General features: G+C 37.0%; 1 protein-coding gene across 4 annotated transcripts; it reads right to left on the reverse strand.

The window, feature by feature from the left end:
* Positions 1 to 25,743: 25,743 nt before the first annotated feature.
* On the reverse strand, positions 25,744 to 60,332 carry LOC107017934 (ATPase ARSA1-like). Of its 4 annotated transcripts, none has more exons than XM_015218230.2 (12): positions 60,100 to 60,312; positions 57,158 to 57,357; positions 56,966 to 57,028; positions 56,680 to 56,790; positions 56,338 to 56,412; positions 56,172 to 56,240; positions 56,033 to 56,098; positions 55,389 to 55,466; positions 55,204 to 55,302; positions 54,450 to 54,584; positions 26,606 to 26,788; positions 25,744 to 26,227 (listed from the first exon to the last, which is right to left on the reverse strand). In XM_015218230.2, the coding sequence occupies exons 1-11, from the start codon at positions 60,233 to 60,235 to the stop codon at positions 26,651 to 26,653; spliced, it is 1,170 nt and encodes a 389-aa protein (XP_015073716.1). In that variant the 5' UTR covers positions 60,236 to 60,312; the 3' UTR covers positions 25,744 to 26,227; positions 26,606 to 26,650. The 4 variants fall into 4 exon arrangements, with proteins under 4 accessions (XP_015073716.1, XP_015073718.1, XP_015073715.1 ...); XM_015218229.2 differs by having other exon boundaries at positions 25,851 to 26,227; positions 26,617 to 26,788; positions 60,100 to 60,332; XM_015218231.2 differs by lacking the exon at positions 25,744 to 26,227 and adding an exon at positions 26,293 to 26,499 and having other exon boundaries at positions 26,617 to 26,788.
* Between the last annotated feature and the right edge of the window lie 5,565 nt (positions 60,333 to 65,897).

Consider the following 65,897-nt stretch of genomic DNA (forward strand, 5'->3'; position numbering starts at 1 on the left):
TGAAGGTACACAACTCAGGGAACATTTAGAGCAATTGAATACTTTGTTATTAGAATTGCGTAATATCGATGTGAAGATCGAGGATGAAGATGCTGCCCTAATTCTGTTAGTATCTCTCCCAATGTCGTTTGAGAATTTTGTTCAATCGTTCATTGTTGGGAAAGATACTGTGTCGCTGGAAGAAGTCAGATCGGCCCTTCATAGCAGGGAATTACGGCATAAGGCTAACGGCACAAGTACGGACATACAGCCTTCCGGTCTGTTCACCAGTAGCGGAAAGGGAAGGAAAAACAGCGGAAAGAAAAAGAAGCCGATGTCGAGGGGTGCAAAGCCGGATGATGTTTGTAATTACTGCAAGGAGAAGGGACATTGGAAATTTGATTGTCCGAAGAAGAAGAAGCAATCGGAAGAACAATCAGTTTCCGCTGCTGTTGCTGAAGAAGACACCAATTCTGAAGAAGACATTGCCCTAGTTGCGGATGAGCACACTCATCATTCAGATGTGTGGGTTCTCGATTCTGGGGCATCCTATCACATCTGTCCTAGGAGAGAGTGGTTCACGACTTATGAGCAGATAGACGGAGGCAGCATCTCGATGGCCAACAGTTCTGTCTGCAAGGTGGTTGGGACAGGCTCGATCAAGATAAGGACACATGACGGTAGCTTCTGCACATTGAACGAGGTCAGGCACGTTCCATTGATGACGAAAAATCTGATATCTCTCAGTTCTTTGGACAGCAAGGGATTCAGCTGGTCGGGAAAAGATGGAGTCTTGCGGGTCTGGAAGGGTTCAAATCTGATTCTGAAAGGTGTCATGCGTGGTACTTTGTATTTTCTACAAGGTTCCACGGTTACAGGTTCAGCCCATGTTGCATCGTCAGAAGTTCACCAGGAGGATATGACTAAGTTATGGCACATGAGACTTGGTCATATGGGTGAAAGAGGGATGCAAATTCTGTCAAAGGAGGATCTTCTTGCTGGTCATAAGGTTAAAAGCCTAGAGTTTTGTGAACATTGTGTCTTTGGAAAACTACATCGCAACAAGTTTCCAAAAGCCATTCACAGAACAAAAGGCACTCTTGATTATATCCATTCTGATTGCTGGGGTCCATGCCGTGTTGAGTCTTTGGGAGGCTGCAGATTTTTTGTGTCCATGATTGATGACTACTCAAGGATGACTTGGGTGTACATGATGAAGCATAAAAGTGAAGCTTTCCAGAAGTTCAAGGAGTGGAAAATTTTGATGGAAAATCAAACAGGGAAGAAGATCAAGAGGTTGCGAACTGATAATGGGCTGGAATTCTGCTGGTCTGAATTTGATCAATTCTGTAAGGATGAAGGGATTGCTCGACATCGTACAGTCAGAAATACACCACAGCAGAACGGTGTAGCTGAGCGGATGAATCAAACACTTCTGGAGAGAGCAAGGTGCATGCTCTCTAATGCTGGGCTAGATAGAAGATTCTGGGCAGAAGCGGTTAGTACAGCTTGCTACTTGATTAACCGCGGACCACATACAGGCATACAGTGCAAAACACCTATGGAGATGTGGTCAGGAAAAGTTGCTGATTATTCAAATCTGAAAGCTTTTGGTTGTACGGCTTACTATCACGTCAGTGAAGGTAAGTTAGAACCAAGAGCTAAAAAGGGAGTATTTGTGGGCTACGGAGATGGAGTGAAAGGTTTCAGAATCTGGTCTCCAGCAGAAAAGAGGGTTATTATGAGCAGGAACGTTGTCTTTGATGAAAGTTCTCTGCTTAGAACCATTGTGAAGCCTACAACTACGTCAGAAACTGGGAGTCTTGATAAACAGGTGGAGTTTCAAGTCATTCAGAACGAGAGCGATTTGAAAGAACCTGAAGAGGAGGATCAAGAGCCACAGACAGAAACAGATATTCCAGAATCTATGCCATCAGATATCCATCGGAGTATAGCTCAAGATCGGCCAAGGAGGGTTGGAGTTCGGCCACCTACGAGGTATGGTTTTGAGGACATGGTGGGTTATGCACTGCAGGTTGCTGAAGAGGTAGATACATCTGAGCCGTCTACTTACAAAGAAGCCATTTTAAGTTCTGATTCTGAAAAATGGTTTGCCGCTATGGGAGATGAGATGGAGTCCCTACACAAGAATCAGACATGGGATCTGGTCATACAGCCTTCGGGGAGAAAGATTATTACTTGCAAATGGGTTTTCAAGAAGAAGGAAGGGATATCACCAGCAGAAGGAGTCAAGTATAAAGCCAGGGTTGTTGCCAGAGGTTTCAACCAAAGAGAGGGAGTGGACTACAATGAGATCTTCTCACCAGTGGTCAGACATACTTCCATCCGAGTGTTACTAGCGATAGTTACACATCAGAATCTGGAGCTTGAACAACTTGATGTGAAGACAGCGTTTCTACATGGAGAGTTGGAGGAAGAGATATACATGACTCAGCCGGATGGTTTCCAAGTTCCAGGGAAGGAAAATCACGTCTGCAAGTTGAAGAAGTCCTTATATGGACTTAAGCAGTCTCCAAGGCAGTGGTACAAAAGGTTTGACAGCTATATGGTGAAGTTGGGCTATACTCGGAGCTCATATGATTGTTGTGTCTACTACAATAGGCTCAAGGATGATTCATTCATCTATCTGGTGCTTTATGTAGATGATATGCTGATAGCTGCAAAGAAGAAGTATGACATTCAGAAGCTGAAGGGTTTACTTAGTGCTGAGTTTGAGATGAAGGATCTGGGAGCCGCTCGGAAGATTCTAGGGATGGAGATCATTAGAGACAGAGAGAGAAGGAAACTTTTCTTGTCACAGAGAAGCTACATTCAGAAGGTCTTGGCGAGGTTTGGCATGTCTTCATCTAAGCCTATTGATACCCCCAGTGCTGCCAATATCCATCTCACTGCCATGTTCGCTCCACAGTCAGAAGAAGAGAAGGAGTATATGTCACGAGTCCCTTATGCCAGTGCCGTAGGAAGTTTGATGTATGCTATGGTCTGTACAAGGCCAGATTTAGCACATGCAGTCAGTGTAGTGAGCAGATTCATGGGACAACCAGGGAGAGAACATTGGCAGGCTGTGAAGAGAATTTTCCGGTACCTTAGAGGTACATCTGACGTTGGTCTCATTTATGGAGGTGATACTCAGTGCTTGGTTACTGGCTATTCTGATTCTGACTATGCTGGAGATGTTGACACAAGAAGATCGATGACTGGCTATGTGTTTACCCTTGGAGGATCTGTCGTCAGTTGGAAGGCAACTTTGCAACCTACAGTGACTTTGTCTACTACGGAAGCGGAGTACATGGCCTTGACAGAGGCTGCAAAAGAAGGGATTTGGCTGAAAGGGATGGTTAGTGATCTTGGTCTGCATCATGATCAGGCTACGATGTATTGTGACAGTTTGAGTGCAATTTGTCTAGCCAAGGATCAAGTCCATCATGAGAGAACCAAGCATATTGACGTGAGGTATCATTTTCTGAGAAGTGAGAAGAGAATCAAGGTGAAAAAAGTAGGAACTGCTGATAATCCTGCTGATATGTTCACAAAGCCGGTTCCACAGAGCAAGTTCCAACACTGTTTGGACTTGCTCAACATCAGAAGTTGTCAATTGCCCTGCGGGGCAATTCTGAGGAAGAGGGGGAGGCCTGGCACTATCATAGTGCGTCTGAAGAATCTGTTCGGAGAATTCAAGTCAAGGTGGAGATTTCTTGAATGCCTTGAATTGGACCCATTACAACAGAAAGGACGGGGGTCTCGCCTGGGGGTCCGGGGGGGCGGAGACGCCCCCGGCCCGACGGTATACAATGTTGTTGTATTGGGCCCTTAATTATCTGTCAATTTTGTATGTTGGGCCCAAGCCTGTTAGGGCGTAGCTTAGCACTATATATAGACGCTATGGCAAACCCTATTATGTAATTCTGTTCTTGCCTCTCCATAATAAAACTGCTCCCCCTCTTCCCGTGGACGTAGCCAATTTATTGGTGAACCACGTAAATCTGTTATCTTATTATTCGCGTTTATATTTTCTTGTATTATATCGAATTCCGCACAACAGGGATAAATAACTTGAAGACCACTACCACAACAAAACGATAATTTTTTTACAGATAGTATTGAACCAAAATAATTCAGCTAATAAGAACGATAGGTGAATCCAAAAATAGAATAGATAGGCAAATCGAAGAATCCAAGAAATAAAATACAACGTTAAATTGATCAAGAATAGTTTAAAGTATATCATACTCATATTTTTACCAAGGGAAAACCTCTAATTTCACGAAGAGGGGAAAAACTTTTCTCTGCCGTTTTCCCCTTTTCTTGTTGACACTTGTCCTAATAAAGAGAAAAATTTAGATACCCTTAATAGTGCGAACAGATTTCATGAAGGTCAAAACCTATATCTGAACCATCACCCATGACATCGGTTAATTTTATTAACCCGCGTACTACAATTGATCAAAATAATATATGTGGACTTGATCACTCCAAATAAAATGAGTCAGACATATCATCAAACACTTTGAGGGCATATTTCACTTCAATGAATAAGAAACAAATAATAAATAAGTGCAATAAACAAAGAATGATAGGAAGAAAGAACTTGCCAAAATTGAGAGCTGAGGTCAGACACAAAACGAAGTTCGATTTTATATGTATCTGCATCAAATACATACCGCTTGCATGTTTCATTTGTGCAGAGAATCGAGATGAAAAATCTTAGTTCTGGTTACATCTTTATTCTTTACCTTTATGATCAGGTAAAATTTGTACACATACCATTTTTCTCTTAAAAGAAAAGCAACTATCGGAGAAAAAAATCACCATTATTTTCTTTAGAAAGCTCCAAGTTTCAGCCCTAAACTCGTTTCTCCAACACAGAAATAGTCAACTAAATCAGAAAATAAGTACATGACTACATATTGTTAACAAAAGTGAGAGAGAAAGTATATATGTGAGCTCTGGAGATAAGAAAGAGAAGAAGTATATGTGGTGGCCGTAAAATTAACAGCCACGTGGATTGATTAGTATGTTTTAAATCAAATAAAACCAATATACCTTTCGATGTAAATTTATTTCCATTAAGCCGACATATTGATACAAGTTCTCGTAAAATGTAAATTCACCATTAAAGTTATTACTTACTTTTATAAAAATATTTTAATTTTTAAAAAAAGTGTCTTATTATCCCATAGAAATTTTAATAAAATTATAAATGAGTCATTTTGACTCATGCCCTTCATCTTGGTTGATGCGCGTGATGCTTACTCTTTTCAATCCGTGTTGCTCGATCCGATTCTTTACCAAAGTAGAAATTTTTTTTTTGTTATTTTTCAACTTCCCAAATTCTTATATTTTCTTCTCTCTCTGTCAAGAATTTTGGAGGAACAAGAAATTGAATTTAATATTTTCGATCAAAATCTAATCACAAGATTTATGAAGGTATCCCACCCCAATATGACAAAATTAAGAGGATGATTATTCTTGATGCCTAAAAGGTATTGAGGCTCCAAGTTGCACACAATTAAGAGGAAGAAGAGAGTCAAGCTTCTTTTTGGGGAAGCTTACATCAGAGGTTGGATGGAGCCATTTTCGATAAGATCAACAAACTCGAGAACAAGAGGAAGAGGAAGGAGAGAGCTCAGGTAGCATACGATAGGAGAAAAAAGATCGATGAATCATCTTAATCTCGACATTTTTCTTTGTTACATGGTCTTTTTGAGTGGTGTATTTTCAATTTAGCATTGTTTCTCCAACTCTTTTATCCTTCATTATTTTCTGTGACGAAATTGAATTTGAAGCTTTAAGTGATTTAGAAGAAAAAAAATTTATATTGAAAATTAAAAGAGAAAACGAATTCTTATCATATTGCGTTTCGGGATGATGATGAATTCGTCAAAGAGAGTACCAATGTTGATCTTGTTTTGGAAAAAATAAAGAAGATGAGATGATGAAAAGTGGGCTATCATGGCTCTTTTGAGTTTTAATTTGGGGAAGATGATGTAAATTAATAAATAATTAATGGTAGAGAAATAAAGTGACACGTGGCACTTTTAAACTGATTAATGACATTTAAAACATTACATCACGCTCCTCATGTGCGTGGTCACAACGCGAAATAGAGAATGGGTCAAAATGACACATTTATAAAGATATCAAAAAGTTTTGTGGGGTGATAGGACACTTTAAAAATTAAAGTGTCTTTATGAAAATATGCAACAACTTTAGTGATAAGTTTATGCCTTTTCTCAAGTTCCTTACTCATGCTTCTATAATAATAGAATACTCATGCTTCTATAATGTTTCCTCCGTCCGAATTTGTTTGTTATGATTTCTATTTTAAAAGTCAAATTATAAAAAATTTTACAAACATTTTAAAATGTACTTTTCATCATATTAATATGCAAAAAATTATAACTTATAGTACTTTTGATGTAGTTTTAGAATATCTAATTTTTTATTTCAAATATCAAATTAATGTGATCTAATTTACCTTTGAAAATTAGTGAAATTGNTGCAGTTGATTTTATATTTAAATAATTTTATACAATAAAAATAAAACGATAAATAAAGACTTATGGTTTTGGAAGCGGTTACACACTTCCTCATTTTATCATAATTTTAGGAAGTTTTCAAATTAAAAATACATTTTGAATTCAACCTTACTTCAACTTTTCAATTTTATCATGAAATTATGTATTTTCTTTTTTTACATAAAATTAAAAGATTTAAATAATCTATAATTCAAAAAACAAAACAAAATTTGTAATGTATTTTTATAATAATTAAAATTTAAAATTATTTCCATAACAAATATGAAAGCATTCTGTTAGTTTTAGAGGAAGTAGGGTATTTTTTTTACATAAAATTGGAAGATTAAAAATAATCAATATTTAAAAAACAAAACATGTTATAAATTCATTGAATGAGTGGATAGTCCATAAGGTTAGTACATGAACAACCATCCAAATTCACTAGATTCATGAACCGTTTTGGATAAGAATGTATCTATTTATTATGATACTTAATATGGTGACTTTTGGAGTGATTTCCCACTCTATAAATAGGATTGTTCATTCACTATTGTATACATACAGATGAGACTTACATATACTTGAATATGAAGAAAATTCCTCTTCTTCTATTGACTTCTCTTGTCTTCTTCTCTTTATGATTAGATTCTTATGAGCTTGATTTCATAACAAAACAAAAATTTAAATCCATTTTTATAATTATTAAAAATAAAAATTATTTCCATAAATAATATGAAAGCATTTTTTAAGTAAATACACGTGTGTTAGTTTTAGAAAAAAGTAAGAAATATAATTCAATATAATTAGTGATATAAAAAAAATTATAGTTTTCTTTTCTTTTTAACAGAAACAACAAGATATAGTGGGTTACTATAAAGAGTTCCAATCTCTTTATTACTTTCTCAATTTAAAATATTATTTTTCAAAACAAAACATATGTTTTAGATTGCGATCAAGTTTACTAATCATCTAAAGTAAAAATGTTAAAAAAAATTTGAGTTCTTCTTGATTTATTGTTTTCTTTTTCAATTTGTTTATACTTTATAGTTTATGTTGTTTGTATTTTAGGATTAATCTTCTATTTTATAGATTTGTTTAAGAATCTCCATGTCCGGCAAATAGATTCTGTCAAACATGCACAAAATGAAGATTCTTGATTTATTTAATTTTTTTAACTTGTTTATACGTTATAGTGTATGTTGTTCGTATTTCAGGATTGATCTTCTATTTGATAGATCTATTGAAGAATCTTCATTATACGAAATGGAAATTTAACAACGTGAGATGGAAAAAAATAATTTAATGATAGTGTTTTTATGGGTATTCTCACGTTCTTTTTTCTATTTGTGTTGACATGAAAGTTTTGTGAGAATTTTGGAACTATAACAGAGTGAGAATTTTGTTACTGCAAAAATCTATTCATCATATCAATATTAGAATTCAATTATATTCTTCAAAAATCTTAAAAAGTAATTTGATTGATGGTTTCTATATAAATATTATAAAATGTTCTTCTAAAGGAAATATATTAAAAACTTTGATATGTTTCTTTTCTTTCTTATTTTTGTAAGCAAGAAGTATTTAGAGTGATAGTCTTGAGTCTTGACCATATAGATACGCAATCATTCTATTTTTTGGCTTTAATTTATTTATAGACTTGTATATTGAAATATCATTTTTCAAAACAAAACATTTGTTTAGATTGCGATCAAGTTCACTAATCATCTATAAAAAGGAATGTTTTGAATTTGGAGTTCTTGATTTAGCATTTTTTTCAATTTGTTTATACTTTATAGTTTATGTTGTCTGTATTTCATGATTGGTCTTCTATTTGGTAGATCTGTTGAACAATATCCATGTTCGGCGAAGGAATCCTCTCAAACATGCACGGGATGAAGATTCTTGATTTATTTAATTTTTTCAATTTGTTTAGACTTTATAGTGTATGTTGTTTGTATTTCAGGATTAATCTTCTATATTTGGTAGATCTATTAAAGAATCTTCATGTAAGGTGAAGATATGCTCAAAGATGTGCGAAATGGAGATCTAACAATGTGAGAAGGAAAAAAATAATTCAATGATAGTGTTTTTAGGGGTATTCTCACATTTTTTTCTATTTGTGTTGACATGAAAATTTTGTGAGAATTTTTAAACTATAACAGAGTGAGAATTTTGTTACTGTGAAAATCTATACATCATATCAATATTAGAATTCGATTATCTTTTTCAAAAATCTTAAAAAGTAATTGAGTATTGATGGTTTCTATATAAATATTATAAAGGTTGAACCCATCGGTAGCCCCTAAAGTTGGTATCAATTTTCACTTAGACACCTCAACTAGAATTTGTTCATTTTAGATACTGTTATGATCCAAACTAGAATGAAATCAACAAGAAGCTTTTTTGGGGATAATTTTCTGATTTATATTAATGAAACTTGAAGTTGTTACAACTAAGAACAGAAATGTGAGTGCTGAATTGAACTACTCTACTGGAACGCCATGGATGAGCTTCATATCAGCAGATGAAGATAATAATAATAATAATAATAATAATAATAATAATATATGAAGATAATAATAATAATAATAATAATAATAATAATAATAATAATAATAATAATAATAATAATAATAATAATTTAGACTGAAAGAAGAAGATAGAGAAGAAGAAATCTGGAATGAGAGAAGAAATGAGAAAATTACCAATTGATTCATTGCCTTCTTCTCTCTTGGTTGTTAGACTTATAACCACCTAGTCTGAGCTGGCAACATCGTAGCCCTTCAAGCTCATTTAAACAACTTCCAATCACAACCGTCTATTGAATGAGTTGTTATTACTATTCCACCCCTCATATCGAATCCCCATAAATACAGAACTTTATTTGCTCTTTATTTGAAAGCATAATATACCCGACGACATCAAATAATCCTTGTCCTCAAGGATTATCTATGAATTCTGGAAACTTAGCCTTGATGAAGTCTAAATCCTCCCAGGTAGCATCCTCATGAGGTAAGTTAGACCATTGGATCAGGAGGTTGTACCAGTTGCCTCTGCAAAATAGTAACATGCTTGACAAGGAATTGGCTTCAGCGTTAGTCATGGGCAGGTTTGATTGAACCACCACTCTAGAACCAACCTTTTTCTTTAGAAGTGAAACATGAAAGACAGGATGAACCTTGGAAGAAGGTGAAAGAGCTAGCTTGTAAGAAACTAGTCCAATATTGCTAATCACCTGATAAGGCCCATAATATTTTGAACTAACTTAAGGTTCTTTCTCAGAGCTAAGGAAGTTTGCCGATAGGGTTGCAACTTCAGATACACCATATCACCAATCTGGAACTCCCTTTCGGTTCTCCGATGGTCAACAAAATACTTTATCCTTGCCTGAGCCTTGCGGAGATTGTCCTTTAATAATTGTCGGTGCATAATCACACCTTCAGCAGTAGGCACCACAGTGTCTAATAGAGGCCCAAGAGACAGTTGAGGTGGAGAATAACCGTACAAGGCTTCAAAGGGGGAGCATTGTAGACTACTATGGAAGTTAGTATTGTATCACCATTCAACAAAATATAACCACCTCTTCCAATTCGTAGGTCTGCTAGTCATACACCTCAAATAAGTCTCAATACACCTGTTCAACCTTTCCGTTTGGCCGTCTATTTGTGGGTGCTAAGCAGAGCTATAGGACAATTGAACCCCCTTTAGTTTGAACAAAGCTCCCAAAAATTGTTAAGAAACACCTTGTCTCTGTTAGTGACTATAGAAGTAGGAATACCATGTAAGGTCTGAGCCCTCTTCCAAAACATATCAAATACAATAGTTGTTGTATAAGGATAGGATAAGGCTATGAAATGTGCTGATTTGGTGAACCTGTCAACTACCACCAAAATGACATCCTTTCCTTGAGACTTAGGTAACCCATCTATAAAATCCATACTAATATGAGTCCATGCTTGGTTCGGAATAGGAAGTGGTTGAAGAAGACCAGAATATGCTATACTCTCATCCTTGCTCCTCTAACAAATATCACATTCTGCAACATAATTGATTACCATCTGTTTCATAAGAGGCCAATAAAACACCCCTGATAACCTCTTAATTGTTCCTAACTGACCGGAATGACCCCCTAATGGCGAGCTATGAAAAACTTGTATGAGTTGTTGTCTTAGTGTGCAGTAGATCCCACATATATTTTCCCTTCTTCCGTAAGATCCCACATTGGTATTGCCACAGATTAGGGCCTTGTAAGTATACCACTAACTGACTAATAAGATCGGTAGCAAATGTGTCACCTTCATAACTGGTTGTGATGTCTTGCACCCAAGTTGGAACCGATGAACTGATAGCTTGCAATTTAGCATGCAGCGGAATTGTTTATTCTTGTTGCACCCCTTCAAATTGTCTATAAAGAGCATCAGCAACTCGGTTCTCAGCTCCCCTCTTGAACTTAACTTCATAGTCTAAGCCTAACAACTTGGTAAGCCCTTTTTGTTGGATAGCTGAAGTAACTTTCTGATCAAGCAAATATTTCAAGCTGTGGTGATCAGTTCGTACCACGAAGTGTCTATACTGTAAGTAGTGCCTCTATTTGTCGATAGCACTAAGAAATGCCATGTACTCCTCAAATATAGACATGCCCCTATGCTTCGTAGTCAATACTTTGCTGAAGTAGGCTACTGTCCTCCCTTTTCTTGCATGAGAATTGCACCAATTTCTGAGTGACGGGCATCTGTTTCAACTATTGATTCTTGAGAATAATCAAGTAGGGCAAGGACTGGGGTGTCAGACATAGCATCCTTCAGAGCCAAGAAAGCAGTTTCAGTTTCATCACTCCACTTAAAACTATCCATTTTTAGGAGATTAGTAAGTGGTCTACATATTGTACCATAGTTGGCTGCATACTGCCTTAGCTCTGAGGAAGAATCTTAAGTTGAGTTCATAATATTATGGGCCTTATCAGGTGATCAGCAAGATTGGGTTAGTTGCTTCCAAAAATCTAGCTCTTCCACATTTTTCCAAGGTTCATCCTGTCTTTCATGTTTCACTTCTAAAGAAAAAGGTTGATTCTAGAGTGGTGGTTCAATCAAACCTGCCCATGACTAATGCTGAAGGCCAATTCCTTGTCAAGCCTATTGCCATTTTGCAGAGGTAGCTGGTACAGAGAGCAAATGCAGCTGTTGTTAAACTCCTGATCCAATGGTCTAACTTACCTCCTGAGGATGCTACCTGGGAGGATTTTGACTTCATCAAGGCTAAGTTTCCAGAATTCATAGATAATCTTTGAGGACAAGGATTATTTGATGCCATCGGGTATGTTATGCTTTCAAATAAAGAGAATATAAAGTTCTGTAGATATGGCGATTCGATATGAGGGGCGGAATAGTAATAACAACTCATTCAATAGACGGTTGTGATTGGAAGTTGTTTAAATGAGCTTGAAGGGCTACGATGATTCCAACTCAGACTAGGTGGTTATAATTCTAACAACCAAGAGAGAAGAAGGCAACGAATCGATTGGTAATTTTCTCATTTCTTCTCTCATTCCAGATTTCTTCTTCTCCTTCTTCTTCTTTCAGTCTAAATTCTTCTTCTTGTTCTTATCTTCATCTGCAGATATGAAGCTCATCCATGACGTTCCAGTAGAGTAGTTCAATTCAGCACTTGCATTTCTATTTTTTCGTTGTAACAACTTGAAATTTCATTAATATAAATTAGAAAATTGTCCCAAAAAATCTTGTTGTTGATTTCATTCTAGTTCGGATCATAATAGATACCTCATGTTAAGTCCCGCTATGTCATTTTGACACTTTTTGCTGACTTGACATATTGTGTGTGTTGCACCCATTTTGAGCGCGTGAGTTTTCTTTTTTTTTTTTGGATTGTTTTGAATTTTTCTTGTTCTTCTTCTTCACTTTTTAGCCCTACCACTTATTCCACCTCCCCCGCTCCCCATGAAAATTCATGATAAAAAACCTGATAAAATATGAAAAAATAAGATAAAGAAACTGTCGCACTAATTTTTAAAACGTTGATAAGAAAAAAAATTATACAAATCATCACACAAATTTTGAAAAGATTTTTTAGAACAAGACATACCTTTTAAAAAAAAGTTAGAAGAATGTCGTATATAATTTTCAAAATCAATTAAAAAAAATTAAAATCTTATGATTTTAGAAAAAAAAATGGAAGAAGAATCAAGAAAATAGTTGTAGAGTTGGGGAGGCAAAAGGAACGTAAGGCAGATGAGGTAGGGGTAGGGGTGCGGTGATATAAGGTGGGGTAGGATGGTAGAAAATAGGTAAATTTATTCATTTATTTTTGCTGAAAAATTAGTTATATTTTAATAATTTATTTTAAAATTATTATTTTTATATTCAAATGTCACATATCAGCTTTTAATTAGTCATCATGCTATGTCATCCGCAAGTGTATTACACACACTTTGTAATTTTAGCGGATTGGGAAAAAGGTGACAAAATGGCATAGCGGACCCCTACTTGAGGTGTTTAAAATGAACAAAGCCTACTTGAAATGTCTATGTGAAAATTGGTGTCAAATTTAAGGGGCTGCCGATGGGTTCAACCTATTATAAAATGTTCTTTTAAAGGAAAATATATAATAAACTTTCACATGTTTCTTTTCTTTCTTATTTTTTTTAAGCAAGAAGTATTCAGAGTAATAGTCTTGAGTCTTGACCATATAGACACTCAATTGTTCTAATTTTGGTCTTATTTTATTTATATATATCATGCTCTATTAATATTTTTAACATCCTTCACTTCATCCCAATTTTTTTTAATACAAGTATCACATGATAATATGTGACAATGACTGTGATGCTTTTAACGTAGCTAAGGTATAATATATTTAACATTAGCTAGTATCGTTTCTTTTATTTTGCAAGATTGAATACTGAAATATTTAATTGTTATGTTTTTTCAAAAATCAATTGATGTACTCATAAAAATTATATTTTTAAAAACGTGAATTTTCATATGATATTGATAATGAACCAGTTGATTCATATACAATTAATATAACTTTCTTCGTGTTGATTTATATGAATTGATTTGACTAATTACAAAGTTAATTAAATCTTTTTAAAAAATTATGGTCTAAAATAAAATATAAATATTTGTGATTTCGTAGATGATCATTTTAATTGTGTTGACCATCTTATTAGGAGATTGAGGTTTGCAAAAGGTCTAATTTGAATTGTGTGTTGAAACATAGTCTCTAATTACTATTACTTAGTTTGTTTCTGAAAAAAAAATTCAGATATACGATGAAGGTTTAACATTGAATTATTTTAAAATATAATTTGCAGATTAAAACAATTGAAGAGTTTATTGAGAAAATTTAAAATAAACCAATTCAATGAAAATAACAAGATTTTAGAAATAAAATATTATATATTTATTTTAAGAGTTAACATATATATTTTTATTTATATCATATTACAAATAAGCTAATTAATACTTACGCACCTTATTGTTCATATTGAAACTCAAAAACATTAGATACTTTATATATATTCTTGACTTTTTTTTAAATTAAGTTAAATATATAACGTTAATCAAAGATTAGGGTTGCAAATGAACATGTGAAACTTCTGTTAATATATTTGTGAATTGAAGAGTCAACTATTATTTTAACTTTGAAGCATAGTTATGCAGTTGTATTATATATATATATATAACCATCTGCGCAATGCACATGCACATATACTAGTTATAATAGATAAGAACAGAAAGTCTAGTGAACTACATTATCATATGGTGCCACTCTCCGGCAACGGTGTCATTATGTTTGCTTATCGTGGCCAACGACACTAACCTACTGTATGAGTGTCTATGATCGTTGATAGTTTAGTAACCCAACCAAGGGTTGGGGTCGTGTCCCAAAGGGAGCGGTTTCGAGAAGATGTAGTCAATTAGAATTTCTTTCTAATTAGTCGTAGCTAAAGAGATTAACGAATAAAAACATTTTAAATCAAGGAGTGACACCAAAGCGTAAAATATCGATTTGGGGTACTGTCACAACTATAGTAAAAATGATGAAATAACAAGGGAATCAAGTATGGGGAGAAGTTCTTGGGGTGTGACCGCAATACATGTTGAAATAAATAATTGGGTACATGCTTTTAATAAGAATTTTTTAAGATAATAATGACTAGGCTAAACTTTAAATGGAAATAAGTTCCCTCTAGGGCAACTTATCCCATTTCAAATGTGTTCCTCTCGAAAACCCATTTGCCGCATGAAAGCCAGCCTACGCCTTACCCCACTCACTCTCTCGATCTGAGTGTTTAGGATATGGGACTAGGTCTCACCCTCTTTGGTTGAACCTCATGTTGACCCACTCCTTAGAGCATTAGTCTAGTGTTCTTGGTTTCATGACCTCCCTCTCGGGCAAGCCGAGAACACATGGGTGACATTGTATTTGCAAATAAAAATTCATTAAATTAAACCACAACCACTAGGTGAAATCACCATAAAAATACATTTAACCTATGAGCAAGAAAGACCCAACAATATAGAGAAGACCTACTTCTAACTTGGGAAAGATGAAACTCTTCCTTCTTCAAGTCTCCCACAAAACCCTCTCCAAACTTGAGAGAAAATACAAAACTGAAGTTCTAAAAAGTGAAAATCAATAATAATGTTTGGACTCCCTAAAAATAACACCTACATCTAGTATTTATAGCTTTCAGATTAAGTAATGTGGCGGACCATTTGGCGAGGATCTCGCTGAATGACTCGACAATTCGCCCTTCTTCATGTTCATCGCCTTTTGTGAATTGGGTTTATCATGTTTGTGTCCTGGATCATTGGGCGGTTTATCTCTACTACGCATAACTGATCGGTGTCATGCCAACTTCTGTTTTCATCGCCTTTGATCCACTTCCTTCAGGGTTTTACGTACTGGAACAAATGGCGGAGTGCTTTCCTTTGGCGATTCACCAAGTGTGATTGGCGAATCTCAGGTTTCAGCTTTTACGTTCTTTTCAGACTTTTTGTTCCTTTTGCACGTAAATGTCCATGCTTCCACTAAAACTTCAAATACCTGAAATTTAAGAGTTTTGTTCATATATTGAGACAAAATAAGCATTTGAGGACACTATTTCTATCAAAATAAAGCCTTAAATGGGTCCAATTTTTGGACTCATCATGTGCCACGAGACAGGGATATTAATTTATATATTGACTTGGAGTCAGGGACTCGCTCTATTTCTATTCAACCTTATAGAATGGCCTCGATTGAGTTTAGGGAGTTGAAGGTCCAACTTTAGGAATTGTTATATCAAAGTTTTATTAGACTGAGTGCCTCTCCTTGGAGGTAGTATTTGAATTTGCATAGAGTACAAGAAGCTAAACAAGTTATTATTAAGAACAAGTACCTGATTCCTCACATTGATGACTTGTTCGATCAATTATAGGGTGCTTATGTCTTCTATAATATTAATTTGAGGTATGGGTATCATCAACTGAAAGTGCGGTCAATGGACATGCCAAAGACTGCTTTTTGAATCCTAGTAATGTATTTTTGGCTTATGAATGCCCACACTGATTTCATGAGCTTGATTAACGGAATTTTTAAACCATAACTGGATCTCTTTTTTTATTGTATTTATTGATGATAAACTAATCTATTCAAAGAGTGGGAAAGAACATGAAGAGAATCTCAGAATTGTATTGGGGTAGTTAAGGGAGAAAAGGCTTATGCCAAATTCTCCAAGTGCGAGTTGTGACTCGATTAAGGGTCCTTAAGGCACGTGGTTTCTAAGGATGGAGTGATGGTGGATGCCCAAAATATTAAAGTAGTAAGAGTTAGGCAAGGACAACTAATGTTTCAGAAGTTAGGAGTTTTGTTGGTTTAGCTAGTTACTATCGTCGGTTTGTCAAGGATTTTCTTCCATTAATTCCCAGCTAATCAATTTGACCAAGAAAAATGTTCCATCTGTATAGTCAAATGAGTGTGAAGGACATTTAGAAACTTAAGACCTTGTTGACTACTACAATGATCTTTGCCCTGCCTGTGGAAGGTAAGAATTATATTATTTATTGTGATGCATCTTATTTTGCATTAGGTGCAGTACTAATGCAGGAGCGAAACGTAATTGCCTGTTAAGGCAAAGTAAAAGGATATAACTACCACACTAATGATTTGGAGTTGGTTGCGGTTGTATTTGCATTGAAGCAGTGGATGCATTATCTATATGGGGTCAAGTGTGAAAGTGTATACAGATCATCACGGTATACAATATATTTTTTACTTAGAAAGACTTAAATTTTAGGAAGAGGAGGTGGATGGAGTTGCTAAAAAACTATGATGTTACTATTCTTGATCATCCTGGAAAAACTTATGTTAATGCATAGAAAAACAGGAAGCATAGGTAATTTGGTCTATTTACAAGTTTCTAGATACCTATTAGCTAGAGAGGTTAAAACTTTGGCTAATGACATTACGAGGCTGGAAGTAACCGAGAAAAGAGAATTCTTGGCTTATGTGGAGGCAACATCTTCTTTTGTTGACAAGATTAAAGAAAAGTCATTTTATGATGAGAAGCTGAGCCAAATTTTGATATGGTTTTACGAGGAGAGACCGGTGAGGTTGTGATTGATTGGGAAGGTGTATTTAGGATTAAGGGAAGGGTGTGTGTGTCTCGTGTTGATGATTTCACTCAATCTAATCTTGTAGAGGCTTACAGTTTGAGCTACTATAAACATCTTTGTGAAACCAAGATGTATTGAGATCTTAGACAATATTACTGTTGAAGTAGAATGAAGCATGACATGGTTGACTTTGTTGCCCAATGTCTGAATTGTCAACATGTAAAGTAAAAGCATAGAGGCCTAGTGAAATACTTCAGAGAATGCCCATTTTTGAATGAAAGTGGGAAAGACCTGCAATGGAATTTGTGGTTGTCTTCCAAAGACATCGGATAAGTTTGATTTGATATGGGTGATTTTTTATAGGTTGACTAAATTTCTGCGCTTCATTTCGGTCATGGTGACTAATAATGCTGAGAAGTTAGTCAAACTGTATATCCGTGAGATTGTTCAGTTACATGGAATTCCAATTTCCATCATATTCGATAAAGTTATATAGTTTACTCCTAGCTTTTGGAATACCTTGCAGGCTAAATTAGGTGCTAAATTGGATCTTAGTACCACATTTCTCCCTCAGGCCTGGTCAAACAATTCAAGTTCTAAATGATATGCTTCATGTGTGCATGATAAATTTTGGTGGTCATTGGGATTAGCCTTACCCCTGACAAACTCTTCGTACAACTATAGCTATCACTCAAGTATTGATAAGACCCTATTTAAGCCATTACATAGGTGGAGATGAATGTTTCCTATTGGTTAGTTTATTTTATTTGAGGTGAGACCTTAGGGTACTGATCTTTTGAGGAAATTGCCAGAGAAGGTGAAATTCATTCAAGAGAAGCTTCTAGCTTCTCAAAGTAGTCAGAAGAAGTATGCAGAAAGAAAAGTCAAGGACTTGGAGTTTATGGAGATAGAGCAAGTTTTACCGAAGGTTTCACCCATGAAGGGTGTGATGAGGTTTGGTAAGTGAAGTAAGCTTAGTCCGAAGTATATTTGATTGTTTCAAGTTCTTAAGCGTGTTGGAAAGACGACCTATGAATTGTCTTTGCCTCCAAGGTTGTCGAGAGTGCACCAGGTTTTTCCTGGTCTATGTTAAAAAAATATCATGGTGTTGAAAATTAAATTATTCGTTGGAATTCAATCTTGCTTGATGAGAATTTGTATTATGAGGAGGATCATGTAGCTATTTTAGATAAGGAGGTCCATGACCAAATGAGATGCATTTGTAAAGGTCTAATAGAAGAATCATCCGATGGAAGAATTCACTTGAGAGACTGAGAATGATATGCATGAAAGATATTCACACCTTTTTTATTGATTCATGTACCCTTTATTACCCTTACCTTCTTTGGTTGTTCGAGGATGAACGATAAGCAAATTGATGTCTGATGTAACGACTCATTAGACCAATTTAAGCACTAGAATTGTTTTGACTCTTTCCTTAAATTTTAAATGAGAATCTTGAACTATTCGCTTAACTACGGTTATTTAGTTGGTGGGTGTTTATTAAACTATTTTTTCTTAGTTGACAGCTAATGGGTCAAGTCCATAATTTGTTTAATACCCTCACCACATGGCCCATGTGTAGGAAAGAATTAGTGGAATTTAACAGTTATTTATTTGGTAGTTCACAATCATTGCACTAAATAATTAAAATAGATTGATAAGATGACTAACCAGTAGAAGACGAGAGCAACTGCTAGTCATGCTCACGTAAAACTACTCTTAGAGTTTAATGTAGGTTTGGTATGCAAATTTTTAAGAGGGAGGTATATAGTGATGTATATTGGAAAGTACGTAATTTTCGAGTCTAGGCTAGATATATAGCAATATGGATGTCTACATACTCGTTTTTTTACGAATTATGCATACTTGATAGATTGAAAACGTTTTGAGGCATTGGAGAAAGGAAAAGAATTGGGGAATTAACTTTTTCGACTTTGATTTTTCGGTTGAGGTAGGTTATGATTTGTTCTATGTGTCAGAGAGAATCTTAATAGTTATTAATAGTAATCGAAGTAATATTGTTAAATTTTCTATATTTCTTAACTTTTATGGTTAATCCTTAGGTGAAGAATTTCCCCCTTACCCTTCTAAGATAGGTTCTTTCGGAACCTAGAGTGTGACCAATCGAGTCTTACAACCTATGGAAGCATAATACGAATGTAGAAAATCCATCAAAGAATAACATCAAATCTAACATGTCAAGATCAAAATGAGTGTCTCTATGAGAAACAAAAAGAGGATGATTTATAAACTCGTTTAGCAACAATAGAAGGTCTAGAGACAGTAAAGGGATTAGGAAAGATTTTAGGACCAACATCAATCCCATGGCCACATAAGGAGTAAGAAATTACAATGTAGTTATTGAATCAAGCAAATAATATAAACAAAGATAAAGACAACATACCCATCACAACATCTGGAGAACCCTCATGTTCCTGTCCAGTATGAAGACCATAAAACCTATTCTAACAAGGAGAACCCGAACTAAAACCACTAGGATGACCATGTCTACATATCTTCCCTTAGTAGCAAGCAACGAACAACCTCTCATCTTATGACCACTCTTCCTACAACCAAAGTAAACATCCTTATTGACTAAACTTTTGAAGTGACTCTTGCATTTTGGCAAGCTAGAATAGAATCCATTCTTACCATCTCCTTGAGTCTTAGGGTTAGACAATCTATCCCTGTTAAATTTTGAAACTGAAACATTAGAAGAACCTTGTCTAGAGAAATTTTATCGAAATTGAGGATGACTAACCATCACTAGTCTTTGTCCTCTTTTACTCCCTAGATTTTTCTTTTAGATTTTTCTTCTTTAATTTGTTGGGAATGTATCATCAAACGAGAGATATCGATCTCTTTAATCAACATGGTCATATGACATTCCTTGACTGCCATTTTGAACACACCCGACACAAACTTACCCATCCTTGTCCTAGAGTCGGCAACCTACTTGGAGCATACTTAGCTAATAGAGTACATTTCAAAGCATATTTTTTCATACGAAGATCAATGAACTCAAGTACCTTTGTCTTTCTCATCCCAATGGGGAAAATGATCAAGAAAATGCCATTTGAATTTCTCCCTATCAAGAGGACCTGCATCAATAACCCTTTTTTCCTTCCATTGGTTGAACCAAACTTGAAAAATACCCTTGAGTTCATAAGAAACCAATTTTGTCTTCTCGGCCATTGAAACTCCCATAATTCCACTATATTATATATCTCATCAATGAACTCTTGAGGATCCTCAACTTTCGACCCATGAAACTTAGGGGAATTCATTCGAGTGAAGTCACTTACCCTTATTGTTGTTGTACCATCATTTGGGTTCACATAAGCAATGACCTCTTTATTAGCTTGGGTCATCATATCTTGATCAAACACATTAAAAGCGACTCGAAATTCAGCACGAGTCACTTTGTTTGCCATAGGATCAACTGATACTTGAGGAATATCGGGCTTTTCATTTCTTGTTATGTTAGATTTTTGAGGAGGCATATCCTAAAAAGCATCGGACAAAAGTTAGGAGAAAGTCCTATATAGAAATAAACTTCATGAAACGACTTTAGAGTAGTGAAAGAAGTGAAGTTTCTAAACACCTTGTAGCCTCCTATTCATAGATGTGTCGAGTTTCACACTTATGAACAAGATTCTACTAGATGCAGCTTGTCAAATATTCCCCTAGATATGACATGTCGAATAGGATCATGAGATACCCTAAACAAACCAATTGACATAGGCATGACTTAATAACAATATATTTAAGAGATATAACACATATAGATCTCAAATCATAAGATGATATAAAAGATACCAACATAGTACTTAAGAAATATGTGGAATGCTTCGTCTGATAAAAGCCTTTCTACAACATAAAAGTGATTGAGACGTAATTCATACACCACATACAAATCTAAAACTGAAAATACAATGAAAGTAATAAAAGTGTCCATGTCTTTGCCCTCGAAGCATGAGGAATCACCCAATCAATGATCAAGATGAGCAATCCTGATTTGAGCATGTCCATGAAGGAGAAGTGTCATACCCTATTTTATAAGATAATAGAGATGCAACTATGCATTTGTACATTGAATGTACTAAGTATGGAAAATGCATAAAAAACATAGGCATGTCAATGGGGGAACCTTATATATAATATGCATGACCAAGTAAAACATAGTAAAAGCCTTATCAATGTTATTCATCCTTGTCCTAGAGTTGGCAGCCTAGTTGGAGCATACTTAGCTAATTAAGTACACTTCAAAGCATATTTTTTCATACGAAGATCAATGAACTCAAGTACCGTTGTCTTTCTAATCCCAATGGGGAAAATGATCAAGAAAATACCATTTGAATTTCTCCCTATCAAAAGGACCTGCATCAATAACCTTTTTTTCCTTTCATTGGTTGAACCAAACTTGAACAACACCCTTGAATTGATAAGAGGCCAATTTTGTCTTCTCGGCCATTAAACTCCCATATTTTCCACTATATAATATATCTCATCAATGAACTCTTGAGGATCCTCAACTTTCGACACATGAAATTTTGGGGAATTCATTCGAGTGAAGTCACTTACCTTTATTGTTGTCGTATCAACAATTGGGTTCACATAAGCAATGACCTCTTTATTTTATTGGGTCATCATAGCTTGAGCCAAAGCATGAAAAGCGACTCGAAATTCAGCATGAGTCACTTTTTTCGGCCGAAGGATCGACTGATACTTGAGGAATATCGGGCTTTTCATTTCGTGTTATGTTAGCTTTTTGAGGAGGCATATCCTAAAAAGCATCGGACAAAAGTTAGGAGAAATTCCTATATAAAGATAAACTTCATGAAACGACTTTAGTGTAGTGAAAGAAGTGAAGTTTCCTAAACACCTTGTAGCCTTCTATTCATAAATGTGTCGAGCTTCACACTTATGAACAAGACTCTATCAGATGCGGCTTGTCATACATTCCCCTATATATGACATGTTGAATAGGATCATGAGATACCCTAAACAAACACTTGATATAAGCATGACTTAATAACAATATAATCAAGAGATATAACACATACAGGTCTCAAATCATAAGATGTCATAAAAGATACCAATATAGTACTTAAGAAATATGTGGAATGCTTCGTCTGATAAAAGCCTTTCTAAAAGATAAAAGTGATTGAGACGTAATTCATACACCACATACAAATCTAAAACTTATTTTCCCTCGAAGCATGAGGAGTCACCCACTCAATGATCAAGATGAGCAATCTGATTTGAGCATGTCCATGAAGGAGAAGTGTCATGCCCTATATTATAAGATAATAGAGGTGCAACTATGCACTAGTACATTGAGTGCTTTAAGTATGGAAAATGCATAAAAACATAGGCATTTCAATGGGGAAACCTTAAACATAATATGCATGACCAAGTAAAACATAGTAAAAGCCTAATCAAGGTCAATTCATACTTAAATAATTGGAGAAGCCTTTTTAAAAACCTTTTGAAGAAACATAATTCATTTGTGGGATGTTTACCGTTAACCAACAATATTTTTGGTATTGTTCCTTTATTTGGTAATTCTCTTGATAACTCTCGTTTGCAATAAGACCATGTGAGTTATACCATGGAATTCAACATGAATCTCACGCCGAAAAGAGGAATCTACTTGCCAAGGTAGACTTTATCACATAATTGCTATTGTAGATCCACTAGCTAGGTCATTTACGAAAATTCTATAGGGACTGACACGTAGTTTGAGAAAAAGAAATTGCTTTTAGAGACCCAACCTCTACTAACTGAAAATTCTCCATCTCAAAGTCCTCTTGGTGATAAATAAATTCCAATGGAAAAGACATAATAATATTTGTATCAAAATATTTGTAAAGAAACAATTGAACTACCAATCCAATCATAATTCATTGTAGAGTAGCTCCTTTCAAACTATGATCCCATAAGCTTCTTCAATATAAACACTTGTATGTAAATCATGATTTCATTCATATGTAAGAAAACCTTTCAGAAATCGTACTTATTTAAAAAATATTCATAGTTCATAAATCATCATTTTCATAAACATGCATAACTTTCATAATCATAATCCATAGGTTCATAAGCATAATGTATAGTTCATGTTCATAGGCACGGAGTCCATATGAAATCAATTAAAAACCATGTAATTGAATCAAATCATGCATAATAAGATTTGAAAATAAATATTTGAATCATAATAAATAGGACCCATGGAGATTTACATGAAACCCAAAGAGAATTGGGTGAAATTAAATGTGTTATTGAGATTCTTTTGGTACTCAATGGGTGAAAACAATTCATAGGTGAATTCCCATATATCTTGATAATCAAAGCCCTAAAAATGCAAAGAGAATGACACCTTGAAGCTTCAAATCTTAGTTCTTCACCTTGAAGCTTAAGAGAGAATTTTAGAGAAGAAGATTTGAGGGTTTTACGAGATATTGAGTTAAAAGGAGAGAAATTAGGCTTAGTTAATGATTAAAACCGATTATAGGGTAGTCATAGGGCCAACACAACGTAGTTAAGAGGTTAATTGGGTAGGAAAAGATCAAAGCACCCTTAATTAAAACTGCCAAACATGTCAATGATTTGGACCTACAATCCGTAGGTCTTTCTAATAACCGTTCTGGTATACCAAAGAACCTGTTACTAGGGCTTACAAATCCATTCAACTTCCACGAAACCATTCTACGGATCGTCTTCCATTCTATGATTCATAGAACTCTTTTGTAGAATAAAACTTTATGTCTAAAATTTCACTAAGTTTGGGTCAATTTTATGAAACCCTCATACAACTCATAGAACGCTCTTCCTGTTCACTTGTAGGTCAAACATCAGAGACTTCACATTTCTTAAAACTCAACCCAATCTAACGAGTGCCTTCATAAGGCACATTCTTACGATCCATAGGACTTCCTACTATCGGTAGATGGCTTCTGTAAGACATTGCCTTAGTGCCAAAAATGCAACTTTTCCTTTCAATTCGACTTTCCAATTTCCGGGTTGTTACACTTAAGGAAGCATAGTGAGTACATCAATAAATGTCTCTTCCCTATCCAATCCCTCAATATTCGAAATCGGGAAAGCTTTCTCACTTACGTGAGCAATGTCAGCCTTAAATTGGCGAGCTCAACTACAAACCTTGCCAAATCAAACATTGTCAAATATCACAATCAATCATTAACTTGGGATTGCATATCATCTATCCGGGCATTTAAGTCTTTATACGACCCCAATACCTCTGTGATGGTCGTATCAACAAACAGACCTAGTTATTCAACAAGTAACTTCCTCTGCTTCTCATATTGATCCTCCATCTTTACCAATCTCATGAAATTTGTTGGTGTAAGAGCATATGGTGAGAACTGTGATAATGATGAAGTAGTCTCAATAAACTAAGTAGACTCTACGCTGTCTGCTCCCGTTGCCTCTAATGTAGAGGGTGTAAAAGTCGGTATAGTAGTGCTAGTGGACATCATAGGACACTCTCCAACACTGGCTCCTGCATGTGCACCTATACCAGATACTTGTGGCACTAGTTTATGAACTCACATCTCAAGTCTCAACTCATCCCTCATCTTCTCAATGTGGAACCTCTTAGTTACTACCGTTTCCACATCAATTCTGACATGAATAAGCAACTTCTGCTTTACATAGCCTTGTCATTAAGTTGAAGAAAAGTAAAGAACTAGGTGGCCTAGTCACTCTGTGTCTTATCTCTTTTGCAATAAGTTTTCCAAAGTTTATTGAGAACTCTGATATCCAACTTGCAATGAAAATTACCTTGTCCACTGCAAGTGGTGTCAGATCTAGTGGGAAACAACTTGTACCTCACCTAAAACTTGCTACCAAACTTCGTTGGGTCTTGCGTAATTGGAGCTTTTCAGAAGTGAATCCTAAAGAAGACAATGCAACATCTACTCAACATCACCTGCAAAGGGACATGAAGAAACACGAGAAGGAGAAGAGCAAAATAAATTCCAAGAAGACAAATATGAGATAACAAATGCTTACAGGAAGAGCCAAATTTGAGCTGGAATGAAGTGTTTCTACGGTCCCTTATAGTAACAAACAGACCACCCAAGAAAGAAATGTGAAACATCATCTCAAAGTAAGGAAAAAGAGAGGGAGTTGATGGAAGAACACTTACCAAGCGAGAGTGAAGAGATAGACAAAGCCAATAGCTAAACAAATAGGTATCAAGATGTAAGGAAACGCTGCAAGCTCAACCATGGTGGAAATATATTCAAATGGTGGAGGCGAGGAGAATAATAGAGTACCCAAATACGCTAGTACAAAGCTCGGATATTTGTTTTGTTTAGTAAATCTTTCGTATTCCTTATTTCGGATCGAGCCTAATTTTGGGCCAGATCTCCTTTCTTTTTGTATAGACTGGGCTTCCACCATTTGTTTGATTTTTAATGAAATGATCTCCAGACCCAAAAACAATTTTCAAAAATTTTACTATATTCAAACAATGGAAAAGAGAACACTCTTTCAGTCAACCGAGTTACAAGTACAGTAATGCCTTTCGACAAAAAATTGAGGCAGAGGGCAGGGGGATCTGGGGTGTAAGACAAGTGTTGTAGTATATTTCACTTGTATATTAGAACTAGAAAAATCTAGTATACCGAGTTTGACAGAACATAAAGGCAGAAGCATATCTATATACACAGTCACAAGCCTTTTCTTAGCTGTTTCGAAATCCACAAAATAAAAGCATCGTACAGCCCATTTTATACAACAAAACAAGTTCACTATGTCCCAAGAGAAGAAAAAAACAAACGGGAGACTGACGTCCAGTTTACTTGTTCCACCAGTTCTTTGCCACGTTCTTTTTTATTTCAAATGTCAAGTCACTGATATGAAAACAAATAATTCTTTTCAGCCCCATTTTTGTTGACTCGTCCCAAGGAAACTCCCACTGTGTATTTATTTTCCTGTACTTAAGTAAAATAACATGAGTATCGCATGTATTAGAGTTTACTAGTAAGAGCAAGACCATCAAAAGACTTGGGTGCTCATAGTCCATCAATGCAGTTTGTTGCCAAATGCGACTGGAAACATCTGTATTATTCAGAAAAAGAAGCTTGTATAAGTGCAGATTATAATAAGAAAAACTTTAGCAAAAGAAAATGATAAGGCTGTAGCATATGTGCATCCATTTGACACTTCCATCACAATCCCAGGATATCATATTGAGTTAACACTTTGTTTATACATGCAACAAACAAAAGAAATGCCCATTCTGTCATCTCAAAGATAGAATAAAAGGACAAGACCCAATGCAATAGTGCTGTGTCAAAGTAGCAATAATTCCCAGAGACAACTAAGCTATCCTGCAGAGGAGATTACAACGGTTACTGTCTGAACTTCTAGAATGACATTTTAGCATCATCGGTAAACAGGAAAAATCACACGAAATGGATAGTCAATACAACTTACAAGAATGATACCTGATTAGCTGATGCAGTGTCAAGTTCTTTTTCTTTATTTCCAGACAATGTCCCCTAAAAACTGAAGAGCTGGCACACCTCTGATCTCTACATCAACAAGGGGTGCCTGAACCAACATCAGGCTAGAGAGCTCCGGGTCATTTTGGATCATATCCAGAGCACGACTTTGGTCCTGTGATACTTCAACCATCAGTTATTGAAGGTTTTAAAAAACCTATTTAAGCTAAATAACACAGGGAAATCAAAGTCTCCACCTAAAATATAAAGACGGAAGAGAACAGAATTGAAGCAGATGAAGAGCTATTTTATTAATGCTTCAGACTAGATACATAAAAGCCTAGAATTAAAAGTAAAAATAATAACACATGATCTAGCAGTCACTAAACAACTCCTAAATAATAGGAAAGCAAGACTAACAACTAATTGACTAAGTTTTAGTTAAAACATAGGCAGTAAAATTGCAGTTCAACAGCAGATTCCTAACACTCCTCCTTGTTTTGGATACTGCAAACTCCAATTTTCTGTCTAAGAAGCTCGAATTTGCTGACCGGTGAAGGCTTAGTAAACAGATCTGCTAGCTGGTTTTCAGACTTGCAGTAGACTAGACTCACTTCTCCCCTTTGCTGCACTTCTCTCAGGAAATAGAACTTGATGTTGAAATGCTTGGTCTTCTCGTGAAACACCGGACTGTTTGAGATTGCAATAGCTGTCTGGTTGTCGACAAGAATGATAGTACTTTCCTTCTGTTCCAAATGTAAATCATACATGATCTTTCTAAGCCACAAGACTTGGTTTATTGCTCCTGTTGCTGCTATAAATTCAGCTTCTGCAGTTGATTGTGCAACCATTTCCTGTTTCTTAGATGACTATGAGAATATTCGTTGAAACAATGGCAAGAGGTACTTCTCATATTTTCGGCGGATCCAGCCCAATCACTATATGAGAATCCAAGTAACTTGAAGCTTGGACACTTCCCAAACTTCACACCATAGTCAATAGTACCTTTGAGATATCTTAATATTCTTTTTTTTTGCTGCTCCTAAATGCATTTCACTTGCACAGTGCATAAAACGAGATAAGAGACTTACAACAAATAAAATATCAGGCCTTGTTGCAGTGGGATACATTAAGCATCCAATCAAGCTTCTATAATAACCTTCATCAACTTTGTTGGCTCCATTTTCTTTACAGAGCTTCTCTTTTTGATTCATCGGCGTGCTCATCGACTTGCATTCCTCCATCTGAAATTTCTTCAAAATTTCCCTTGCGTATTTCTTTTGGCAAATGAACACTTCACTTTTGCTTTACTTGATCTCCATTCAAAGAAAATAGGTCATAAGACCAAGATCTATCATTTCAAAAACTTTCATCATTTCTTCTTTAAACTCCTCAACCAACCTTGTATTATTTCCTATTACCAGAAGATCATCAACATAGAGCGACATAATAAAGACATAATAAGGATATCAGTGTCTTTATGAGTCGATTCAGACAAGCATTTTTTCAAAGCCCAAGCTTAACAGATGATCATCTATCCTACTATACCAATCTCTTGGTGCTTGCTTTAGGCCATACAAAGCCTTTTTTAGCAGATAGACTTTGTCTTCATCACCGTGCTTCACAAATCCTGATGGTAGCTCAACATACATTTCCTCCTCCAGTATGCCATTTAAGAAAGTTGATTTGACATCAAGTTGGAACACCTTCCATTCCATTTGTGCTGCTATTGCGAGTAGCAATCTGATTGTGTCTGATATTGCAACAAAATAAAAAGTGTCAGAGTAATCAACACCATAAATTTGTGCATACCCTTTAACTACAAGCCTCGCCTTGTATTTGTTGATGGAACTATCTGCATTTAACTTTGTTCTAAAGACCCATCTCACACCAATGACTTTTCTATCTCCAGGTTTGTTGACTATCACCCAAGTTTTATTTTTCTCATTCATGGAGATCTCCTCCTCCATTGCCTTCTTCCATTTTGGGTCTTGCAAAGCTTCTACGGGACCAGCAGGTTCATAGATGGCGAAATTACACCTCTGATAGATATCTGACAACAATCTTCTCCCCTTGACTTGATGATTATCTTCTTGTTCTTGCTGCCACTGTTCTTGCTCTTCAGGAGGGCTGATGTTTGCTTCTAGAGAGCTTCTTCCTGATTTCTGAGAGTTCTTCCAGTCCCACTGTTCATTCTCACTAAAATGAACATCTCTTGTAATTGTTATCTTTCATGTCTGAGGATGATAGACCTTGTAGGCTTTAGAAACTCCACTGTAACCCACATGGATCCTATGATTGCCTTCTTGTCAAGTTTGTCATGTTTAACCTGAGGAACATGAACAAAACAGACACAACCAATCACTTTAAGAAAACTTAGTGAAGGCTTAAACCCGTACCAAGCTTCAAATGGTGTTTTATCTTTCAAAGCTTTTGTTGGAAGTCGATTTTGCATAAAAACTGTGGTATTTGCTGCCTCTGTCCAGAATATCTTGGGCAACTCCTTCTCATGCAACATACATCTGGCCATCTCCATTATCCATCTATTTCTTCTTTCACTAACACCATTTTGTTATGGTGTGTATGGTGTTGTAAGCTGATGCACAATGCCGCCTCCTCACAGAATGAATCAAATTTCATTGAAGTGTATTTCTTCCCATTATCAGAACTCAAAGCTTGAATCTTACAATTACTTGATTTTCCACCAATTTCTTGAATTTCCAGAATACACCAGCAACTTCTGACTTTAATTTCAAGAAAAAAATCCAACGCACTCTTGTAAAATCGTCAATGAAAAGAACGTAATAGATGCTACCTTGTAGTGATGGAGTTCTTTGAGGCCCTGCGACATCAGTGTGAACTATTCGTAGCTTTTCTGAGGCTATCAAGGTTGATTTTAGAAATGACTTTCTGTGTTGCTTGCCAAATTGGCAGGCATGACATTCAGTTGAATTTTCTTCCAGATCAGGTAAGCTCTCCACCATCTTCAACTTTTGCATCTTGACAAGCCCTTGATAATGATAATGCCCGAGTCTCTTATGTCATAACTCAGCGACATTTTCTTTTGCTGAATACAACATTTGCTCTTTCTCAAATGGATCTAATGAGAAAACTTTTTTCTTTCATTTTGACTTTAAACGTCCTGCCCTGAGGGATCCTTGATCAAGCAATACTTATCTTCAAAATAAAGTTTGAAACCTTTTTCTAACAATTGACCAACACTACAAGTTTCGGTCTAAGTCTAGTACATAAAGAACATTTGTTATTGTTTTTGTCCCTGCTTGTGTCTCAACTGCAATAGTTCCCATTCCTTTTACTGGAATGTGACCACCATGGCCTGTTCGAGCATTTGCAACTCGAGTAGGTTTCAATTCTTTGAAGAGTTCTCTATCATGAGTCATAAGATTTGTGCATCCGCTATTAATTAACCACGACTCGCTAGAAACATTGCTTGCAAAACATGATGCAACAAATAGTTGATCCTCCTGCTGTTCATTTACAACTCAAGCATCTACATCCTGCTGCTGAGTTTTGTTCTTACAAATGATTGCTCCATGCCCAAATTGATTGCACTTAGCTTCAAGCCTTCTCCAACACTTGAAAGGTGCATGTCCGATCTTGCCGCAATGCTTACAAAGAGGGTAGTTTCCTTTGAAGCTGCCTGTTTTGTTTTTGTTGTTGCGTTCTGCACCTTCTCCATCTGTTGGTTGGTATTTCTTGTTCTTCTTTTTCATATATCGTCCATCATCTTGACGCTTGGCAAGTAAAGCTCCTTCGACAACTCCTTGTCTCATAACACGTCGTTGCTCTTGTGCTTGAAAGGCACTTAAGAGCTCTGTTAGTGTATACTGGACAAGTCCTTAGTATTTTCTAAGGTTGTAATGGTCGCCTCAAATCTTTGAGGTACCGTTTCAAGGATTTTCTCAACGATCCTTGAATCGTTAAACGTGGAACCCAACAATCTGACATAGTTGGCATGTTAAGAAGTCGGTCAGTGTATTCCTTTATGGTTTCACTGTCCTTCATCTTTTGCAACTCAAACTCACGTACTAAATTCAGCACTTGCATCCCTCAAATTCTCTCATCTCCTTCATACTCAGCTTTAAGATAATCCCATACCTCTTTTGTCTACTTCAGAAACATGATACGGGTGAAGAAAGTGGATGAAACTTTTGTAAATAAACATGCCTTTGCCTTTGTTTCCTAATTTTCCTTTCATGGTGATTTTTGATTTGTGTCATCGTTGGATTGTTTGGCAAGGGAGCAATGATGTATTCATCTTCTACAGCGTCCTAGAGATCCAAAGCTTCAAGATATGCCTGCATTCTAACAGCCCCAGATTTGATAACTTTCTCCACCAAAAGTTGGTGGTACCATTGAAGAAAAACTTGCTTCTCCGTTCATGGTATTCACGAAATCTGATTGGCGCCCACACATACAGGTCCCTTAAGAAATAAAGCTCTGATACCAATTGAAGGTTTAAAAAAACCTATTTAAGTTAAATAACACAGGGAAATCAAAGTCTGCACCTAAAACAAAAAGAAGGGAAGAGAACATAATTGAAGCCGAAGAATTATTATTTTACTAATGCTTCAGACTAGATATATAAAAGCCTAGAATGAAAAGTAAAAATAATAACACATGATGTAGCAGTCACTAAACAACTCCTAAATAATAGGAAAGCAAGACTAACAACTAATTGACTAAGTCTTACTTAAAACATAGGCAGTAATTTTACTGCAGTTCAAAAGCAGATTCCTAATAGTTATTCCTACTTAGAACTACATAGAAAAGTCCAGAAAGTTAATTAAGATGCATATTAAAGAAAAACGAAGTGATCATCTGCACGAAGAAAATTCTCAGTGACATTAATATATTAGTTCTATTTTGCTTACGGTACATATCAAGAAAATAGTACTAGAACATGGAGTGATTACCAGGCACTTCTTTAGAAAAGCTAACGAAGATAGCGGACAAATTGGCTTCTATGAGCCATAGTACTGGTGTAATTAAGGTATATACACAGTATACAGACTTACCAACAGCCATCAGAGGTTTGCTAACTACCGATAGATCGCAATTCCCATCATTTTGAGTCAAGATGAGAACCGAGAAGGCTCCAATATGAGCTTCCTTGAAGCTTTTCCTTTGCCACTTTTTTGGGCTAACCTTTTTTGTTTTTGTCATATGTATACATCTCTATAGAAGGCTAGGCCTAGTCAATATGAGCTTCCTTTGAAGCTTTTCCTTTGCCACTGTTTTGTGCTAACTTTTTTGGTTTTTGACATATGTATACATCTCTATAGAAGGCTAGGCCTAGCCCTCCTTCATATGTAATCAGATTTCAGTGGCAATCAAATCAGTTTTTTGGAGAAAGAAAAAGAAGAAAGAATACCACAACAATAAAGTCCAAGCAATTTCAAGATGGAACAAGGCAATAAGAGTTGGAAACTAAGAGTAAAGAGTAATACTACTGGTTTCTACCCCTTTCGGGTTTTATAAACTGAACACTGATGGCTCCTTCTAAAAAAACAAAGGCATAGGAGGCATTGGGGCATCGTCCGTAACTCGAGTGGGGATGGGATAGTCGGCTTCCACAATCGAACTCATTGCCACAACCATACCATGTCTGAAATTGAGGCCTTTCTTACTGGTCTTCACAGCGCCTTCACTCATCACCTCCTTCCTTTAGAAGTTGAGACAGACTTTCTTGAAATTTTGCAGTTTTTAGAGGACACACCTCAAACTTACAATTATATTATTATGTCCTGCAGGTCAATGTTGAAGTTGGGGAATCCGACGTCCGCCATAATTTTCGCCTAGCAAACATGGTAGCTGATGTTTTGTCTAAGATAGGTGCGAAGCTGACATTGCCCAACCAACCGCATATGTTACTATCTCCTCCGGAAGCTGTAAAGGATTACCTGAAAGCTGATCTTGGTGTAGCACTATCTAGCAAACTTATATTATAGTCTACATGTAATAAGTTAGCTCGTTTTGGCAACCGTTTGGTATTTAGTAGTACTAGTACTGATGTAATGGTAAACCTTTAACTATATATATAAAATATATCCTTTTTCGACCAAAAAAAACAGTAATACTACATCGGTCTTGTCATATTTTCTCTTTTGAGAGTAATTTTGCAAGAATTAATAATCTATACTTAACGTGAAAACACAGTGAAATTAAAAGCGCGCCTAAGCGCAAAAGCGAGGCGCAGATACCATCTGTCACTTAGCATGACCTAAGGCGAGGCCCATGTGTCAATGGGCCCTTCTATTTTAAAAAAAAAATGAGTTTAAAAAAGCGTTCTTTTAAATTATTAGAAGAGTCTGTCCAAGTTCACAACTTCACTAGACTGCAATTAACGGGAAGTTACAGAGTTTCTAAAAGACCAAAAAAAAAACAGAAGTATTATAAGAAGGCCTACGGCACAAAAAAAACAATATGTTCTTCTTCCCCTTCCTCTGGCAGAACAAGGCAACAAACCAAGCAAATACACAAGTATCTTTCTCTTACTTCTTCTTACTTTTTAGTTTTTAGTGATTTCATAAATTGTTGATGCTTCAATATTTCGTACTTCTTTTTATATTTATAGAAAATTTTTAAAAATATGGAAATATTGGACACTTGTCCTTGACTCCTTGTTTAATAACTTATGACTTGAGGTGTCTTGCCTTTAAAAATGATCAAAGAAAATTGAACACCTGGAAATTGTAATAGGATGATAACAAAGATATATAACCATAGTGGTGGACCCCATATATATATGTAGTTGTTGTATTTCATTATTTGCTTGCATGCAAAATTCTTTATGCTTTTTCTTGTTTCAGCTTAAAAATAATGAAGAACTTGTCCAGTCACTAGTGTCCCCTTTCTTTGTTCTTGTAGTGTACTATTATTTATTATTTAGAAATTATAACAGCTATATTATAACTTTTCCAGAAGTAGAAATGGAGAGGACTTGTCTTGAGGCAATAGAAGGGATCCTGGTTGGAAATATAACTACTTAAGGTCCCTGATGACACTACAAGATTCACGTGCAATTTTTGTGGAAAAACAACCACGAGGGGAATTAATCGGGCAAAACAACATTTGATCGGGAACTTTAGGAATACAGCGAAGTGTATAAAATGCCCAGAGGAGGTTAGAAAGGAACTGAAAAATTACATGGAGAAAAAAATAAGAAAGGAATTATATGCTAACGAGTTTCCCGAATTTGATGAGTTTGAATATCAAGACAATGTTGGTGGAGAAGATGAAGTCCAAGAGATCAATCATAAGAAAAGAGGCAGAGGAAGCTTTCCTAGTGGCTCTAATAAGAAACTGGCCAAAGGAAAGGTACCTACCTATGGATATATTTCTACAAAAGCGTGGAACACTGAGGCAAACAAATATCAAAGACTCGTGTGATAAAGAAGCAAGAGCAATGACGGTTCAAAAAGTAGCTCGCTTCTTTTATGATAATGGGATCCCATTCCATGTAGCGCGCTCAAAAAGATTTAAGGAAGCAGTTGAGGCTATAGGAAGGTATGGTCCAAACTTGAAGCCTCTAAGCTACCATGAATTAAGAGTTTCATTACTTAGGAAGGAAGTTGAGTTGACCAATGAGATTATAAACAGACACAGAGAAAAATGGGTTAAGTATGGAACTTCTATTATGGCAGATGGTTGGACAGATAAAAAAAGAAAATTTTGATAAACTTTTTGGTGAACGCTCCACATGGAACTGTGTTTATTGAGTCGATTGATGCTTCCTCACTTGTTAAGACCGGAGAGAGAAGTTATGTGAATTGCTAGATAGATATGTGGAACGCATTGGAGAACAAAATGTGGTTCAAATTGTAAGTGATAATGGTATCAACTTTGTGTTGGCTGGTAAGAATTCATTGCTTTAAAAATCTATGCTTTATGTTTTCTACTATAGGTCAAAGTTTTGATTTCTAAATTGTAACATATCTATTTACCCATTTTTTCTATAGGTGAACTGTTACAGAGAAAAAGACCACACATATTTTGGATGCCATGTGCAACTCATTGTGTAGATCTTATGTTAAAAGACATAGAAAAGATTCATATCATCTAGAATGCCCTCTAAAAAGCAATTGCCCTTGTCGGTTTCATTTATGGACACTCAGGAGTCTTAAATATGATGAGAGATTTCACTAAAAAGAAAGAGTTGGTGAAATGTGGGATTACTCGATTTGCAACGAGTTTTCTGACATTGCAACGATTGCATTGTCAAAAAACAAATCTGTGAGTAATGTTTACATCTGACAAATGGGTGATTAGTAGGTGGGCTAAGTTACCAAGGGGGAAAACTGCAACACATACTGTCTTGATAGCATCATACTGGAGTAAGGTTTTTAATATTTTGAAGATAATGGGGCCTCTTGTTAAAGTGTTGTGATTAGCTAATAATGAGAAAAAACCTGCCATGGGGTACATTTATGAAGCCGCGGATAGAGCTAAGAAGGCTATTGCAAAGGCATTTGAAGGGAATGCTGCAAAATATAAAGATATCTTTAAGATTATTGATGAAAGATGGCAATGCCAATTGCATCATCCATTGCTGCTGGACATTATTTAAATCCAGAGTTCTTCTTTCAAAATCCAGCTATTGGGAATTGTCAAAAAATAAATGGGTCGTATTGTGACATCCTGCCACTTTTCCAGCCCATTTCGCAGCAGCCTGTTGGGGCAGGCCCAAATTTGCAGCATGCTGAGCAAACAGGCAGCAGCCTAGGCGGCCCAAAGCAAGCAGGCAGCAGCCCAGGCGTCCCAAGGGACTTGGAGAGGCTTGCAGCAGACTCTAGGTCGTCCTAGAGACTTGGAGCAGACCTTGGGGGCAGATTTTGAGGCAACCTTGGGGGCAGACTTTGAGGCAACCTTGGGGGCAGATTTTGAGGCAGACTAGAAGGATTCTAGGAGCCTTTTTCGGAAGCCGTAGAGACATCTTCTAGGGATATGAAGCATGTACATAGGACTTGTAAATCAGCACTTAATTACTCTTAGGCATTAGAGTGGTATAAATAGTAGTAGCATTTCATTTGTAAAGCATCCAACAATCCAACAAGTAATACAAGTTCCTTCTTTCGAAATTCTGCTTTTGTCTTTCTTCTTATTTTCTTAGCGATCCGAGTTTAAGGCTTACTTGAGTTTGCAAGAACGTGAAAGATTCGTGAGTAAACCGTCAAGTGCCGCACGGAGTCTTGTCCGAATTATAAAGTCCGTGACAAGTGGTATCAGAGCAGGTTCATCGTAAGAAAATGACTAACGAAGGAGACGGTAGCGGCGCTAGCCACACCCCCAACGTTCGATCTGATGGAGGAAAGAAAAACAAGAAAGGGAAGAACAAGCAGAAGGGAAACGAACCCAATCTGCCCGATCTTCCACCAAGCGATCCTACACCAAGCGATGGACAAACATTTCTCCCGCCCTCTATTGTCGATGGAAGTGACGACGACAACGGCGAAGATGCCGTAGACGTTACTGTTGGACATGAGTGGATTGCCAGCGTCGAAATGGCGAAGCAAGCTGTTGAGATCTTAGGCCAGCGCTTGAATGGAATGAACAGAAACTTCAAAGACCTCGAAGAGCATGCTCTTGAGGAAGTTGAGGAAATCCGGAAGGAGTTGGAGGTACGCAAGCGGACTGAGTTAGCGATGAAGGAAACTATTACTTCCTTGGAATTCAGGTTCTTAGACGCCCTTGCGACGATTGAGACGCTGAAGAACAAGGTAGAAACTCTCGAAGAAGAGAGAGAGGTTGGTGGATCAACATCACTTGGCCAGGAAAGGGAGACCAGAGTCGAGGTTCCCAAGCCACCAATGTTCAAAAGTGTCCGTGACGCCTTAGAGGTGGGTAATTTCCTATGGCACTTGAAGAATTATTTCAAGTGTAATAGGGTCAGGAGCGATGCCAGCAAGATCAACACTGCCGTGTTGTACCTTTCCGATGTAGCCATGTTATGGTGGAAACGCAAAGATGCCGAAATTGAGAAGGGCATACGTACCATCGACACATGGGAACAATTCCGTGAGGAATTTAAGAAAGCTTTCTTCCCCAATAATGCCGTGTATGAGATGAAACGCAAACTCCGAGAGTTGAAGCAGACGGGAAGTATCAAGGCGTATGTGAAAGAGTTCACAATTTTAACCCTCCAAATTCCCCAACTTACGGAAGATGACATGCTGTTCACCTTCATGGACGGGCTGCAGAATTGGGCGAGGACCGAGTTAGAGCGGCGTCAAGTAAAAACCATCGATGAAGCCATCACTCAAGCCGAAACCTTGACAGATTTCAAACATGATCGTTTGGACAAGGCGAAGGGCAAGGAAGCAAGGGGCAGTCAGGTTAAAGGTGGGGGAGATCATGGACGAGGCAGAGAACAGTCGGCACCTTCCAAACAGCGTGACACGCCCAAATCGGATGGCAGACGGTTTGAACGCCAAAAGTTCTCGGAGAAGCGGACGCAGTCCAGCAAAGGAGACGGGTGCTATATATGTGGCGGACCACACGGTTATGCCAGGTGCCCAGAGATGAAGAGCCTTGGTGCCATCGTCCGTGAACGGAAGGAAAAGGAGGCACAAGAGAAGGCGAAATCGGCAGACACTACTCAGCTAGGCATGGTTAGTCTGTGCGGTGCTATAGCCAAACAGACCGACAAGCCAAGGGACTGCAGGACGCAATATGTGGACATCTCCATCAACGGGCAACCAGCTCGGGCCATGGTGGACTCCGGTGCCGAAGCAAATATCATGACCAAGACGATGGCGGAAAAATTGGGACTGAAAATTGTTCCAAGTAACAATCGCATCAAGACGGTCAACGCTCCACCAACTCCCGTGTGTGGAATTGCTCGTGAAGTCAGCATCACCTTAGGAAAATGGCATGGTAAAACGAATTTTACCGTTGCTCCTTTGGACATTTTCGACATCATTCTTGGGCAGGAGTTCTTTCAACGTTGTCACACAATGATTGATCCCTACCTTCAACAACTCATGGTGATGGAAGGGGAAAAATCATGCATGGTACCTCTTGTTAAGGTGCCAAAGAAAGATGGGTATGCCCATCTATCGGCCATGCAGATTGTGAAGGGCCTGAAGAAAGGAGCACCGACTTTCCTTGCCACCATTGCAAATTCGGATGAAGACCATGGTGCTATGGAACCTTTGCCACCAATCATAGAAACTGTTTTGGAGGAAAACAGTGATGTGATGCCGGAGGAGCTGCCGAAGACACTACCTCCAAGGCGCGAGGTAGACCACATGATCGAGTTGGAGGCTGGAGCCAAGCCACCTGCGCATGCACCTTACCGCATGGCTCCGCCTGAGTTAGAGGAACTGAGGAAGCAATTGAAAGAGCTCATCGAAGAAGGTCACATCCGTCCGTCGAAGGCACCTTAGGCGCGCCTGTCTTGTTCCAGAAAAAGAAAGACGGGTCGATGCGGTTGTGCATTGATTACAGGGCGCTCAACAAGATCACAATTAGGAACAAATATCCGATCCCGCTGATTGCAGATTTGTTTGACCGTCTTGGACAGGCTAAATACTTTACCAAGATGGATCTCCGGAAAGGCTATTATCAAGTGCGCATCGCGGAGGGGGATGAACCAAAGACAGCATGTGTAACCAGGTACGGAGCATTCGAATGGTTGGTGATGTCCTTCGGCTTAACCAACGCACCTGCCACCTTTTGCACACTGATGAACGAAATTCTACATCCCTACCTTGATCAATTCGTGGTGGTGTACTTAGACGACATAGTCATCTATAGTGACACTTTGGAGGAGCATGTGACACACTTGAAGAAAGTCTTCAAAGTTCTGCGAGATAACCAGCTTTATGTCAAGCGGGAGAAGTGCGAGTTTGCCCAACCCAAGATACACTTCTTGGGCCATGTGATCAGCCAAGGTGAGCTTCGTATGGACGAGGCAAAGGTAAAGGCGATCCAAGATTGGGAAGCACCTACCAAGGTGACCGAGCTACGTTCATTTCTTGGACTTGCGAATTATTACCGCAGGTTCATTAGTGGATATTCCGCTAAAGCCGCCCCACTGACCGAGTTGCTGAAGAAAAACAGGCCATGGGCGTGGAGCGAGGAGTGCCAGGGAGCATTCGAAGGTCTTAAGACTGCGGTTACTGAAGAACCAGTCTTGATGCTGCCCGATTTCACAAAGACCTTCGAGATTCATACAGATGCTTCTGATTTTGCCATTGGGGGAGTCTTGATGCAGGAGAGACACCCCATAGCCTTTGAAAGCCGGAAGTTAAATGAAGCTGAACGACGGTACACTGTGCAGGAGAAGGAGATGACGGCCATTGTGCATTGTCTACGCACATGGAGACACTATCTACTAGGCTCCAAATTTGTGGTGAAAACCGACAACGTTGCCACGAGCTATTTTCAGTCGCAGAAGAAGATCACACCAAAGCAGGCTTGATGGCAAGACTTCTTGGCAAAATTTGACTATACCTTGGAGTACAAACCAGGAAGGGGCAACGTAGTGGCCGATGCATTGAGCAGGAAGGCTGATCTAGCGGCTATCTCTTCAGCTCGTTGTGACTTACAAAGCGCAATCAAAGATGGTATGCAGCACGATCCGGAAGCCAAGAAGATATTGGATCTGGCTGCCCAAGGCCGAACCAGGCGTTTTTGGGTAGAAGACGGACTCTTGCTTACAACTGGCCGGAGAATTTATGTACCGAAGTTCGGCTCAATCAGACGGCAAATTATGAAGGAGAGCCACGATACTCCGTGGGCGGGGCATCCAGGCCAGCGAAGGACGAGGGCGTTGATTGAAGCTCTTTATTTCTGGCCACGTATGCGGGACGATATCGAAAGTTATGTGCAGACTTGTCTTGTGTGCCAACAAGACAAGGTAGAGCAAAGGCAACCAGGGGGACTGTTGGAGCCACTTCCCGTAGCAGATCGTCCATGGGAAAGCATCACTATGGACTTCATTACTTCTTTACCGAAGTCGAATGGATTTGGCACCATTATGGTCGTGGTAGATAGGTTTTCTAAATATGCTACATTTATGCCAGCCACAGCCGGTTGCACTGCCAAGGAAGCTGCACAACTGTTCTTTAAAAATGTAGTGAAGTATTGGGGGCTGCCGAGGTTCATCATCAGCGATCGGGATCCTCGTTTCACCGGGAACTTTTGGAATGAACTCTTTGAAATTCTTGGTTCAAAACTTCATTTTTCCACAAGTTTCCACCCCCAAACTGATGGCCAGACAGAGCGCGTCAATGCCTTGTTGGAGTACTATCTTAGGCACTATGTCAGTGCGCACCAGAAAGATTGGGCCAAGCTCTTAGACATGGCGCAATTTTCGTATAATTTGCAGAAGAGTGAGTCTACTGGGCGCACACCATTCGAGCTGGCAACAGGTCAGCAACCCCAAACTCCCCATTCACTACCAACTTCGTTTGAGGGGAAGAGCTTGGGCGCTTACCATCTTGCCAAGGGTTGGGAAGAACAACTTGACACTGCCAAATCCTATTGGATAAGGCAGCGAAGAGAATGAAAAAGTTTGCCGACCGCAAGCGTCGTCCCACGGATTACAAAGAAGGCGACATGGTTTTGGTAAAGTTCAATCCGAGGCAGTTTAAGGCACTAAGAGGCGTCCATCATAATTTAGTGCGTAAGTATGAGGGTCCGTTCAAGATTGTTGCCAAGGTGGGCAAAATTTCATACAAGTTGGAGTTGCCTCCACACTTAAAGATCCACTCGGTCTTTCATGCAAGCGTCCTTAAGCCGTATCATGAAGATAAGGACAATCCCCGCCGGAACAAATCGCAACGAGCCCCTATCACTATCACTGCCTCGCATGATCGGGAGATTGAAGCCATCATAGATTACCAAGCCAAACGGAAACGAGGACAACAAGCCAGCGCTATGTTCCTCGTACATTGGAAGGGACAGACTCCTGAGGAAGCCACATAGGAGAAGTACGAAGACTTGTGGCAGTTCAAGGACAAAGTTCAGGAGTTTTTGCAGCGATGCGTCGCGGTCGTCGCAACATTAGGTGGGGGAGATTGTGACATCCTGCCACTTTTCCAGCCCATTTCGCAGCAGCCTGTTGGGGCAGGCCCAAATTTGCAGCATGCTGAGCAAACAGGCAGCAGCCCAGGCGGCCCAAAGCAAGCAGGCAGCAGCCCAGGCGTCCCAAGGGACTTGGAGAGGCTTGCAGGAGACTCTAGGTCGTCCTAGAGACTTGGAGCAGAACTTGGGGGCAGATTTTGAGGCAACCTTGGGGGCAGACTTTGAGGCAACCTTGGGGGCAGATTTTGAGGCAGACTAGAAGGATTCTAGGAGCCTTTTTCGGAAGCCGTAGAGACATCTTCTAGGGATATGAAGCATGTACATAGGACTTGTAAATCAGCACTTAATTACTCTTAGGCATTAGAGTAGTATAAATAGTAGTAGCATTTCATTTGTAAAGCATCCAACAATCCAACAAGTAATACAAGTTCCTTCTTCCGAAATTCTGCTTTTGTCTTTCTTCTTATTTTCTTAGCGATCCGAGTTTAAGGCTTACTTGAGTTTGCAAGAACGTGAAAGATTCGTGAGTAAACCGTCAAGTGCCGCACGGAGTCTTGTCCGAATTATAAAGTCCGTGACAGTATGCTTGTATTGAAAAATTGGTTCCAAGCACTAAAGTACAAGACAAGATCATATCAGAGATACCATTGTACACGAGCTGAACAACAATTTGGCCTTCCTATTGCAAAAAGAGCTAGAACGACAAGATCTCCTGGTAAGTGAATACAAATATACAATAACATTAAAATTCTTAATTATTTAGTTTAGGTTTAAAAGTTTACTTAATAACGTAGTACCTAGGTAATAACTTATACATAATGATGTCTACATAACACTTTCTACAGTTGAATGGTGGAATTTATATGGTAATTCAGCTCCCAATCTCCAAAAATTAGCCATTAGAATTTAGGTGTTTAACGGCTAGTTCTGCTGGATGTGAGCGTAACTGGAGTGTGTTTGAGCATGTAAGTACTAAGTACTCGTAGTAGTGTACATCATATTTATTAATTTTTCTTTGCATAGTTAATTAATTAGACTAATTTACTAACACTAACCAATGCAACAGATTCATACCAAAAAAAAGAAACAGATTGGAGCATCAAAGATTGAATGATTTAGTGTTTGTTAAGTATAATCGTGCTTTAAAAGCTCGTTATGACTTGCGGAGTGTCATCGATCCAATCTCGTTGGATAAAATTGATCATAGTAATGAATGGTTGGTTGGGAAGATGGGTATTAATATCGAAGCATAAAATGAATTGATTTTTGGTGATGACAACTTAACTTGGGGTGATGTTTCAAGAGCGTCGAGCGGTGAGGATGTGTTGACATACACAAGGCGACAAAAGAGACAATCGGAAGTTATTACAACTAACGCCTCAAGCTCCCAAGCTCCACGTATTGACATAGAAGATGAGGTTGATTCAGATCAATCAGGGAAGAAGAGATTGAAGGCTATAAATCTAGTGATACTGATACCAATGAGAATCACCCTATTGAGGAAGATGATATGGAAGAATATTATTTTAGTGATTAGAAGTAGAATATATAAGCAACATATATTTTGATAAACCAATATTCATTATAAGCACTATATATATCTTCATAGTGCGCTTTTTTTAGTGAAGCCCACGCTTTAAGTGCGGTTTGCGCTTTAAGCCCCATCAGTGTTAAGATTGTTAAGAACATTGTTGCTTTTGACAAAACTGGTGAAAAGATTGTTCACACCATATAAAAAAGAATTATAGTAAATTATAAATAGTTGTTTCATTGTTGACTAGTAAATCTTTGTAGAATTATATATATTTAAAAATCTATAATAACATGAAATTACACGTGGTTTATTCATTTTTTAGAAAATAAGAGTGCAACTGGAAGTTGTCAAAAATGTTTTAGTAGTGTTGTACAGTAGAAAACCTAAATTTCATTCATAAATAAGAGAATTAATCGCATAAATTGAAAGAGAAAGGGTAAATAAAAGAAGACCACTTGGAATTTGCACAATATGAATTGGAAAGAGAACAGGGAACATGTACGAACCCGTTGGATATGATATATGGAGACAGTTTCTAAATTGTACGTAGAGTGGTACTCGTCAATTTATCTGTTGAGCTAGGAGCAGTGAGCTTTTCCACACGCAGAGTTTTGATGATTAACAAGCATAACAAACATGATGCAAGATCCAGATGTTACATTTAACACCTCGGATCTTAAAATGAAGAAAATCCTAGTTTTCAAAAAGTTGGTGCCAGTACCGATGGAACCACCCACGGACCATAGGTAGAACCGCGGATCGCAGGTGGGGTTCCATCGCTAAGGTCCAAATTTTGATGGTCTCTTATCCAACCCACGGTCGACCAGTAGCATTCGTGGTTAGACCTACGGACCGTTGGTGAGGGTCAGCAGCCGATTGGAGGGATATGGATGTTGGGTCAACTTCAAAAACGGTCATATCTTTTAGCACAGAATAAATTAGGTGGCACATGACCTATCAAATAAAAGATAATTGAATCCTCTTTCTAACACCACCAGTTCGCTAAAATCCCATATCCGAGTAAAAAGTTATGCTTGTTTTAGTAAAGCCTTATCGCGTAGAGCTTGAACGACGACTCCAACCGATGGTAGGTAGGTCAACTGACGGCCCGTCAAACCTATAGTAGGTGGAACTTGTCATATTTAACCTATGCATTGGGCATTTAAACTACGTCGTTTGATGCCTAAACCACGTCGTTTTACTCAGTTTAAGCTTAATAACTTAGTCAGACTTACCCAGAACACCCTCATTCTCCAAAAATCATCCAAACTCGGAGCAAAAAGAAGAGGAAAAAGTCGGCAAACCTCCCAAAAACAAGAACAAGCAACAATGTTCTTCAAGGTTCAGACCCGAAATCCAAAGGTTTCCTCCGTAGATTTCATCACCAGGTATGTGAGATTTCACTAGTGGGTTCCTTTCATCTACTAGGTCCCTAGAATTCAGTCAGTTCCTTGATTCTACAAAGCTTGTTTAGACCTAGGGTTTGTAAAATCTTTAGAAATTATTATGATTTCAGCTGCTATATAATCCATACTCTAAATGTTAGTTTTTTTTTGGGAAAGTTTGCTTAATTCCTTATATGAAACTCAAAAACCTAGTTTGTATAAATACCCTACTTTGTATAAATTCTCTTGGTTCATTAATTATACTTGCTAGGTCAGTAAAACAGATAGTCATGCTCCAGATTTCAAATGTCACATTATCATTTACATATATGTTGCATTCTCATATTGCATGTCAGTATTTGAGCTATTCAGTATTTCTGTTACATTTATGTCATATACATATTCCATTGGGAGTAGACTTAGCACCAAGTTGGACTAGGGTTCAGCGTACCCTCATACTCCCAGAACTACATGCCCCCGTAGAATTATAAGTCCCTTTTGTTGGGCATCAGATTTAGTGATCACGTCAGCCATGCCTTTATACCTGGCAAGGAATATTGGGTCCTCTCGTCGGGCGTATACATCGAACTCCACATTTAGCTCACGTGATTTTATGCCGGTTAATAATAGCTCCCACAGTCAGACTCTCGGTGCATTTGACCAGGTTTTCAGTATATACTTCAACATTTCAGTTCAACATGTTATTCTCATGATTAGTACTGGGTCATTGTAATCAGCTTAGCTTTTCGATTATGTTTCTGTATTGACATTCTTACTTGGTTTATGTTATTTCTCAGTTATACTTGGTTAAACTTATATATAGTTATTCAACTTAGTATCTATATCCTGCTCAGTATATTTTCCAAATACTGACGCATACTCTGTGCTACATCCTTTCATGATGTAGGTTCAGGTACTCAGTGGTGAGTGCTCATATTTCGAGGACAATAGACATGCTTCCATTTTAGCCTTAACTTTCAGTTTTCAGTTATGTTAGAGTTAGCTGGGGCTCCCAGAGGCTTTTAGGCATAGCAATAGATCAATGTGAGCTATTAAATGGTTGTTTCAATTATTACTCAACTCTTAGTATCTTTACATTGAGACTATTGGGTTTTGTCCCCATATCAGATATCCGTTGTTTTAGCTTCCGGACAGTACATGTCATATTCAGATTTATGCCAGACAGAGAGTTAACTTGTCACTCGTGATCCTAGGTCCCGTGTTACGTCAAAAGGGTAGCCTCAGGCAGTGACATGTCTCAAATAAGAACAAGTATTGTTTATGACAAACAACTACTAAAGAATCAATTCCTTAACATGTCTACTGCAAGAGCTAACTATATAAGTACACTGCAAGAGGTGAAGAAACCAAGTCCTTCACAGTAGACGACAGAAAAACAGAAAACTGTTAATCAGGCGCAAAGCAGATTCTAAGAGTGAAAGATTCCTTGAGGAATTGGGATTACGGCTATATCACTTGAATTAAAAAACAAGAAATCAAGATAGAAATTTTACCATATTTGCACACATGGAAAGAGCATCGAAAATAGGAGATTCTAAGAGTATGAAGGATTCCTTGAGGAATTGGGGTTATGGCTATATCACATGTATTAAATAAAAGAAATCAATATGGAAATTTTACCATATTTGCACACATGGAAAGAGCATCGAAAATAGGAGAAAACAAAGTTGGCTGATGCACAAATGGGAATCAAATCAAACTTGGATTAGGTTCTTGGATTCTTGAACTATTCTTCAAGGTTTAGGAGAACAAGAAAAGGTCATTCCTACTCCTATACAAAGCATTGTATTAATGCTATCGAAGACAACCACAGAACAAGAAGTGAACACCTAAAGAGAGAATTTATTCTCAGTGACTTCGTTTCAGAAAGAGTCAACTTGTAGCGTGAAGAATTCCTATCAAGATTTATCACTACAATTACTCAAGTTTGATTCTTTGAGCTTAAATTGTAAGCTTTCACATTTATAGAAAATTTGTATTAGGCGTTTGAATTGTAAGGGTTTTCAAGACTGGTAAAGTATAGAAAGAAGTAGCTAAAAATTACAATTAGCAGATTTGTATAGGGGAAAGGTCTATGCAGTAGTCCCTTGGTTATAAAGTTGTGGCCTAAAAAAGTAGCACAAATTTAGTGGAAAGTTGGAGAAAAGCTGAAGGGGTAGGTCATGGATGTTGACTCCCGAGAAAGAGAAGTTCACCACGTAAAAGTCATTGTTTTGATTATTTGTGCCACATTTACTTCTTGAATAGTAACTGAAGAACCTGCGTATTTGATACCAAAGTGAAAACATAAAATAAGAAATAGTATGAAAGCAGGTTCTTTCGGGGCTCATACACTTGGAGAGGAGGGGCAAATCATAGAAATGTCTCCAGGATTCACAGATTTTTATACTCGTTCCCATGGGATGAAATGTTCCTTCAAATTAGGCAGTGTACTCTGCCTAGCTTGGGGTCTGACCATAATCCCATTGTCTTAACTTGTGGGGATAAGGTTTTCAGGAGATCTTATTTTGAGTTTGAAAAGTGGTGGCTTAATGTAGAGGGTTTCAAAAGTAAAGTTCATGAATGGTGGAGCTCCTTTGAAGTGCTAGGAAGACCGGACTACAAACTAGCTACTAAGTTGAGGTTGCTTAAAACAAAACTGAAGGAATGGAGCGGAGAGGAAAGGGGAACTGGAAGGCAAGGAAGGAGCAAATTTTGAGTCAGATAAGGGACATGGAATTTACTCAAGAGACTAGATCTCTTACTGGTGATAAACAGCTTCTAAAGATACACTTGGGCATAGAATACGAGGAGGTGGCAAAAAATGAAGAAATTTTTTGGAGACAGAGGTCCAGAATTCAGTGGATCAAGAATGGCGATAAAATATGAAGTATTTCCACAGAATGGCAACAACTCACAAGAGAATCAACACCATTGAGTCATTAAAGATTATGGAGAGTTATCCTCTGAGCCGGCAGAAATCAAGAACTCTATTGTGGATTTTTACCACCATTTGAATAAGGAGGTAGAAAACTGGAGACTCTCACTAAATATTCTAAACGTACAGAGAATAACAATGGAGGAGCGGAGCTGGTTATCTAGAGAATTCAGTGAGGATGAGGTGCTAGAAGGGATAAGATTGTGTGCTTGTGATAAAGCACCTGTCGCATCAGAATTATTCTGGTAATTTTTGAGGCATGCTCTAAACTTGAGGTGAATTGGAGGAAAAGTAGCATTTTTCCTATTAAAGAGGTCCAATAGATTCAAGCTTTGGCTAATATATTGAAGTGCAAAATAGAGAGGTTGCCTACCATTTATCTAGGTATGTCATTGGGTGCTAAGCATAAAGCAGTTAGCATCTGGGATGATGTACTAGAAACATCAGAGGGGAGACTGGCACTTTGGAAATCTCAATTCATCCTTGGGGTGAAGAGTCACTGTGATTAATTCTGTTTTAGACTCTTTGCCAACATATGTGATGTCACTTTTTCTGATTCCCGGCAAGGTAGTCAAAGCTATAGACTCATTGAGGAGAAACTTCCTTTGGCAAGGTAACAAGATTGAGAAGAGCTACAACTTGGTTAAATGGATGGCGGTTCAACAGTGGAAAAGATATGGGGGTTTGGGAGTAAGAAACCTAGAGGTACACAACAATAACTTACTCACCAAATGGTTGTGGAGATACAATTTGGAAGATCAAGCTCTATGGAAGGAACTCATTCAACACAAGTATGGTCAGGAAGATCAATGGTGTTCAGAGGAAGAGAGGAAGTGACAGAAACATATGGTGTGGGAGTATGGAGGACTATAAGAAACCTATGGCTGGCTTTCAGAGACAATGTAAGGATAAAGGTTGGTCGAGGAAATAAGGCTCTGTTCTGGAAGGAAGACTGGACTGGTCAAGGGTCCTTGGAAAATTTATTCCCTAGGTTGTTTCCCGTTTGCCTGAATCCTGACAGCAAAATACAAGAGGTTTGGTCCCCACAAGGATGGAATTTGCTCTTTAGGAGATTTCTTAATGATAAGGAAATAGAGTGGGTAACGCGTATGCTAGCTTTGATTGGAGATTTTCCTGGCACAAATCTGGAAACAGATAAATTGTTATGGAGGCATCATACTGACGGTCAATTCTTTGTGAACAGAATGTATAAAAGGATCTAGCCACAATTGCGGGGAAGAAATCAGGCCATGGATGCCATATGGAAGAGTGTAGCCCCTACTAAGGTGAAGTGTTTCACGTGGTTGGTAACTAGGAGAGCTTGCCTGACACATGATAAACTTCAAAAGAGGGGACAAATTGCCTCAAGATGTTATCTTTGTAAAGAGGCCCTAGAAACCAACAATCATCTGTTTCTCCACTGCAAAGTAACAACACAAAGTATGGGCTCTATTTACCAATATAATGAGTCTAAATTGGATTATGCCAGAACATACAGCAGACCTACTAATTTGTTGGGTCTGAAGGGGAGGTAGTAAAAGCCAGAGGAGGTGATGGAGAACCGTACCTGCTTGTATCTGGTGGAGCATTTTGAAGGAGAGAAATCAGAGAATTTTTGTAGGGAAAGAATGCACTATAGAGAAGATTAAATGGAAAGTAATTGCCACTTTAGTTTTTTGGTGTAAAGAAATGAACATAGAAGAAGAAATTCAACTAGTGAATTTCATAGGAGCTTTGTAAGTAGTCCTGTTTTTTGTTGGTCTTTCTATGTAACTTAACACTTTTGGAGGTGGCCAACATAGCCCTTAATGCTGAGGAATACAATGCTACCAGTTTCACAAAAAGAAAAAGGCTAACACCTTGAGAGACTAAATATGGTTGTACTACCATGAGTTAAAGCACAATCGACCACAAGGCCACCATCCTTTAATGGAAAATGTTACGGTTGATGGAAGGTCGGGATGCAAGACTTTCTTGTTGGGGAGATGACCAAGAGCCATGGAATATTATTGAACAAGGTCAAAAGATCTCGATGGCCAAGGATGACAACAGGAGAGGAACCGGTCTATAGAGTTCGCTGATGAAGACATCAAGGAAGTCCCAAAGAATATGTCAAAGCCAAAAAGGTTCTCATTTGTGGCATTGGATCTGATGATTATAGTCAGTCTTCATGCAATAATGCAAAACAAGTATGTGATACATTGCAAACTACACATGAAGGAGTGTCATGACCCTAGACTACCCCCTAGACGTGGCCCCAAGCTAACCCCATGGCATAGCATGACCCTAAGATGACATACATAACTGAAATAACATGAAAAGCGGAATAAAGTTGAATGCCTAGACATAGCATAAAAGAGAAATTTAAGTACAAGACACATGTGTGAAAACACTAATGTTTGAAATAGCCTCTAACATATGTGAGTTGACAAGTCTAGCTCACTCAAATAATCTGAAACTGAAGAAAAGTTTGAATGAACATAAGGACTTATAATTGGTATGTCCTCGAACCATAAGGGCTCACTAAAATAGTGGTAGGCTGATAAGAGATTGTACTAAGCACGCGCTTGATAAGATGCAGTAGGACCTATATTATGAAACAATACAGGCAGAAAAGTATGCGACTAGTACTTGGAATGTACTAAATATTGGAAAATGCATAAACATGACATTATAACATGATAAGTCCGTAAAACATGTTAAGACCAAGTAAACATAATATGAAAATTGATGATATGATTATGAAAACATAGTACAAGATCATGCAATATTCTGAAAATCATAACATATGTGAGAGATACCGTTAACCGACATAAACCATGTGAGCTACAACATGGAGTTTAGTGTAGTATTCACACACCAAAAAGAGAGTGCCCTACTTGCCAAGATAAGGACCACAAGTCTGACATAAGGTGGATCCACTAGCTAAAGTCTGAAAAGACTAAGTCCTACAGGGCGGGGCCACGTAGTTTTGGGATAAAGGAATTGCTAGTAAAGGTCCCATGCCTCTACTAAGAAGTGAGCTTCATCCCAAGGTCCACTTGATGCTAAGTTATCTCCCAATGGAAAACATGCTAATCATAGAAACAATAAGAATCTGGTAATACTGAATCATTCATGGAGAATTTAATGATTATAAGAGTAGCTCCTTAAAATTATGATACATAACATAATCTGAGAGACTTTATCATAAAGAATCTAAATCATGATAATCATATAAACTAATGATATGAAACATCCTTAATTTTATTTTTAAGATTGTGACCACTTTAGCCATTAAATCTAAGATGGACTTTCTGATTTAATATCGAACTCATCTACTGATTCCAACACGATCCATATATTTTATACTAGATTCTGAGCACTTTCCAACAACTGTTGCATTGTAAAGAAGTCTATATGGAGCAACCACCTAATTTTGTAGCTCAGGGGGAGTTAACTATCCTTGTATGTTGATTACGTAAGTCACTCTATGGTCTGAAACAATTTGCACAGCCTTGTTTTGGAATGTTTAACACTGTAATTTTATAATTTATCACTGTGTTTTATCGGCATTATGCATCAAATCCAATATTTAATGAGAAGACTAAGCACATTGAGATTGACTATCAATTTTGTGAAGTCGAGTGATCAACTTGTAGATATCTCACCAAACCCCTCATTGGTCCTCGTATTAATTACATTTGTAACAAGTTAGGTACATATGATTTCTATGCACTAGCTTGAGGGGGAGTGTTAGAATAGGAATAGGACTAGTAAATAGTACCATACTTGGTAAAGGACTGTATTGTAGTATCTATAAATAGAGTCTCTCAATAATAATGTAGATAACAACCCAATTCAATAATTTCTTATCCTATATTTCTCACAAGAGGTTTCTTTGGGACTCAATGGGTGAAGAAGGACCTATTGATGAAGTTCCCACATACCTTGATAGAAACCCTAGGTGAAATTAGAGAAGACTTGGACCTATGGAATCCTTGTTCTTGCCTTAGGAGAGAAGCTTCAGGGAGATGAATTTGATTTTGAGTGAATGAGAGAGAATGGGGAGGTTAAGGGCCTTAGGAATCAATTATAGCCTCCAAAATAAACCCAACATGACATAGTATAGGAATTAAAAGAGTGGGAAAAGGCCCAACTACCACTGAGAAATAGCTGTGGAACAGCCTTAACGGGCACCATCCACAAACGGTATAACCTTCTACCTTCCGTGAAGTGGCCTGTAGAGACAAAGGGAAGAAATCTGACTTTCTGAAGTTCAACTCTACAGTCCGTAAATTGTTCCACGATCGGTGCATTCACTCATCCTGTCCAACCACCAAAATGTCCCACTTTCAAAACCTTCATTACTCGACAACGCCTACGGTCTATGGAACCTTACACGGGCCATATAACCTCTCGTACAACATCCTGAAGTCCACTGGTATGATCTACGGACCCATCTACTATTCGTAGAACCATCTACAAGTTGTGGAAACACCTTCATTCTATCAACCTCAAACACCAACTTGTTGAAGATGATCAACGGATGGGTCTACAGTCTGTGAATCTCTTTACGCGATAAAGCCTTTCGTAAATGTGATCCTAAATTTTCCCCATCCTGAGGTCCTTTCCATGATTGGCTTCCACGAACATGAGAGTTGATATGGTCTGGGAACTTCTCTTGTTGAAGTAAATGTTGCAAACATTAGCAATTTTTTCTACACTTTTTTGATTTAGGCACTCCCGAGGTGTTAAAAGGGATGAGCCAAGTCAAGAAGTCAAAGATTGCAATGCTAAATAGGCAATATGAGCATTTTAAAAAAAATAAAGGATGAACTCTTCAAGAGATGTTGAATAGATTCATTGACATCAGTAATGAATTGAATTCTCATGGAGATCATCCCTTGAAGGAAGAAGATTGAAAAACTTATAGATATATTACATGACTCTTGGGAAGCAAGGTCAATACAATAATGAAGGCAATATTTGGAGACAATGTTATGGATAACGTCGTGGGAAACTTGAAGACCTATGAAATGAAGAAATTCCAAAATCGGAAGAATGCTCCACCAAGAAAGGATGTGAACCTGGTCCTTAAAGCCACCCAGAATCAAGATTTGATGAAGAAGGTATGCTAACCTAGAGGTTCCAAAGGATTATCAGGAGAGAAGGGCTCTAAAACAGAGGTAGCAGCTCAAATTCAAGAGCACCTGATAGAACAGAGGTAGCAGCTCAAATTCAAGAGAGAACCTGATAGGGGGTACTCTGAGGTATGCCACAGATGTGAAGTACTGACCACATTATCCAGAAGTGTCTAGAAAGAGAGACTAAATGGAGAAGGAATGCTCTTGACAAAGAAATCAGGGTTCAACTTCCTGGAAGCAGGATGATACTCAAATAGATCAAGTAGTAAGGAAAGCACTAGCCTCCATGGACTCCTCAAGTGCTGATGAAGATGATGATGTTGAAGAGTACAATCAATTGCTACTGACCATGGAAGAACCTGATAATATGATTTAGCCACTGAATATGAAGAATGAAAGGTTAAGGTGAGTGAAAATAGAAGCATGTGATATGCCGGTAGTGCTTGTTCTAGACACATGAAAAGAGAAGGAAATTTTTCTTTCACTAGAAGCCTATCAGGGAGAGAGTGGAATTTGGAAAGCAAAAAAGACATCACTAGGATTGAAAACATTGAAAAATCCCACTCCCATGCAATTGAGAATATATATCATGTTAAAGCATTAAAGCACAACCTATTGAGTGTGTGACGGATATGTGATAAAGGGAACCAGGTTGTATTCACCTCAGATGAATGTACTCTTACACGTTCCAAAACCAAGAACCTGGTTCTCAGAGGAAAAAGACACAAAAATGTATACACAGCTGATGCCATGGCTCCGTTGAGGAATTAAGCTATAAGCTAAGCTGCACATGAGAATGACTTACTATTATGGCACAAAAGGCTAGGATGTGCAAGCTTCTCTCAAATCAACAAGTTGATATCAAGGACTTGGTTCTTGGGTTGCCAAAATCTATGTTATGGACAAAAGGTATGTGATGCATGTGTCGAAGGAAAACATGTCAAGTCTCTCATTCAAATCAAAGAAGATGGTAAGTACAACCCGACCACTAGAGCTGTTAAACATAGATATGTGGACCTACGAGTATTCAAAGCAGAGGGAGTAAGAGATACATGTTTGTGATTGTTAAAAATCATTCCAAGTTCACATGGATATTGTTTCCTGTCTCCAGGGATGAAACGTTGAATCTATTCTCAATATTTGTGAAGGAGCTACGAAGGAAGTTGAGTGTTCAAGTGGCTAGCATCATATCTAACCATGGTACTGAATTGAGATTGCTAGTTTTCTAGAATAATGTGGACATCAAGGGGATCAATCACAACTTTTGAGAACCTAAAACTCCACAGCAAAATGGTGTTGTTCAAGGAAGAACAAGATTTTGGAAGACATGGAAAGAACTATGTTCACGAAGTAATCTTCTAGAGTTATTTTGTGCTGAAGTTGCCAACATTACATGATATATCATCAACAAATGCATGATTAAACCTTTGTAAAGAAGACTCCCTAGCAACTTCTGAAGGGAATCAAGCCAAACTTCACTCATGTTATAGCTTTTGGGAGCAAGTGTTTTTTCCACAACAATGGAACAAGCTCGATGAAAGTTCGATGCAACAAGTGACAAGGGAATCTTTATTGGATATCCATCACATAATAAGGCTTACAAGGTATACAACTAGAAGACCTCATATGTTATCGAAAGTGTTCATGTAAATTTTGATGAATCTAATAGCCTGAAGGAGAGGAGCACAGGATGATGATGATGTTGAAATTGTGATAACACAGAGCTATGATCATAACCTTCGCAAGACCTTCCAAAGAATTTGGTTAAAAGGAGGTCACATGGGTCACAAAACAAGAACTTGAACAAGATATGAAGTTGACAAGATAGTATACATGAACCTGGTTCACCTAAACCTCTAGGAGCTGAGCTGAGCAAAGCATCAAACAATTGCTTTTTTTAAAAAAAATGGTAACTTTCATCAAACAGTTGCCGAGAGAACTAAAATATGGAGAAACCGGTCATATAGAACTTGTGTGTGATAATCAAGTGGCCTTTCATATCACATAAAACTCGGTGTCTCATGAGAGGACTAAGCACATTGAGATTTGATTGTCACTTTGTCAGAGAAAAGATACTCTCAGGCAAAGGTGGACCCACATACAAGGTTGGGGATGAACATGCACCCATTAACTTCGAAAAAAACCATGTATATATATGTATATCTATCTTGAGAAGTTGAAATAAGCTAGGATATAATTAGTAGTGTACCCATAAGGAGCATAGGAGTGTCTTTTGTTGCTGGTATAAGCCAGAGGAATCACCATTGAGACCAGAGTTCAAATCCAGCTAAAACCCTTTTTTGTTATTTTTATTTTTAAGTTTTACTTAGAGCTCAAATTGGTACACCCAAAATCTTTAAATCCTTGGTTCGCCTCTCTCAAGAGATATTGTTACAAAAATTTTGAAATTAAGTGATCAACTTACGTTAATCTTCACCAACTCTCCTCCCACCAGTCCTCGTACTAATTACATTTGTAACAAGCTAGGTACATATGATTTGTATGCAAGGGGAAGTGTTAGAATTGGAATAGGCGAATCGGAATAGGTATATACAATCCTACTTAGAATAGGAATAGAAATAGTATATAGTATACAACTTGGTAAAGGATTGGATTATATTGTCTATAAATAGGGTCTCTTTATATTTTCAGCACTCTTGTATTATGATAGGTTTTATCTTTCCCCTTCCTAGAGACTACTACCCTAGTATTATAAATCTTGCATCCTCTCGATGCTTTGTTATAATACACTTCTCACTTCATTAAAAAGAAGATTTGAAATGGGATTAAGCTGGTCAAACCTTTCTTTTCATTGCGCAGAACTTGCAATCTGAGGCTGATGGCGGGAGGATCTGATTAGCAATAAGCCTCTTGACAGGAACATCTTCCACCTTTAAGGAAGCACACAACCTGGACGATTCGCTAATTGCCATAACCTAAAGGGCACATGGTGACGTCCACCGGAAGCAGAGTGAGAACCACAAGTCAACAAGCAGCTCATTACTTTTCATATGGCAACAAAACCAAGGTATTTTGCACTATTAAAGTTTACACTAATTGTATTTCTCTAACATGGTCTATTTGCAAACTTCTCGTAAGCCAAAATGTTAGGTTCAGGCAATTTTTTGAACTTTAAGACTTGATGTAGTTGACAGATAACTAGGAGTAGGTTTTATTTCTAGGTGGGGCAATTTAGAGTTTAGTTAGTTCTACTCTGTACAGGAATTTAGCCTCTTTGCCTTAAAATTCTTTTGGATTCGAAAAACTGACATGACATACCAATAGCTAAAAAAATTTATTGAGACTTATATTTCAGGAAGTACACTTCAGTTTATAAAATTTTTAATTTAAGCTCAACTGTAAGGCAAATATAATAGTTGTGTGATGCAAACCTTGGAGACCACGGTTCAAATCATAGCAGGAACAAGACACACTATAGGTGATATCTCCCCCTCTTAGAAGTTACCCCGTATACAGTGGTTTCCGCCTTATACTAAAAGATCCTAATCAGGCAGATACAGGAAAATATGCAAAACACCAGACAGAAAATATTACCGTGGGGATTGTTACTATGATAAATTCTGTCGAGGTTGTGTCACGAAAAAGCTCTCTTACTTTTATCATCCTCTCCCTTAACCGCTCCAATTTATCTGCCTGCACACATCCGAAATATGTGAGATTGACAAGTGTTATGCACATGAACACCCAGCGGTACATATTCCTAACTATGTAAAGCTTACAGCATCTGGCTTGGGCGTTCCTTCCTGGCCAAAGACAGACTTTATTGCTGAAGTGGCAGAAGCTATCTTCTGTCTCAACTGAAAAAGAGTTTATCCAGAGTAAAACAAAAAAGTAGATTACAGAGTTGAACCAGGTCAAGAATACTTTAAATGTGAATATATGATAACAGGCAGCTGGAAGGGAAAAGGAATTCCAGGACCTTATTCAGTTGCAGAAAGAAACTAGCTGTCCAACTAAGAACCATAAGCCAAAAAGTTGCATTTATTGGGGAAGAGAAATTTTAAGCAGCAAATAATTTGTAGAGCATAATAAGGAACCAAGTAGTTGCACACTGGGAATACAATGCAGAGAATGAATATGAGAGGCTTCAAGCACAACAAGTGAAGGTCTTTCTGCATTCCTTGAGCATTATTATACCTTCGGTATTCATTGCGGATTGGTTATTTGTCAGTACCGAGTTATATACTAGGTTAAATAAATCATCCACTCTTTTCACACATTTACTCTGACAGAACAACTGATCAATAAGTACATGACAGAAGCAAGACGTTTCCTAAAGAGAAAATCTGTCCATATCATGTTTTTGCATTCCTGAAATTCTTTTCGAATCAAAAGCAGATATGGAATTGAACAGGTTTGCTACCTTCAATAGCTTTCCAATTGATTTATCCAAGAAGTCTGGCAAGGATAAGAGTCGTAGAGTATGTCCCTGAGAGGAACCAATAAATATTAGGAATGTCTTCCCAAAACATAGTTTACAGGACATATCATGCTGTGCTCACCGTCGGGGCTGTGTCAAACACAATACGAGTAAACATATTATATTCCTGCGATTCAAGGAATTGCATAACCTGGCAAGAAGATCTGTAGCCAGTTAGGATGAAGGAAAACATTAACACTTCCGATGGAAAATATGAACAAAAACTTGAGTATAAAAAATTATGGCACCTTTGAAATTGCAATGGCTTCATCTAGACCAGGAGGGGGTGTATCCAGCAGTTCTCCAAGCTTTAGTTCCCCAAGCTTGCACATGCAAGAATAGGAATAAGCTAGTAGTGAAACAAGTGAAATCAACTCCATTTTGGTCAAGAAAATCTATGGTCGAAACTAAACACGCAAGTGGCAGAGGGATTTAAACAAAAAAAGAAAAGGACTTCAATTCCATTACTTCTCGTAAGTGCAACCTAAGCTTTATGTGGCTAGATAAAAGACTTATTTCCCACTTTTATCACTCTTATTAAAGAAGAGAACTCACAATGATTTGATTTAATTTAGGGAAAAGAATTCTACCTGTTCAGCAAGCACTCCAAGGCCCATGCCGTCCATAAAGTCTTTGATACCAGATCCTCCACTTATCTGGGTTGCACTTCGAAATTCTTCCTTGGCCTTTTCAGGATTCAACTGACATATTGACAATAGTATTCAAAATGAGCCTTAAACATGACACTGTTTAATTAAGTACCAAATCCCCAGCCACCCCTATCCCTGGCCTCCAGCGAGGAGAACATAGCAATACTGGGTTATTGATTTTAGGTTGGATATCACCAAAGACAAGTAGGAAGAGGCTTTTCACAACCTCAAGCGCAAATAATGGAGAATACGGGCCTTCAACTGGAACTAGTGTGCCGCCAGTCAAATCCTACAGTCAGAACATGCAGACTGAATGAATGTTGTCACACAAGAAAAAAGTCCAAAAAGGAAAAGGGAAGAAGTGATTCAGAGAACTGCCTGAAATGCAAAAAAAAAAAAAAAGAACACTATCTTATACCTGGGCAAAAGAATCACTTAAGGAATGTGCAGGATCAGTTGAAACTACTAAAGTGGGATGACCATTATTTGCAAATTTTACAGCAAGTGAAGCAGCACAACTTGTCTTCCCAACTCCTCCTTTACCACCTAGCATGTAATACTTCCGCTCGGTCCCAGAAACCATTTCATCAAATCCAGCAGGAGAAGCTACTGCTCTCACTGCCATTAGCACAAAGATTTAGCAACATTAACAAGGCCATAATAATTGGCATGGCTAGTGAAAGAAGTGAAACACTCTTGGGTTACCGTTTCTAATTGAATTCTAGTTAAATAGTTCTGATTGAGCTTACAAGGATTTATATATACCACTTCATATTTTATTACTCGCAGGATGAAAAGATTACACAGAAGTATACCATATAGACTAGACAAAACATCAAAACTTTCACATTTGCAACCATAAACTGGGTCTTTTACACCACACAGAAATTAAGGACAACAAATTCATCAGCAGCTACCAGATGGTCAAACTAAAATTGTAATCAGGCTAATATCATAATAACCATCACCCTCATTTTAACGAGTGAAGTGGTATTACTGAATATATCACTGGTTGCGTCATCTTAAACCATACGATATTTGCTGGAACTGCAAGGGCAAACCATCTCCATCATCTTAATCTTGTAGCTTATGTCGCTTAGTTTTATCTGGCATCCAAAGATATTACTCAATTCGACGATTGTAAAAGAAAAAAAAATCAATGAACGGTTGGTCCTAAATGATGAGGAATATGGTGCAGTCACCTATATGCTAAGTATACAACTTGCAACTTCACACATTCTTACTTAAATTATTGCCAGAAATATAGGAGACGGATATTATTAAATTGTTATGTCTAAATTATTATATAGACCTTATTTAGAGGCACTATAGGATATTGTTTACTATTCCTATTCCTATTATTCCTATTCCTATTCTAACTAGGATTGTATATACCCATTCTTATTCTAAAACTCCCCCTCAAACTAGTTCATATAAGTCATGTGTACCTAGCTTGTTGCAAATTGTAATTAATACGAGGTACGACGGGGGGCTTGAGGAGATATCTTCAAGTTGATCACTCGTCTTCACAAAATTGACGGAACGTGCTTAGTCTTCTCATGAAATATTGGATTTAATGTATAATGCTAGTTAATCTCAATGTGCTTGGTCTTCTCATGAAATGCTGGATTTGAGGCATAATGTTGATAAAACACAGAGTAATAAATTCCTAAATTACAGTGTTTAACTTCCCAAACCAAGCCTGAGACCATAGAGTGACTTACACAATAGACATACAAGGCTACGAGACTCCCCCCTGAGCAAACAGAAATAGGTGGTTGCTCCATATAGACTTCGTCCTCAAGATCACCTTTTCTTTTTTGCAAATCATAACACTGGCTGAAACATGCCCATGCGCCAGATTGCTAGATTTGATGGCTGAAAGTGCCCACAGAGAAATAAAATTATACGGGTAGGGTTGGAATGATGGCACGCCTAAATTTGTCGTCTTTATTTAAGAAAATACCAAAGGCGACACCTTTCTCGCCATGACGTCGCCTTTTGAAGATCGCCGCGCCATAAAGCTAAAAGGTGATGAAGGGTCGCCTCACCTCTCGCCATTGGCGACAAGGCGATCGCCTTTCACAACATTGCTTTCACCAACCATTTGGTAATCTTCCCATTTATAGTACAAACTGAACAGGACTCACTGCTTTACCTTAAATGGATTAAAACCAAACAATTGAACGGAATTAACTTAAACAGTGTAAAAAGTAAAATTGATTCAAAATTGATCAGACCAAGCAAACATAAATCCCATTGAACTTAGAGGCAATGGTGCACCCGCCTTCTTTAAATACTTGATTCGGCTTTGATCTTTCATCCTAAGGGAGACTATTAATGGAAAGCAATTAATTCTATATTTTGAATGCACAACCAAATACTTGATAAATTCAATACAAAATTTATGACCCTGCCGCCTTTTTTAAATTCTTGATTCGGCTTTGATCTTTCATACTAAGGGAGACTACTGATGGAAAGCAATTGAAAGCACAACCAAATGCTTCATAAATTCAATACAAAATTTATGACCCTGATTGTTTCTCTTATGTAGCAGACCAAGTGACTCCTGAGAGGAAAACATTTGGGCCAAGGCATTTGACTAAGAGTCAACTGAGAGGATCAAGACCCAAGTTTTAATCATTCAGGGTGGTTTGATTGGTTATTATACTTACGTGGAATATTAGCTTAGGTGTACTTAGAGGCATTGCCGCATAGGTGCACCTGCATTGTTCAAATCCTTCATCCAGGTCTAATCTTACATCCTAAGGCAACTAATGGCTACTCTACCGAGCGTTTTCTAGTTGCTAAATTCTACAGTTTTGATAGCCATATCATACTACTCCTATGGCAGTTATCATTTGTTAGACATCACCTGTATTACTATTTTGTTTTAAGTCTTAACTGAGAATCTTTAAAACAAAAAAGAAAAATGTTAATCATTTAATTTTCAACACCCTGTCAAACTTTATATTGGCAAAGCAGAAGGAAAAATCCCCATTTTTCGCTACCCTATAAATGCACACAGGGTAAAACCCCGCAGAAGGCAAACCCACTTGCCAAGGGGTTTCAAACTTTGACACCGCCAACGTAAAAGTCCCAAGCCCAAACCACTAGGTTCAGGTATAAATCCCCATTTTTTCACAACGGCGGAAATAAAGAATAATGAAATAATATTTCTTTATCAACAAAAGGAAACCTATAACTGGATTTGTCTTCTTCACCTCAAAATGGGATTCCCATTTTCGTTCCTTGTTTACAAATTATAATTATATGAAACACAAAAGGTTCAAATAAAAGTAATTGAGTGGCAGAGTAACAAATAGCAGAAAATCTTGTGTTTTCAATAGAGAAACTTACCTTGCAAACACTTAATGGGCTGTTTCTTGAAGGAAATGAAAGTAGCCGAGCTGAAGGTTGGTCTGAAGTTGAAGAGGGAAAGTGGGTGTGAGGGTCTGAGAGAATTAGAAGAATGGCCATATCCCACAACTTCCATTGCCAAAGATGAAAACACTTTCTTGGGTCTCCACTATCTTCTCTTAGCTTCTCCAGTTGCACACATTACTTGTGCCAGAAAAATGAGCGAACACCTCACCAAAAGGTGTTTTAAGGGTCATGAAATTAAGGGTGTGTTTGGAAAGCACCTCATAATTGTAATTGGTATTAGCCTAGTAATAATAAGTGCAATCACACAAGGTTAATAATAAAATTTAAAAATAATATTTGATTATGCAAAATTAAAATTTTATAAAACATGATAATTAAGGTCTTTTATAAATGATACTGAATTTGAGATATAAATTGCCTTATGAAAATATATTAATTAATAAATATATATTCTTATTTAATATTATAAAAAATTAGTATATTTTAATTAAATTAGTTATAAAAATAATTACTATGAGTATTATGAAAAATATATGTTTGATAAAAATGTTAATGTTATAAATATAATGTCATAAAATTATTAAAATCTTTGAAAGAAAGATTATTTATCAAGCCTAACTAAAAAATGACTTACAATGTGAATAATTTTTGCTCGTTTGGTCTCGCTATTTCGTTCCTGATTCTCTCTTTCAAACTTCTTTCCATCCTGGGGATTTCTTCTCATTTCGTCTGTTCTGCTAGTTGGTGTCTCTCTCTCTCTTACTTATCTATTTTCTTCCATCTTTACCTCTCCTACAAGTCAATAATACTAAAATAAATTAAACTGAAAATATAACATTCCAAAAGAAAAAAAAACAATATTTTCATCCATCTTTACCTATCCTACAAGTCTATAACCTTACTCAAAAATGAATTCTACCTTAACTTTAAATTAGAATGCTAACAAAATTATGATAAGAAAAAAAAGATAAATAATACGAAAAATTGAGTGCAATCACATAAAAATAAAGGTTGAAAATGAGAAGTAAATGAAATATATTTAAAAAAAAAATTTAGAAAGTATATAACAAAATATATTTAAGAAAATAACAAAAATAAAATAAATTAAAATGAAAAAAATATAAAAAAAATAAAAAAATAAAAGGAAGAAAATGAATTTAAAAAGTTTCACGCAATCTTTAAATAAGTTTCTTCGTACGTTTAGAGTGTTTTATTCCTATTGTATTTTTACCTTTAAATTTGCTTCCTCAACTCTTGTGTCCCTTCAGAATGTGTATCCCTTTTATTACGTCAATTCAGGAACTAATTATACCCATTATTGTATCTTCTTCTTCATGACAAATTTATCCCTAATATGGAACTTCGTCAATTCCTTAAAAGTCTACTTTGGGTCTTCATCCAAATAAATAATGAAACAAAACTATAATCTCCTTATAGTTTTTTCCTCTATTCAACATTCCAAAAGAAAAATTATTTCAACTGCTCAATTTTTAAACAATTTATTACAACCATGACAATTTTTTGGTTGGTACTTATTTTTTTGTGTGCTTTTCACTTCTGTCATAACTTTTTTCGCCAATTTATGTTAGTGTTTTATTCAACAATTTACTTTAGTATTTTATTCAATGATCTTTAAAACTTAACTTTTATGCATTGGATTACTTTTGTGTTTTCAATTACGAAAACTTTTAAAGTATTCTTGATGAAATCAAAATTGAGAAAGAGACAATAAAGAGAGAATAAACTTCGCCACAATTTGTTAAGGTACTTGTACATGTTATTATATATTTATTGGGAGTTGAAATGTTGTTGATTAATCATATCTCAAAAATATTGTAAAGTTTGACCGATATGAAAAAGCCACAATCCTTTAAAAATACAATTTTAAAAAAATCAAAACCCAAAGAAAAAGTTATAATCCCTCAATATAAAAAGTTGTCTACTTTTAACATAATTTACAATATAATTAAACTACCTATTTAAAATTATGCAAATAAATCTCGTTGTTGTATCTTCTTCTTCTTCGTGACAAAATTCATCCCTAATTTTCGTGGAACATCGTCAATTCCTTGAAAGTCTACTTTGGATCTTCACCAAAAAAATATTAAAATGAAATAATACTATAACTTCATTGTAGTTTTTTCTTCTATCCAACATTTCAAAAGAAATACTATTTCAATTGTTCAATTCTTAAACAACTTATCACAACCATGATAATTTTTTGGTTCGTAACTATTTATTGGAGCTTTTTCCTTTCATTATCACTTCGTTCGACAACGACGTTAGTATTTTATTTATGATTGGTAAAATTTTATCTTTTATAAATTTGTAATAAATTACTTTTTTTGTTATGAAAACTTTTAAGCATTCTTGATGTTATCAAAATTAAGGAAAAGACAGCAAAGAAAGAATAAATTCCGCCACAACTTGATAAGATACTTGTACCTATTAATATATTTTACAAGGAGTTGAAATATTTTATTAATCATATCTCAAATGTTGTAAATTTTGACTGATATGTAAAAGTCATAATCCTTTAGAAAAATTACTATTTAAAAAAAAATTAAAACCCAACGAAAAAGTTATAATCCCTCAGTGTAAAAACTTGTCTAGTTTTAACATAATTTATGATATAACTAAACTACCTATAAAAATTACGCAAATATTGCTTATTGTTGTTGCTTCTTCTTCTTGACAAAATTTATTTCTAAATTTTGTGGTACATCATCAATTCCTCGGAAGCCTACTTTGGTTCTTCACCAAAAAAAAAAATGAAACAACACTATAACTTCATTTTAGTTTTTCCTTCTATTGAACAGTTCAAAAGAAATACTATTTCAATTGTTCAATTCTTAAACAACTTATCACAACCATGACAATTTTTTGATTCATACTATTTTTTGTGTTTTTTCCTTCTGTTATCACTTCGTTCGACAATTTACTTTAGTGTTTTATTTATGATCGCTAAAATTTTATCTTTTATGAATTTTTAATAAATTACTTTTTTTGTTATGAGAACTTTTTAAACATTCTTGATGGAATCAAAATTGAGGAAAAGACAACAAAGAAAGAATGAATTCTCCACAGCTTGATAAGGTACTTGTACCCACAGGCGGAGGCAGGATTTTCAATAAGGGGGTTCAAAATTTGTAGAAATATATAGCCAAAGGGGTTTGACATCTACTATATATACATATAAACTTATTTTAACCATGTAAATAATATAATTTTTCGCCGAAGGGGGGTTGGATGAACCCCTTTGTATGAAGGTAGCTCCGCCCCTGCAGTTGTACCTATTAATATATTTTACTAGTAGTTGAAATGTTTTTTTAATCATATCTCAAAAATGTTGTAAAGTTTGACTGATATGTGAAAGTCATAATCCTTTAGAAAAATCACAACCCATCGAAAATGTCATAATCCCTCAATGTAAAAAGTTGCTTGCTTTTAATATATTTATAATATAATTAAATATAGCATGGAATATTTGTAGGGTTTGTGCTAAGACTTTTGGTATTAATACTTATCTATAGTATGAAATATAGAATATGTACTAAATTGCGTGTTAACAAGAAGAAGAAGAATTAAAAAAAAAATTAGAAATTTTGTGGTTTAAAAATGTAAGAGAACCCCTCTAATTATATCCAGCAAATGGTAGTATGAACAAATGTTTATTATGCCATATCAGAAAAGTCACTATCCTTCGAAAAAACCACAATATTTTAGAAAAGATCACAATCCTTTGGAAAAGTCACAACTCTCAAAATTAATAACCATTCAGAAAAATTACAACTCTTTTGAAAAACTCACAACCCTTTGAAAAGTGACAATCCTTCAATGTAAGAAGGTTTCTTCTTTTAATATATTTTAAATTATAATATAGATAAATATATAATTGTAAAACCTTGGACTTTGAAAGAGCTAAATCGAGAGTCGTACAAGTTACTCTTCAATCGTGAGTTTTGTGTCAACTTCAAACGACTATAACTTTCAGCACATGATGAGTTAGGTGGCCCATGAAGTATCAAATTGAAGGTCATGGAGCGCCCTTTCCAACATCATCGAGTTCACTAAGTTTTGAGTTCGGATGAAGGAGAAATGCATGTTTGAGTGCAGCTGAATTTTTCATCCATTTTAAGGAGGGGTATTTTGGTCTTTTCCCTACCCCACTAGCCTACACATTTTTCCACCCAATTAAGCTTCTAAACTGATGGAGATCAGTTTTCATTCATTCCTAAATTCTTAGGGTTGAGAAAGGGTTTTCAAGAGGAGAAAAAAAAAGAAAGTTTCAACAGTTCTTCCAAGCTATAAGGATTTTGGCCAAGAACTTAGTTCTCACGAGGTATTTAAGTTTTCATAGTGTTGGGTTTGTTCACCCTCATGTCAATCATGAGTTTTCAGTTATGAATTCGTTCATGAGATTGTGTATATTGAGATTCTTGAGGAGTTCTTGAGGTTTTACTTCATTCTTTAACAAATGGAGTCTTGTTGAGTTCTTGAAGTGGGTTTTTTTTGCAAATGAGTGATGTTCTTGATGGAATTTGAGTGGGTTTTCGATCGATTTTGTTAAGTTTTTGAATCTAAATGAGTTTGGGAGTAAATCACTAGATGATTTAGGCCTTGATTTGATCAAGAACAATATTCAAAAAACTTGGTAGGGGCCTGGCACCCTATGCCACATGTACGCCAAGGTCGTGGGGCCTATTTCTTCTCCGTTCTTCGTCCTGTATGAGTTCTTTCAAGTAGTGTTTTCTCTCTCTTCTCAATAATAACTATCTAAGACTTCATTAATTGCATATCCTAATCATAACTCTTAAATCATATATGTTATTTGTCAAATATAGAAAGTGTGAGTTTTGGTTGAGATCGGTGGCGTTTCTTGGTCATATCATCTCAAGTGAGGGTATAAAAGTCGATCTAAAGAAAATCGAGGCAGTTAAGAATTGGCCTATATCATTGACTCCAACCGACATTAGAATTTTCTTGGATTTAGTCGGGTACTATAGGAGGTTTGTGGTGGGTTTGAATCTATTGCTTCTCCTTTGACTACCTTGACCCAAAAGATTGTGAAGTTTGAGTGGTCGGAGCCTTGTGAAAGAAGCTTCAAAGTGTTGGAAGATAGGCTTACCTCAGCTATGTTGTTGACTTTACCGGAGGGTACCGAGGGTTTTGTGGTATATTGTGACACTTCCCGAGTGAATTTGTGTTGTGTCCTTATGCAACATGGGAAGGTAGCAGCGTATTCCTCTAGGCAACTCAAGGTTCATGAGAAGATTTATCTAACTCATGATTTTGAATTAGCGGCCGTAGTGTTTGATTTAAAAATTTGGAGGCATTACTTGTATGGTGTTCATGTGGATGTGTATACCGACCACAAGAGTCTTCAATATGTGTTTACTCAAAAAGAGTTGAATCTCTGTCAAAGAAGATGGTTGGAATTGTTGAAAGATCACGACATGAGTGTACTCTACCACCCCGGCAAGGCTAACGTGGTTGCAGATGCTCTAAGTCATATGATCACGGGTAGTGTGTCTCATGTGGAGGAAGGTAAGAAAGACCTAGTGAAAGATGTTCATAGGTTGGCTAGATTGGGTGTTCGGTTGGAAGATTCCCCAAATGGTAGTTTTATGGTTCATAATAACTCTGAGTCATCCTTAGTGGTTGAGGTGAAGTCTAAGCAACATCTTGATCCGCTATTGATGCAGTTGAAAAAATTGGTAATTAGTAAGTTGAATGAGTCATTCTCCAAAGGGGGGGGGGGGGGGGGGGGG

The sequence above is a fragment of the Solanum pennellii genome, chromosome 4, assembly GCF_001406875.1.
Source record: "Solanum pennellii chromosome 4, SPENNV200".
Taxonomy (NCBI): domain Eukaryota; kingdom Viridiplantae; phylum Streptophyta; class Magnoliopsida; order Solanales; family Solanaceae; genus Solanum; species Solanum pennellii.

What these genes read in the sequence shown, in the direction of transcription:
- LOC107017934 (XM_015218230.2), bottom strand. Translation starts at nt 60,235, where the DNA reads ATGGAAGTTGTGGGATATGGCCATTCTTCTAATTCTCTCAGACCCTCA. An exon ending in CTCCATTATTTGCGCTTGAG is followed by an intron (nt 56,791 to 56,965) that starts GTTGTGAAAAGC and finishes TCAATATGTCAG; the next exon opens with TTGAATCCTGAAAAGGCCAA. An exon ending in GAACGCCCAAGCCAGATGCT is followed by an intron (nt 55,303 to 55,388) that starts GTAAGCTTTACA and finishes GGATGTGTGCAG; the next exon opens with GCAGATAAATTGGAGCGGTT.